This window comes from Beta vulgaris, chromosome 5 (genome assembly GCF_026745355.1).
Source record: "Beta vulgaris subsp. vulgaris cultivar EL10 chromosome 5, EL10.2, whole genome shotgun sequence".
In the NCBI taxonomy this organism is placed as follows: domain Eukaryota; kingdom Viridiplantae; phylum Streptophyta; class Magnoliopsida; order Caryophyllales; family Amaranthaceae; genus Beta; species Beta vulgaris.
In genome coordinates this window covers 44,719,267-44,791,355 of record NC_079206.1, presented here as the reverse complement: position 1 = coordinate 44,791,355, position 72,089 = coordinate 44,719,267, and the positions used below count along the sequence as shown (strand labels likewise).

Below are 72,089 nucleotides of genomic sequence, written 5' to 3'. Positions count from 1 at the left end.
GGTTATTATTAATAATTATCGCGGCGTAGCACCTTTAGATTTTCGAGTTTATTTATATTAAGTTGTTTTTAGAAGTAATGGAAATTCAGGGTTGTTACATGATTGAATCATTTATTTGTTAAGTTGATAACTTCTACCTTTGAAAGGTAAGTTGGTTGTTGGCTAGGTTCAACAAATAAGAAGGATAGAAATAAAGAAGGAATTAATCTTGGGTTGTAAGTTATATGATCACTTATTTAATCCTAAGATTAAAAAGGAATAAAGTTGTGAATGTTTGATTATATATTATCTGTATTGCTTGTGTGTCATAACAGGTAATAATTGTAAATCGTGTAAAGTGAAACTTGGATAGTGATAAACTTTAGACTGGTGCACAGCTGAAGTTGGACAATCAGGAGTTGGGGTACATGATGGTCGTGCCATGACTTTTTCTGGGAATTGGATTGATCACCGTTCTAATTTTTTTTATTAAAAGGCTCCTCGATATCGTAGGTCATTATGGAATATGGAGTCGCACCCGTATTTCGTCTTTCTAGGTGAGGCTGGTTTTCAGATGAGACAACTCGGTCAAATGACTATTCCATTAAAGTAATAAAAAGATTGTTAAAGTTTAGTTCAGTAAAAATTATCTACATATTGGCAGATTGTTATGTTGTTATTTATCCCTGCTTATTATTTATTAGTATCATGTTAGGAATGTTGATTTATTATTAAGTAGTACTCAGCTTTGCTGACTACGTGCTTTGTTTGTATGTGTTGATCATGGTTTTGCCTTATTGATCCTGTGATGACCCATTCTTGGTGAGTAGTTTCTCTAGTGCATTGACATCTACAGGTGTGCAAATGATGCATCACGGGGTTTCGGAAATGGAGAGCTTGTGTAGCGTGTTGATTATTTTTTGTTTTATAGTAGATACATTTATATTTAAGTTTGGTTTGAAGTTAAAGTTAACAATGTTGTTTGGTTTTAAAGTTACTTTGTTATTTATTATATTTCAATTCTAAAGTTTAATTATATGTTTTCTACTGCAAAATTTTGAATAAGTCGATACATTATCACATGGATGATAATCCTTTGATGATTTTCTAAGTTTTAATTATATTGAAAAGGTATTTTGGAAAAGATAGGATTATCGGGGTATTACATCACTGAATAGATTAAAGAATGTCATTATTGTATTATATTAAAGTTATCACAAAATAGATTAACATGGTCCCTAAATAGATTAAACTAGTCACTATACTAAAAAAAAGGTGGCATGTTATCCTCTTATTAGGCTTGGGTCGTGCCTAATTTTAAGTTAAAATTAGACGGTCTCTTACAAGACCAACTAAAATACTGGATGTTCTTATTTCAGGTCATGTTCTTTTTTAATTGCATAGCATGATACCGACGTTATTAAAAGAACTTTAGCAAAGAAATATGATTACTGTGATATTCTTTATACATATAATAGAAGAATACACCCGAAAAATAAAGAACACACAATATAAAATCAAAGAACATGTCTAACCTTTATTCAAAATAGATGAATGTACCAGAAAAACAACTCAATACCGTCAACACGTCTAATATTTATTCATAATTGATAATACAATTTAAATTTAAAGAACATACTTTCTAGGTAAAAATAACATGTCTTATTTATAAAAGAACATAGGTGGCAACAATAATATAGTAGAAAAAGATACAATTTAAATAAATATTATGTACTTATAAGTTCTAATTACAATCAAATAACACGTCTAAGTGTATAAAAAGTATGTATTTTTTTATGTCCTTATTCATTATTGTTAATTTTATAGATTTGTCCTTCTCAACTATTATATGTATGTGTTCTTTTATAATCAATATGTTGTTCATTGTTGTATTATATCGCGTTCTTTTATATTTATCGTCGTTATGATTATATTCATAATTTTTTGCTTCTCAAGTCATATACGCATATGTTCATTTATAATCAATATGGTGTTTTGTATTTGATACATTCATGTTCTTTTTGAGAAACGGGAAATCTATCGAAAAATGGAGGGAATATAAATTAGCCATTTCTCTAAAATCATTTTTCTAATGGAAAATATGGTTTTTTTTCTCTCTTTACAGTTCTTGTCTCTTGGATTATATATCTCTATCTGAAAAGTAGTAGAGAATCCTTATTTAAAATATCTTCCTTAGGTGAGCAGATATTGGGTAGTTACCCATTGTTGTAATTTGTGTGAAATAAACTGAGTTACTGCCATAATTTTTATGGAGTAAAATTAATGTTTTTTAAAAAAATTATTTGAGGGGAGACAAACATAACAACAAACATCACAAAATCACTCAAACGAGATCGTAATTTAACAGGTGCACAAAGAGCACCTGGTGCACCTACATATTTGCGACTTTAGGAGGTACGTACCTTCTCAAAATAATCTAAGTTATTTGGATTTGGGCCAATTCGCTACACACTTAAAATGTAGCCCACCTATTCTCATTTGAAATCATGTCAGAATGGTCTGCTTTAAAATCCAATTTTCATCTAAAATCTATATAAATATATTAAAAGACGTTCCTAAACAAGGAACGGTGCCACGTGGCACTCTCCTTAGGGGTGTTTTAGTTCATGTAATCCATGTACAATAAAAAAAATTAGAAATTGCATGGTATAGGTTTTGATCCCATGACTTCAAGTTCATATACAGTACTAAAGTTTTAATCATTAGACCAAGTTGTATTTAGTGTTATCATTTTAAAGTACAATATTGATAAATGAAAATTTTTCTTACTCGAGGCATAACCCGGGCCTAAAGACTAGTTATCCTCATTAAAACATGATATCTCTTCTTCTTTTTAACGCGCTTCTTCTCTCTCTCTCTTCTCTCACCATTAAAGCTCCTTCAAGCTTGGTTTAGGGTTTCTTGTCACACTCTTCTTCATTATTTCTCTTACGTAGCTAGGGTTTCTGGAACTCTCTCTAAGGTTTATTTCTCTCATCTTATACTTTGCAGTTCAAATTTGTTGGGTTTTGATGTTTGATTGTTTCAGAGCTATTGATTTTATCGTGGTGTAATTATAAGCTTCGATTTTAGCACTTTATTAGTATGTAAAAAAATTTATTTTGTTTGAATGAACAATTTCTATTGTCTTCTTTTATGATTTCATGAAATGTTGCGTTTTTTGTTGTTGATTTGGTTAGCGTGGAGTGTGTGATTGTTGACTATCTTTTAAATGTTACATTGAGATTTTGTGTCGACTAGAGTTTATAATTTGTAGAAGTTTCTTTTATTACTCAAAATGAGATTTTAAGATAATTAGGGTTTATGACTTATGAACATAATTTCTCTCTGGTTAAACTCATAAAGTGTGGATGCAGGATATAATTGTGGTTATAGGGTGTGTGTTACAACTATGACAAGTGTCTTTTACTTGTAGTTTTTTGTATAGGCAGTATTGGCGAATTTGGCTAGTCATTTGATAACAACTACTTTCTTATTGGTAAAATGTTAATTCTATACGATTCCCCCTTGTGTTTATACGTATACTAGCTTGAAGAGTAAATTGCTCTGATTTTGTCCTTTTTAGAAGGGGTGTCATGTTCAAATTGTTAATCAACACTTTTTAATTGTAGACTCAATCTCAAATATAGCACACTTCATCAATAATATAGTTTTAAGATATTATAGACACCAAATTTTAAACTCCTGTTGTGGATAAAAAATTTAAAATTTGTCACCGAATATTGAACTTAAATATATGGGTTATGGGCCCGCTAATATAATAATAATCCTAAACAACCTTCAATAATACATAATATCATAAAAAACACCAATAATAGTCACAATAATATCCATACTATAATAATTCTAACCCCCAAAATATAGGATACAAAAACATCAACAATATACGAGATCCATCATCTCCTGTTATGATTCAACTTGAGCTTACAATCCTTAAGTAATAGTGACATAGTAATAGATTCCTAAACCTTTTAACAACAATTCTTGCAACAGTTTGACCATACCTAAAACACAAAAGCAAAATGTTATGAGTGGAGGCTCATAAACAAACTACCTCGCCAACATAAACTCATTTCAATTCATTTAATATGAAAATAGGGGGAAAGAATTATTTAAACATTTAAGAAAACAAGATTCATCGAGCTTCACTTTAATAATCCATGATCTCATTTTTTCAATTTTTTACTTTGGCTGTTGTACATCAGTTAGTGTTGGGACGTCTCTCGGTATTTTTATACACCACTGTGAAACAACATGGGCCCAAGAATTACCCTACACTAGTAAACAATAGGGGGCCAGTTCCCCAGTAAACAGTATGAGCTAGTCTCCCAGTAAATAGTACAATACAGTACGTGCACGACCTTCAATCAGTCATTAGATACAACCAACCAGTTCTTTCACTTTATTTTATCATGTTATATTTCTTTTACTTGAACATTTAATCGATATATTTTAGTAACTCAGTAACTTTCAGTCTTACAGTAATATCTCATAAACAATATCATTCTCAATGATCAGTGATTATCATATATAATCTTATTGAATCATATGAATCTCTTAATACTCAATCAAAACATGTATATATAATAATCCGGTAACTTAGAAACACATGTTCATAAATCATCATTTCAGTGGCATATTATAATTTCATAAAATACATATCAAGGGAATTGTGGGTACTAGCAGTAGAATTACCTCCATTGCAGTATAATAATCCTCTTATCATCTTTCTAAGGTCGTCCTTACTGAGCTACGAGTAACGAGTTCTTTTTAAATTTTAAAACGTGAACTTTCATAAGTTAGTAACTAATTGGAATGTAATATTAGCGATCTTCAATGTATGATTCTTAGTTTTAGCAAATTACTTAACAAGTATATGAGTTGGTTTAAAATTTTACTTTTTTTATTTTGAAGGAGAAATTCCATTAATGGAAGGCCGAACGACATCTAAAATTAATATTAAAGAAAAACAAGATGCAATCAAACAAGGTTATATCAAATTCGTTTTCGAAGAAACTACAATGAACCTGCAGATAGAGCAATATAACACAACCCCTTGTATTTGCTGAATCAAGTAGCTATTGATGTGCAAGTATATCATTCTGACATATATATAGTTTGGGAAGAACATTCTTGATCGAGTCATGTTTACCGCATTCGATATTCCAATACCTTCAGGTTGAGTCTCGAACTTCAACCAATGAGAACAATTTCCCATACCTAAAAATTAAAAAAAAAACTCACAATTTCCATATGGGAGAAGGAGATCTCCACAACAAAGATTAAAATAATCCATACTAATTTATTCAACAAAACAAGAAAAAGAACGAAAAATTAAAAATAAAAGGAGAAAATGGGCTTACCATGGATGAAAACATCTATGGCAACCCCTAACTGATGAATAAGGGGTAGGGAAGGCTAGGACTTTAGAGAGCAAAAAATGAGAGAAAGGGAGGCAACCTATTTTAAAACTTTACTTAATTAGCGTTTTCGTAGTGAACAACTTATAATTCATTTAACATTGTAATACAATAAAAGCTTATACAAAACCTTTTTATACTTATCTCTTTAACTATAGCGAGTTAATACTTAGAAAATCTTGTCTATCATATTTCCATATTATCAACATTTAAACTTATTCATATGTGCCTAGTTCCTAAGTTTATAAATAGTTGTGACTTTGAAACTAATTAGGGATGTATGCTAATTAAACATCTTTTAACTTAAATAACTAGTTTTTTTTGCTCGGGTGATGCCTCGAGTCAGTTACAATAAACAAATATGTTATTATTTTTGAGTTTCATAATTTATTTTTCTACTTTTCGTATTTTTTGTTCATTAAGAAATTGAAAAATTCACGTCACGACATGATAAGTAAATTTTTTTTGAAAATTTCGAGTTTGAAAATAATACTCCCCTTAAAAGGAACCGTGGTAAGAGAATATGACATCAATATTCTCTTCTAAGTTACGTGATAAGAGTGTTAGAGATGTATATATTTGTTTAAGTCTTTTTAGTTATTTATAATTATTACAAGACTTCATCATATTTCATTTGACACATTAGACTATAAAGTAATATTGTATTGATGGTTAAGCTCTTACTTTTCATTTCAAAGGTCACGTGTTCGATAAATTTGAGGAGAGTGTCATGTGGCACATAGGCTTTCTTTCGCACGTCTTTTATTATATTTGTATAGATAGGTATGAGACTTGATAAACTATATCTTATAAGTGGTTTTATATGACCAATAATAAATATACATTAATCTTGTTATTACTTATTTAAGTAAACTCATTTCGAAAAATAAAAATGTGTAAGTAACAACCGCCCCCACTCTCCTTCTTTTTCTCTCTTCTCTCTCCTCTCCCACAAAACCCTAATTTTCAACCTAGGGGCTATTTCCACCCTTCTTTTGGGTAGTGGTAAGCCCCTTTTCTCGTTTTATTACTAGTTTTTTATGTTAATGTTTCCAATAAATCTCAGTCTCTCTCTAATGGAGAGTTTTTCTACCCATATATTGGATTATGTCTACCCATATATTGGGTTTTATCTCTCTCCATGTGAGAGTTTAGAGAATTTGTTTTTGGGTTTTTGTGTGATTCAAAATGTTGATTTATTGATCGAAATTTGTGCGGAGTTGCAACAGATGTCAAGACTTCGTTTACAATCACTTGAATTGAATCTGGTTCTACTTCAAAACTACAAAAGATCGATAGACCCCCTTGCAGAAGGCTGCATAAGACAGCGATGTGAAAGACAAGGGTTTTCAGAAGTGTTAGATCTACTCAACGATCGTGGTTTTATCATATTAGAATTGTATTTATTTTATTTTGATATGTATTTGTTTAGTTTTAACTTCTATTGTAGATGTATGACTTTGAATCAATGAATTAATGTTAATTTCAAAAAAAAAGGTTGTGTAAGTGGAAAAAGACAAAAAAGTACAAGTCATCAATCTTGCGCAAAAGCTACACACATAGTGACGCGAAGTCGGGGAGGAGGGAGGGGTGAACAAGTCGCGTCGGAGGGAGGGGTGAATAGGGGTGGCGGTTTATCGGCAATCAACGAGGAGACAAGAGGGACAACGAGCAGAGGGACGTGCAGGGGTATCGATGGTGCATGGTGGTTCGCAGGGGACTGGGGAGGAAGAGAAAATGGGGGCGAGAATTTGTAGGCGAGCAGTGCACGGGAGGGCGGGAAGGGAAAGAAGGGTGGCTGTTGGGCATCGTTTAGTGGTGGTGCAGTCGGATTTCTCCGGTGGTGGTCGAAATGTGGGGTTGTGGTGGTTGTAGGGGTGTCAAACAGATCAGGTCGGGTCAGGTTCGTGTTCGGGTCAGTTGATTTTGGGTCAGCCACCCCCAACCCGAACCTGACCCATTTAAGCTTTCAGGTTGAAAAACACAACCTGAACATGATAATTTCGGGTTCGGGTCAACCCGACAATGACCTGATTTGACCTGAAACTTTTATTTTGGGTATAAATCAGGTTGTTATATTCAAAGATGGGTCAACCTGATTTTGTTCATTTAACCTGACTTTTCAAACAAGTGCATCTTAAAATTCTCAAGCAAAACAACAATTTAATCCCAAACAAAATTGTCTAAAAGAATGGAAATAATGTAGCTTCATCATTTCGAAAAAGTCTTGTTTCAGTTGCATCAATCTTTTGGTTTACTTCCAAGTCATCTGGATCTACAAGCACAAAACAAAAAAATACAGTATTAATATTTCAAGTAATATTGATTAAGAAATCATAATTGAAGAGTACACCTACAATTTATATTAAGTCGTCGAAGCATCCCACAAATAAACAAATCAAGTCTGTTGACAAAGAGTATAGATTATAGTTTAGGCACATACACACTTAAAAGTTAAAACAAACAATGAACATTATGTCTGTTTAAATCGAAAAACATAAATGAAAGAGATTAAGAAAAACAAGCCCAGATCTATCCATAATCAATCGTCAAAACTTAAAAAGAAATTACCATAAACCAACAAAATAAACTAAATTTGTGAGCAAAAACCTCATGCATGATGAATCAAGGACTCAAATCACATAAAAAATCAGGCACAATAAACCAGAAAATCTTATAACTATATAAACAGGAAAAAAAAGTCAACCCAAAAACAAATGAAACAGGCATAAGAAAATAAATGAGAAAATAAGAAAATAAAGGACAAAATAAGAAAATAAATGTCAAAATACGAAAATAACATCGAAAAAAACAGAAAAAAACGAAATAAAATACCATAAAAAACGAAATAAAATAGCAGAAAAAAATAAAATAAAATAGCAGAACAAAACAAAATAAAATAACAGAGCAAAACGAAATAAATAGCATGACAGAAAAAAATAGCAGAAAAACAGAAGAAAAATAACAAGAAAAAAAAACGAAAGAAAATAAGAAAATATAGGACAAAATAAGAAAATAAAATTAACAAAAGAAGAAAACCTGATGTTGAAGACGAGTAGCAAAAATTCTGATTTCTCAAGGAGAATGAAGAAAATAAGAAAATAAGAACAAAATTCGAGGAAAGAAATAAAGAGAAACTAAAAAAATTGAACAAAATTCGAGCAAAGAAATACCTGATGTGAGTGATTCAAGCAGCGACGAACGAAGAAGACGGAGCAGCGAGCAATTGCGGTGAAGACGACGGAGCAGCGAGCAGCGAGGGGGGAAGAAGACGGATCAACGACTAGCGAGGGGCAAAGAAGACGAAGTAGCAACTAGCAAGCGCCGGCGCCGGCAGCAAAGAAGAAGAGGAGTGACTGAAAGTGAGGGAAGGGTTAGAAATTTTAGGGTTAGGAGTTAGGACTGAGAGAGAGAGAGTGAGGCGTTAGAATTTTAGAAATTTTAGCGTCATTTTGTTTTTTGGGCCCAACGTCTTTGGGCTGAAAAAATATCAAAATTTCAAAACAATTTTCTGTTTTATAGTTCAATTATTCGGGTCAGGTTATACGGGTTGACCCGACCTGATTTTGACCCATTTACAAATCAGGTCAGGCGGGTCATTTTCAGGTCAGAAAATTCGACCTGAACCTGACCCATTTAACTTGTCAGGTCGGGTTCAGGTCGACCCATTTAACTAATCGGGTTGAAAATCTCAACCCAAACCCGCTAATTTCAGGTCGGCTTCAGGTCGGGTTGTCGGGTTGTGTCGACTTTTTCCAGGCCTAGGTGGTTGTAGTGGAGGCCGAAAAACAGAGGAAGGATTTTTTTTTTTGTTTTCAACTCTTTTTAATTCATTTTATTTGTTGATTTGTGATGCAAAATTTCGAACCATGCTACTCTATTTATAGTGTTAAGATTATCTCAGAAGCTAGATTTTCATATTTAAAAATTCCAAAATCATTTGCTTCCATGGATTGCAAGAAATCAGTGGCTAAATTCATGGGTTTAACAACTATCCGTTGGGTATAATGTGTTTGTAAGAGTAACTGTTTATGCTAAAATTTGCCTTACGACAAGATTTATGTTAGGGACACAACAACCAGATGTTTGTATGATCAAAGTACGAAAATGATGCAAGGGGGAAAATTCAGAGGAATGACACAAGGAAATGGTGACGCGAAAAACCTCAATGAAGATGGGTAAAACCCGCGAGTGGAGATGATTCCACCAATCTATTATCGGTGACCGTCGTTCCAGACGAACAACGATCGTTACAAGCTATCTTTTGATCTAAGTACAAATGTTGTTTTTCGAATGAGAATGACTATTGTCTTTTTTACTTATGTATTTTTCTCTGATAAAACAAGTGATCTTTTCTATGCCTTTTTCAGTGCTTAAATACTCTAACTATAAGCTAACATTTTCCAACGGCTACTTTGCCGGAATCTCGGAGATCCTCCGTACTATGCTCGAGTTGTTGTAACTACTCCTCCGCTTTGTGCACTCGCCGCTTGCACCTATTTCCATCAGTCAAGCATAATCTAGCTTGATTCCTTCTTTCTCGGAATGTCAGTTCCTGGTATCATTGACTTAGTCTTCATATCACAATACTGCGGCTAACCTTGCGTCATAATGTCAAGGTCATTAAGTTGTTGCGTCAATGTCAACCTATAAAAATCAGCCATAACAGTAACTATTCATTGGGTTTCTAGAAGCTTAGTAGTATATTGAGTTGGAGTTGGGGAAAGTAGGTGGAGTTGGGGAAAGTAGGTGGTCTTTTTACTTTGATGAGCAAACTTCATCCTTGTTCTTACAAGGTATGGAGGAGGAAGAAGATGATGTTCCTCTTTTCTTTTAATTTTTTACGTTTCCTAATATTTTGGAAGGAGTCTTGGGTTATTTTCAGCTCATAGGTTCTTTGGACTTGGACAATGGGCCATCAGAATTTATTACTAACACCTTGTCTAATATCCAAATTACTTACCAAGTTATTTGAATGATTTTAGTGGTTTCATTTATAAACTTCATTATCAGTAAATTATTTACCAAAATATTCAATACCCTTTTAACATATCTTACCAATCCGATGATAATTAAGTCTTAGTGTTTATTATAGGGTCACTTTTATTTTTAATAATCAAGATTAGTTATTAACAAAATATAGTTAAAACTCGGGATATTACAATCATTGCCTAATCATCACAATTAATCATCTTTTGGAAACCCCACAACAAATAAACCTTAGAACCTTAGGAGTTAGGCCTTGTAATATACGAAAAATTAAAACTTGTCTAAATTAAATAATTATAACTAGTGGTTATTTTTTTTTCCTTTAACTATAGGTATGACTAAAAATCAGTTGCTCTAACAATAAAGTAATGATAAAAGATGTTTGCAATTAGATAATTATATGAATTACAAGAGTTGCAAATAACAAGTGAATGATAAAATGAAATAATAATAATGTTAATAAAAGTAGAAAGAGAAGAAAATAATATACAAATCAATTACTTCTAAATAATAACAAATGTTCGACTAAAACAATAATAAAAAGGGAGAAATGAAAAGAAAATAAATAAAAATAATAATAATTGAAAACCATCTACTTTAACTCCTCACAAAAACGATGAAGTTTATTTCTTTTGTGTACCAAAATTTGTCTCCATCGTCTTATCAGATTAACAATTACTCCAACCTCCACGTCAACCTCCATAATTTTCCCCAACTCTTTCACTTTTCTTCCTCACAAACTCAACAATGTATTTCTAAATCAGAATTATTTTTCTTGCACACCAAAATTTGCTCCAAATAAGAACTCCATGTCATCATATCTCCCAATATCATTAATGATTGTCAATTTTAATCTCAGAAGCACTAACACGCTAAACTACCTTACGTTTTGTGTGTCAAAATGTTGGAGGACGTGGCAGACACGCGCCACGAAGCTGGTTTTTTTGCTAGTAAAAATCGTGTATTGGAATATTAATATAAAAGTCCAAACCCTACTTATTTAATAATGTACCGCCACACCAATACAAACTCCAAACTGACTAATGGGATAGTACTTTTGCCTTTTACAGTTCTTAATTCACAGTTTCACACTAGTTTCTCCTCCTAAAGGTACTTTTTTACAATTATTTATTTTTTATGTCAATTCATGTTTGTGGTACGACCTTCATCAATCTTGTTGTCAATTTTTGTTTTTATTGTTTACTTATATGTTGGCTTAGGCTTATTTTATTCATTAATTACTTGTTGTGGTATTGGTACGACAGTCATCACTCACTAATCTTCATAAATTAAACTTGTTTGTTATATTAAATTTTGTTTTCATTGATATTATAAAGCATTGAATAAATTGTTAGAAAAAAATTCTGTTTCTCCCATGTTTTCTCAGTTTTAAAATTTGCATTTTCCCGTGTAATCCACGTAATTTTATGGATTTTATAAATATATATTAGTATTTATATATTTATATCTAAACATAATTTAGTTTGAAATGATTTAATTATTTAAAGAAGGTTGACTAATTTGAAAGTCAAAAGAATTATTTTAAGGATTTAAGGAAGTTAAAATATTTTCTTAAGGTATGTTTTGAAAAATATTTGAAATAATAATTTGATTTAAAAAAGAAGTTTATATGGGATTGAGGAACCCAAAATTCTAAGTGGATTAGGTAAAAGGATTTTCTATTGATGTTAGGAGTTGTAATTCATTAATCCTATTCATCATCAAACTTTATTTAAACCCAATCTCCTTTTCCTATACCCAAAAGAAAAAGTGTAACACCCCGATAATTCTCTCTTTCTAGAAAATACTTTTATAACAAATCTAGAGAATTACCCAGGCATTATCGCCCGTGTGAAAACGTTTCGGCTTACTCAGAATTTTGCAGCGGAAACAATTACTAAAATAAAATCAACTTTATTAACTTATGAAATAAAAACCAAACAATGTTTGAACTGAAACACACCAACTTAAAGCTAAAGTCTGAAAATATAAATTCCTAGAAACAACTTAAATACTACTAATGTCACAAAAACCTCTCCATTCCAGATTCCCCAATGGTATGCATCTTCGAACCTGTAATGTCAATGCTTTCTTGACTCTGCTCCCCCGAAGGATCACCACAGGATCAATAGGCAAAGCCATGATCACAAACACAGACAAGCACGTAATCAGCAAAGCTGAGTACTACATATCAGGCATAAATAATCCTAAACATGATACTACAACATAAATAATAATAAGCATATAACAAACTGCAGATGACTCTTACTGAACTAGATTCTAAACTTCTATTTCTTCTTTAAATGGAATAGTTATGGGACGAGTTGTCTATACTGAAGTAGGAGATATGAGAGCTACCACATATTCAATTGACCTGCGATATCGAGGAACCTTTGAGCTAAAAAGGAAAGGTGATCAATCCAATCCTAGGAAAATACATATCACGGAGGACTATGTATCCCAACCCTTAGTGCCCAACTCTAGACGTGCACCAGTCTAAAGTCTATAACCTATCTCGTTTCACTTTACATTGCATTCATTTTAATACTTGTGTTGACACCAACCAAGCACACAACACATATAACTAATAATCACATAAGATCACAAAACTCCTTTTTATCTTAGAATTAACAAGTTCACAACTCATCATTCAGGACTCTTTTAACTTCTTTTATTCTTTACTAACTTGCCTGTTGAACCTAGCCAACAGTAAACTGTACCTTTATATAGGTATAACTCATAATTACCAAATAAGATCCACGGTTCTTATAAGATAAATAAATAACTTCAAAGAATCTATGTAACACATGATTCCAATTCACTTACATTAATTCACTCACAAATTAATACCAAACTAAACTTATCTGCTTGCATCAAACTTCCACACAAACAATCTTACTTATACATATTCTTAGTTTACATGTAGCACACAGGCAAGTAACATGTAAAGCAATCTCAGTAAATCATATATATGAACAACAAGGTCCTATACATGATACTACAAAAAAAAACATCCCTAAAGCATGTTTCTAACCATATAGCACGTAGACTAGTACGTACCTTGTATAAACGCAACGGTAGGCCACTTTTAGTCTAAAAGTCCCCTTCTATAAATTCTCCGCCTACAACAATAAAAATTAAATCTTGAACTAAAAAAAATACAGCAACTTTAAAACGTCCCAAACCTTTTTAAACGTCTTTAAAAATCGTTTTTATAATTTAAACTCTCGTTATTTTTAATCCCTAGTATAGTACAACTATTCTAGTGATTAAAAATCATTAAAAACCTTAAAATACTAACTTTCTGAATTTCCAGCATCTATAAAATTTTCTAAACTTCTGAAAATATTTTAAATGCATATAAAAATCGTATTCCAATCAAAATTCATATTATACTTTAAATATACGGTTCTAGTGATTAAAACCCTAAAAACCTATCTTTCATGATTAAAACTAAAAATAATAAATCTGAAATTTTTCTTTTATACATATGAGACCGAAACAAATTTCTTCATAATAAATAATAACTCAAATCATAATCATGTAAATAGTAATAAAATAACAATAAAAATTAGGACTTTAATGGAATCTTAAAGGAGAAGTAAAGAAAAACAACCGAAATTGAGGAGGAAGGCAGCGCCGGACTGAAGGCAGCAGCAAGGATGGCGGCAGCAGAGTTTGGCTTCAAGAAAATATTTGTGACATGTTCTTGTTCAACAAGAAACGTTACTTAGCGAAGAAGAAACGATTTTTGAGAGAAAAGTGAACTCACGCACAAAGAAGAGGAGAGAGAAAATGTCGAGTGAGGGAGAAGTATGAAGGACGTGATGAAGAAATAATTGTGGATAAAATATTGGGTTTTAGGATATTTAAAAAGGCTAATCCTTTTGGTTAGGAAAAGAGATAAGATTAGAATTTAGGAAAAGAATAAGATTTAAAATTTATTTGATGACTAAAAGATGATCACTTAGGACTTTATCATCAATAACTCTTTCCCTTTTTATTCCTTTTAGGAGTTTCGATTCCATAAACTTCTTTTTAATAAATATTTTTAATGCTTAAATTTTATTAAACATGCTTAATTAAAAATTTCAATTTATTAAGTATGAAAATTTTTAGTTGACTTTTAAAATAGTCAACCCTTTTTAAAAGTCAAACATTTTCCAAACTCATTTGGATTTAAATATAACTACATAAATAACTTAATATATTTATGAAAATCCTTTAAAAATGTGGGGGATTACAGTCTACCCCCTTAAAAGAAGTTTCGTCCCGAAACTTAACACAAAACCCTCGTGCTTTCGAAAGTTTGAACTCATCATTTCGAAAATCTTTGAAAGAAGGTAGTGCTCTCGTGCACTTTCCCATTTTTAAAACACTTGTGTCACTTATGAACACTTTTCTTATGCGGAGACTCTACTTCTTTTGCACTAACATGTGCAAATTGCCCAACATAGGCATACATATACATGAAAATCTCATAAAAATAGACAAAAAGCGCAAATTTATCGCATTCTACCCCCTTAAAGAAAACGAGTTACGCCCTCGTAACTCACCTCAAGGAATAGGTCTGGATACTTTTTCTTCATATCCTCTTCGGCTTCCCACGTTGCCTCTTCTGACTCGTGGTTAGACCAAAGAACTTTGACAATATGAACATCCTTGTTACGCGTACTACGCACTTTCCTGTCGAGAATCTTGACAGGTCTTTCCTCATAAGTGAGGCTACTATCTATCTGACTCGTTCAGGCTCTAACACATGGGCTCATCAGGGATATACGGCTTCAATTGGGATATATGAAACACATCATGCATCTTTTCAAATCCATTGGCAATGCCAATCTATAAGCTACTTTCCCAATGCGCTCCAAAATCTCATATGGGCCTACATATTTAGCACTCAGCTTGCCCTTTTTCCCAAATCTCATAACGCCTTTGGTGGGTGATACTTTCAGGAATACTTTATCACCTACAGCGAACTCATCTTCGCGCCGTTTTAAGTCTGCATAACTCTTCTGCCTATCTTGCGCAGCTTGAATTCGAGCCTGAATCAATCTAACGTTCTTGACGGTCTCCTCAATGAATTCGTCCCCAAAATACATTCTCACTATAGTCATTCCAGCAAATGGGACTTCTACACTTCCGTCCATATAACGCCTCAAAAGGTGCCATCTTGATACTCGCATGGTAACTATTATTGTAAGAGAACTCAATTAAATCTAATTGGTCCTCCCAACTCCCTTGAAAATCTATAGCACAAGCTCGCAACATGTCCTCCATAGTTTGGTTAGTCCTCTCAGTCTGACCATCGGTCGCAGGGTGAAAGGCGGTACTCATCTTTAATGTTGTCCCAAGGTTTGATTGGACCTTTTTCCAAAACTTCGATAGAAATCTAGAGTCACGATCGAAATAATGTCCTTTGGAACTCCGTGCAACTCACTACATGCTTGATATAGGTTGTAGCGAGTTGCTTCTTCTTCCATGTCTCCTTAATAGGTATGAAAACAGCGGACTTGGTCAGTCTATCCACTATAACCCAAATGGTATCATTTCCACTCCTCGACTTGGGTAAGGCAGTCACAAAGTCCATAGAAATCGAATCCCACTTCCATCCAGGAACCTCTAGTGGTTGGACTGTCCCCATGGGCCTCTTATGGTCTATCTTCACTTTCTGACAGGTTAGACACTTAGACACATACTCAGCTACCTCTCGTTCATGTTCGGCCACCAATATTACCTTAAGCCTTATACACTTGTCACCCCCAGGGTGCACAGAATACGGAGTATTATGCCCCTCATCCATAAGACGTCTTTTAGGTCGTTGCACTTTGTGGTACACACCACCTCCTTTAAACCTTAGACTCCCATCATCATGAATCTTGAAGTCTACTTCCTTACCTTGCTTCATTTTCTCTTTATCTTATCTAGATGCTCATCCCTTGACCCTCAATGATCTCATCGAAAACTGACACTCCCAAAGAAAGTTACTAATCTAGCCTCTTTCCCCAGGATTTAAAATTTCTAGGTTCAACCTTTGCATATCTCTACAAACTCCTCAGGGACTATCAAAGCACTCAAGCTATGACTCGATTTCCGACTCAAGGCGTCAGCAACCACATTTGCTTTCCCTTCATGATACTGGATGTCTAGATCGTAATCCTTAATCAACTCTAGCCATCTCTTTTGCTCATATTCAAGTCTTTTTGGGTAAATATGTACTTAAGCTCTTATGGTCTGTAATATCTTGCAAGTTGCCCATAAAGATAATGTCTCCAAATCTTCAATGCAACATATGGCAGCTAACTCTAGATCATGGGTAGGGTAATTAGCCTCATAAGGTTTCAGTTGACGCGATGCATAAGCTATTACCTTACCATTCTGTTGCAATACACAACCCAAACCATTCTTCGAAGCATCACTATAGACCTCAAATCCCTCATTCCCATCAGGTAGGGTTAAGACAGGTGCAGTGGTTAAACGATCTTCAAGATCTGGAAAGCTTCCTCACACTTCTCATTCCACTCAAACTTGGACTCCTTTTTCATTAAATTAGTCATAGGTCTCGCTATCTTGAGAAATCCCTCACAAATCTCCTATAATAGCCAGCTAAACCCAAGAAACTTCTAATGTCAGTCACACTCTTTGGAGTTGGCCACTCACTCACAGCTTGAATCTTAGCAGGATCTACAGAGACTCCTTCCTTAGACACAAAATGACCCAAGAATGCTACTTTCTCCAAACGAAACTCACACTTAGAGAACTTGGCATATAGTTGGTTCTTCCTCAAGGTTTCCAAGATAATCCTCAAATGTTCATCATGTCGGTTTCATTCCTCGAATATCAAAATGTCATCAATGAAAACCACTACGAACTTATCTAAAAACTCGTGAAAGATTCTATTCATCAATCCATAAATATAGCAGGAGCATTGGTTAACCCAAATGGCATTACAGTGAACTCGTAGTGACCATACGCGTTTATAAGGCAGTCTTAGGTACATCCTTATCAGCTACCCTCAATTGATGATATCCTGAACGTAAGTCAATCTTCGAGAACACACTCGCTCCATTAAGTTGATCGAATAGGTCATCTATTCTAGGCAAAGGGTACTTGTTTTTGATGGTAACATTATTCAACTCCCTATAGTCTATACATAACTCATACTCCCATCCTTTTTCTTCACGAACAAAACAGGAGCTCCCCAAGGCGATGCACTAGGTCTGATATAACCCTTATCCAAAAGTTCTTGCAATTGTGTCTTTAACTCACTCATCTCAGGAGGTGCCATTCTATAAGGTGCCTTAGATATAGGTGCAGTTCCAGGAACTAAGTCTATGGTAAACTCGACAGCTCTTGCAGGCGGCATACCTGAAATTTCACTCGGAAATACGTCCATAAACTCATTCACTATTGGAACATCCTCAAGTTTTAACTCGACTTTTTTACTCACATCTTGCACGCTACAGAAAAACAGCTCACACCCCTTTCTCATCAACTTCTGCACTTGCAGAGCAGAGATCACCCAAAGTTTTTAGGTTTCCCAAATCGTCTATATGAGGTAAATTTTCCCGAAGGGTTTCTCAACACTACTTTCTGGACTTCACAATCGATCCTGGCCTTGTAATGACTCAACCAGTTCATCCCAAGAATCACATCTAAATCTCCTAAGTTAAACTCGATCAAATCGGATGGAAAGACACTCCCTCCTATCTTCAAAGGTAAGTTCTTAACAACTTAGTACACTTAACGACTTCCCCAGTAGGAATACTAACAGACAAGTCAATTGACTCATACTCCACCAATCCCAGACTCTTTAAAACAGAAGGCGAAATAAAAGAATAGTAGCCCCCGAATCGAATAACGTTTTAACGAAAACTGAATTGATAGAGAAATTACCAGTTACCACATCCGCAGATCTCTCTGCCTCGTATGACTCATCACGAACACTTTTCCTGCAGGTTTGTTCTGGGTAGGATTATCATTAGCAGTAGGCCTACTATGGTTCCCTTGGTTATTCTGACCTCCAGGCTTAGGACCCTGGTTCCCTACTGATTTGACCCTGGTTAGCCTGATTACTGTTTCCCTGATCTCAAACCTTTTCCGTGCTTAGCGTAGCACTCATACTCTCTGTGCCCTTCTTCTGAAATAATGGCAGGTCACTGGCTCTCCTTACAGTCTCTCCCAGGATGGTTTTTGTCGCACAGAACTTGCAATTGTGAACCCTCTCAGGTCTACCCTGACTACGTTATCCTGGTTGTTCTTCCTTGAAAGTTCCCATTCCCATTCCGGTTTTTCTTAAAGTTACCTTGGTTTCCCCCAGTACTAACCTCTTCTCTTCTTCACCAACTATTCCAGCCTTCTTATCCTTCTCGATTGCAACCATAAATATGAGAAGCTCTCCCATACACTACATCTAAGGATGTAAAGGTCTCACCCCCTAATCCCAGTGGATTCATCAGTCAACCCCTGTTCGAACCTCTGAGCCTTAAGCTTCTAGTAGCTACCACCTCAGGTGCAAACCTAGACAAGGTTATAAACTTACTATAGTATTCAGAAATGTCATACTACCCATTCTAAGGTTGATGAACTCTTGGGCTTTCTGCTCTTCATGAAGGCAGGGTAAAACTTTCCTCTCAGCACAATCACAAAGGCTTCCCAATTGAATCCCTCAGCAGCACTCAATCTAGCCCCATTTTCTCTCCACCACAATCAGCCTCATCTTTAGGTATAAAACAGCTTGTCCTACTCTCATATCAGCAGGGCAATTACTACCTCAAAAACTTTTCAAATTCCCTAATCCAGTTTCTAGGAAGTAGGGTCAGCTTGTCCCTTAAATAAGGTGGTTTCACTTTGGACAGTCTTTCAAACATCTCTCCAGCAGTCTCTGGACGTTCAACCTTGTCCTGTTCAGTTTCTCCGCCAAGAGGCGAATAGCATCGCTAGTTCAGTGTTGTTAGCCATTCTACTTCGGGACCTGAAAGTAATATAACTCTACTCAGGTTCCAGAAAACTTTTATAGTCATCTAAGCAAGACAATACTTGATTTGATCACTAAAGATCGCATCAACATACAATTTCACTAAGTTTCAACATGGAATGTTCACTAATATTCATCAGTTTTCACGTAAATAAATTCATATTCGTATGAATTTAAGCAAGAAAATTGTAATCACATAATGAAAATAAAAAAAAAATTCCCCATTATGTACCCAAAAATAAATTCTTACTCCTTGAATAAACAAACTAAATTTTATTCTTCCATAGAAGGGAAAAAGAAAAATGTGAAATAAAATAACACACTAGTATATATATATTTCCTAAAATGCTAATCCTATAAAACACTTTTGTCTTGTTGGCACATACCCAACATTATTCTTATAACTAAAACCTTAGTACGTATATATATATATATATATATATATATATAATATATATATATATATATATATATATATAATATATAATATATATATATAATATGTTTATAACCTATGGCACTACACTGCCATCCTTATCCTTATCTTCCTTATATTGTTGAGGTACAAAGTCTTCATCACTAACTTCGTCCTCTTCGTCAGTCTCATAGTAGTCAACGAATTTTCTCTTGATCTTAGACTGCCTAGTAGGTATGGTGTCCAAGTCTTCCTCAGGTTCAGATTCAACCCTCATACATGCATCATATATGTCTTCCCTGGTAGTACCTCTAGCATGATCCATTTCTATGATGACTTCATCATCCCTAGCATATGTCTTCTCAAGATGCGACGCATTATCCAATGCAGTTCTTCATATTCCCTATGGTCAATGGGTGGATGATGGTCGTCGTCTTCATCGTCAGTCAGGACGATAGGGTTAAAATAGTTTCCTAAATTTGCAGCCATAATAGTAGAGCTACATCACAATAACCAAAAGGTTTAGCACTCTTCCTTAACGTGTTCCCACCAAGAATCAAAGGGTAAACAAAACAAAGGCATGTAAAATATAACACCTTAATAGGCAAGAAGGATATAACAATTAGCAGGGAAGAAAACATTCATGCATCATTAGTAGGGAAGAAAAATAATAATGCACTTTATTTGCAGGGAAGAAAATATGATGATGCTGAACTATTTTTCAATGCAGGCATATAATATTTCTATCCTATATGCCCTTCTTATACTACCCATTCTCACAATGTCATGCTATAAACCTTAAAGGCATGAAAAATAATGCAGACACTTTTTATAAATAACATTACTTTTGTGCCTAAAATAAATTTTCTAAGAAAAATTTTGAACTCCAAGGTTACTCGAAAAAAAAAATTCACTCGAAATTTTTTTTTTTTTCCGAACGTCGCACGTTTTTCGAATTTTTTTTTTTTTTTTTCGGACTCCTCAACCTTTCGAAAAAAAACACAAATTTCGAACCTCAATTTCCGAAAAATTTGGTTCTAAAAAAAAATTTTGATCCTCAAAATATTTTTGTCTCACTTTTCGAAATGAAACGTAGGAGCATACTAAGTTTCCTTCAAATAACCCATAAGCTAGGTAACTTAAAACTAAAGTCACTTAATAAGTTAGTTAGTTTAGGCGCCTATAAGTTTAAACTAACCTAAAGCTCTGATACCACTTTGTAACACCCGATAATTCTCTCTTTCTAGAAAATACTTTTATAACAAATCTAGAGAATTACCCAGGCATTATCGCCCGTGTGATAACGTTTCGGCTTACTCAGAATTTTGCAGCGGAAAATAATTTACTAAAAAAAATCAACTTTATTAACTTATGAAAAAACAAACAATGTTTGAACTGAAACACACCAACTTAAAGCTAAAGTCTGAAAATATAAATTCCTAGAAAACTTAAATACTCTAATGTCACAAAAGCCTCTCCATTCCAGATTCCCCAATGGTATGCATCTTCGAACCTGTAATGTCAATGCTTTCTTGACTCTGCTCCCCCGAAGGATCACCACAGGATCAATAGGCAAAGCCATGATCACAAACACAGACAAGCACGTAATCAGCAAAGCTGAGTACTACATATCAGACATAAATAATCCTAAACATGATACTACAACATAAATAATAATACATAATAACAAACTGCGATGACGTACTCTTACTGAACTAGACTCTAAACTTTATTTCTTCTTTAAATGGAATAGTTATGGGACGAGTTGTCTATACTGAATAGGAATATGGGAGCTACCAACATATTCCAAATTGACCTGCGATATCGAGGAACCTTTGACTAAAAGGAAGGTGATCAATCCAATCCTAGGAAAATACATATCACGGCGGACTATGTATCCAACCCTTAGTGTCCAACTCTAGACGTGCACCAGTCTAAAGTCTATAACCTATTCTCGTTTCACTTTACGTTGCATTCATTTTATACTTGTGTTGCACAACCAACAACACAACACATATAACTAAATATCACATACATCACAAAACTCCTTTTTATCTTAGAATTAACAAGTGTTCACAACTTATCATCAAGACTCTTTTAACTTCTTTTATTCTTTACTAACTTGCCTGTTGAACCTAGCCAACAGTAAACTGTACCTTTATATAGGTATAACTCATAATTACCAAATAAGATCCACGGTTCTTATAAGATAAATAAATAACTTCAAAGAATCTATGTAACACATGATTCCAATTACTTACATTAATTCACTCACGAATTAATACCAAACTAAACTTATCTGCTTGCATCAAACTTCCATACAAACAATCTTACTTATACATATTCTTAGTTTACATGTAGCACACAGGCAGGTAACATGTAAAGCAATCTCAGTAAATCATATATATGAACAGCAGGTCCTATACATGATACTACAAAATAAAAACATCCCTAAGCATGTTTCTAACCATATAGCACGTAGACTATGTACGTACCTTGTATAAACGCAACGGTAGGCCACTTTTATGTCTAAAAGTCCCCTACTATGAATTCTCCGCCTACAACAATAAATAATAAGTAAATACTTGAACTAAAAAAAATACAGCAACTTTAAAACGTCCCAAACCCTTTTAAACGTCTTTAAAAATCGTTTTTATAATTTAAACTCTCTTATTTTTAATCCCTAGTATAGTAAACTATTCTAGTGATTAAAAATCATTAAAAACCTTAAAATACTAACTTTCTGAATTTCCAGCATCTATAAAATTTTCTAAACTTCTGAAAATATTTTAAATGCATATAAAAATCGTATTCCAATCAAAATTCATATTCATACTTTAAATATACGTTTCTAGTGATTTAAAACCCTAAAAACCATATCTTTCATGATTAAAACTAAAAATAATAAATCTGAAATTTTTTCTTTATACATATGCGAAAAACAAATTTCTTCATAATAAATAATAATCAAATCATAAATCATGTAAATATAATAAAATAACAATAAAAATTAGAACTTTAATGGAATCTTAAAGGAGAAGTAAAGAAAAACAACCAAATGGAGGAAGGAGGGGGCCAGCAGGACAAGGAGAGGCGGGCAGCAGTTTTGGCTTCAAGAAAATATTTGTGACGTTTCTTGTTCAACAAGAAACGTTACTTAGCGAAGAAGAAACGATTTTTGAGAGAAAAATGAAACTCACGCACAAGAAGGAGGAGAGAGAAAATGTCGAGTGAGGGAAGAAGTATGAAGGACGTGAATGAAGAAAATAATTGGGTGGAAAAATATTGGGTTTTAGGATATTTAAAAAGGCTAATCCTTTTGGTTAGGAAAAGAGATAAATTAGATTTAGAAAATAGATTAAATTTATTTGATGACTAAAAGATGGTCATTAGGACTTTAGTCATCAAATATCTTTCCCTTTTTATTCTTTTGGGTTTCGATTCCATTAAGTTTTTTTTAATAAATATTTTAATATTAAACTTTTATTAAACATCGCTTAATTAAAAATTTCAATTTTATTAAGTCATAAAAATATTTTTAGTTGACTTTTAAAATAGTCAACCCTTTTTAAAAGTCAAATCATTTTCCAAACTCATTTGGATTTAAATATAACTACATAAATAACTTAATATATTTATGAAAATCCTTTAAAAATGTGGGGGATTACAGTCTACCCCCTTAAAAGAAGTTTCGTCCCGAAACTTAACACAAAACCCTCGTGCTTTCGAAAGTTTGAACTCATCATTTCGAAAATCTTTTGAAGAAAGGTAGTGCCTCTCGTGCACTTTCCCATTTTTAAAACACTTGTGTTACTTATGAACACTTTTCTTATGCGGAGACTCTACTTCTTTTGCACTAACATGTGCAAATTGCCCAACATAGGCATACATATACTGAAAATCTCATAAAAATAGACAAAAAGCGCGAAATTTATCGCATTCTACCCCCTTAAAGAAAACGAGTTACGCCCTCGTAACTCACCTCAAGGAATAGGTCTGGATACTTTTTCTTCATATCCTCTTCGGCTTCCCACGTTGCCTCTTCTGACTCGTGGTTAGACCAAAGAACTTTGACAATATGAACATCCTTGTTACGCGTACTACGCACTTTCCTGTCGAGAATCTTGACAGGTCTTTCCTCATAAGTGAGGCTACTATCTATCTGAACTCGTTCAGGCTCTAAACAGGCGCTCATCAGGGATATAGCGCTTCAATTGGGATATATGAAACACATGCATCTTTTCAAATTCCATTGGCAATGCCAATCTATAAGCTACTTTCCCAATGCGCTCCAAAATCTCATATGGGCCTACATATTTAGCACTCAGCTTGCCCTTTTTCCCAAATCTCATAACGCCTTTGGTGGGTGATACTTTCAGGAATACTTTATCACCTACAGCGAACTCATCTTCGCGCCGTTTTAAGTCTGCATAACTCTTCTGCCTATCTTGCGCAGCTTGAATTCGCGCCTGAATCAACCTAACGTTCTTGACGGTCTCCTCAATGAATTCCGTCCCCAAAACTACATTCTCACTATAGTCATTCCAGCAAATGGGACTTCTACACTTCCGTCCATATAAGCCTCAAAAGGTGCCATCTTGATACTCGCATGGTAACTATTATTGTAAGAGAACTCAATTAAATCTAATTGGTCCTCCAACTTCCTTGAAAATCTATAGCACAAGCTCGCAACATGTCTCCATAGTTTGGTTAGTCCTCTCAGTCTGACCATCGGTCGCAGGGTGAAAGGCGGTACTCATCTTTAATGTTGTCCCAAGGTTTGATTGGACCTTTTTCCAAAACTTAGATAGAAATCTAGAGTCACGTCGAAATAATGTCCTTTGGAACTCCGTGCAACTCACTACATGCTTGATATAGGTTGTAGCGAGTTGCTTCTTCTTCCATGTCTCCTTAATAGGTATGAAAACAGCGGACTTGGTCAGTCTATCCACTATAACCCAAATGGTATCATTTCCACTCCTCGACTTGGGTAAGGCAGTCACAAAGTCCATAGAAATCGAATCCCACTTCCATCCAGGAACCTCTAGTGGTTGGACTGTCCCCATGGGCCTCTTATTATCTTCACTTTCTGACAGGTTAGACACTTAGACACATACTCAGCTACTCTCGTTCATGTTCGGCCACCAATATATCACCTTAAGTCCTTATACAGTTGTCACCCCCAGGGTGCACAGAATACGGAGTATTATGCCCTCATCCATAAGACGTCTTTTAGGTCGTTGCACTTCTGTGGTACACACCACCTTCCTTTAAACCTTAGACTCCCATCATCATGAATCTTGAAGTCTACTTCCTTACCTTGCTTCATTTTCTCTTTAATCTTATCTAGATGCTCATCCCCGGCTTGACCCTCAATGATCTCATCGAAAACTGACACTCCCAAAGAAAGTTACTAATCTAGCCTCTTTCCCCAGGATTTAAAATTTCTAGGTTCAACCTTTGCATATCTCTACAAACTCCTCAGGGACTATCAAAGCACTCAAGCTATGACTCGATTTCCGACTCAAGGCGTCAGCAACCACATTTGCTTTCCCCTCATGATACTGGATGTCTAGATCGTAATCCTTAATCAACTCTAGCCATCTTCTTTGCCTCATATTCAAGTCTTTTTGGGTAAATATGTACTTCAAGCTCTTATGGTCTGTAATATCTTGCAAGTTCCCCATAAAGATAATGTCTCCAAATCTTCAATGCAAACACTATGGCAGCTAACTCTAGATCATGGGTAGGGTAATTAGCCTCATAAGGTTTCAGTTGACGCGATGCATAAGCTATTACCTTACCATTCTGTTGCAATACACAACCCAAACCATTCTTCGAAGCACATCATATAGACCTCAAATCCCTCATTCCCATCAGGTAGGGTTAAGACAGGTGCAGTGGTTAAACGATCTTCAAGATCTGGAAAGCTTCCTCACACTTCTCATTCCACTCAAACTTGGACTCCTTTTTCATTAAATTAGTCATAGGTCTCGCTATCTTTGAGAAATCCCTCACAAATCTCCTATAATAGCCAGCTAAACCCAAGAAACTTCTAATGTCAGTCACACTCTTTGGAGTTGGCCACTCACTCACAGCTTGAATCTTAGCAGGATCTACAGAGACTCCTTCCTTAGACACAAAATGACCCAAGAATGCTACTTTCTCCAAACGAAACTCACACTTAGAGAACTTGGCATATAGTTGGTTCTTTCTCAAGGTTTCCAAGATAATTCTTAAATGTTCATCATGCTCGGTTTCATTCCTCGAATATATCAAAATGTCATCAATGAAAACCACTACGAACTTATCTAAAAACTCGTGAAAGATTCTGTTCATCAAGTCCATAAATATAGCAGGAGCATTGGTTAACCCAAATGGCATTACGGTGAACTCGTAGTGACCATAACGCGTTCTAAAGGCAGTCTTAGGTAGATTGAGTTTTTAATTATCAAAGCATGAATTTCAGGTTGTTAAGTATTGGAAAATCATAGTAGCATGTTATAAACTATGAGATTGATTTAAATTATGATTTTAAGCATGTTTAAGTATGTTTAAAGTGAGTTTTATAATTTTATAAGTTTTTGGAATTTTAGAACGAGCTTTAATAATGGAGTTTTAAGGATTTCAATTACTAGTATTGTAGTACTATGCTAGCTATTAAAAGTAATCGAAGTTTTCGTAGGTATGTTTGAAGTGAGTTTTATAATTTTATAAGTTTCTAGAATTTTAGAACGAGCTTTAATAATGGAGTTTTAAGGATTTCAATTACTAGTATTGTAGTACTATGCTAGCTATTAAAAGTAGTTTTCGTAGTAAAAACTTTTAAATATTTTTAAGGAGGATTTAAAGTATTTTAAAGTTTTCAATTTTATTTAGAGTATTGACTGTGATTTATATTGATTATTTTAGGTGGAGATTATTCAGTAGGTGACTTTTAAGTGATTAAATGTGGCCTACCAGTTTGTTTACACAAGGTACGTACACACCTATGTGATATGTGATCTAATATCATGACTTAAGAAGAAAAAGTTGTAGTATCATGTATAGGAACTTTATAAGTTCATATGTGATTTCTAGTACGATTGGATTTTACATGTTTTATGCCCGTGTGCAAACATCTTAATATGAGATTGATTATAAGTTAAATATTATCATGTTTGTATGGATTTATTGATGCAAGCATGTGGATGAGAACTTTAGCTATTCATTCACATGGGGAAATTAATATATTATTGAGATTAAATCATGTGTTCCCTTAAAATATTATTTTCACTACTTTAATTTATAAGGATTGTGGGCCTTATTTGGTAAGTTGATAAGTTATGCCTTTAAAAGGTAATATTGATTGTTGACTAGGTTCAACAAAATAAGAAAGATTGAAATTAAAGGAAGTAATCTTGGATTGTAAGTTGTGTGATCACTTATTAAATCCTAAGATAAAAAGAAGTTCAGTTATGAATGTTTGATTTGACATAATTGTTGTGTTACTTGTGTGTGTCACAATAGGTAATTGTAAATTACGTAAAGTGTAACTTGGATGGTGCATGTCTAGAGTTGGACAGTTAGGATTTGGGGTACATGGTGAGCATGCCATGACTTTTTCAGGAAAATGGATTGATCACCATTTGTGTAACAACCCTGAATTTCCACTTTCTTTAGAAAACATATTAGAGTACAAAGCATGGACAATTCAAGTAAACATTTAATAACAGCAAGGCAAAAGGTACTACTACTAATACATAAATTAATTATAACTAGTACAACTAAAAGAAAATATAAGATATTAATACACTCATATAACAAACCATAATTCTAAACTAATGTAGCGAAAGTTGTAACTTTAATAAATCTACATCTAAGTGAAGTCAACGCTCTCCCTGCACATTGAAGACATGCAATATCAGCCAAATGGCTGAGCAAGATTTCATACCAATAACAACTTTGAACTATCCAATGTGCAGGTGGAATACATATATAGTATTCCACAAAAATAATTTAATTGTACAACATTCAACTTGAATATAATAGACAACCTTCAATAATTAAATCCACTTCACTTTCTTTCTAAACCATTCTGTAAAACTTTCAAATATAACTCCTTTGAAATCTGTGAGTAGGAAGTAATAAGAATCCAATGAGCTAGCTAGGCTCACTAGACAAGGTAAACACCAAAGTCCCTAGTATGTATATCCCTAACTTGATAACGTACCAAGAAGGAAGACAAATGGTAAGAGTATTGATCATCATACTCCCAACTACTAAAAATATATTGTTGAGACACTGTTAACTCAACATACTCCCAAACCCGGAGAACACCGCTTACCGGCAACCCCACAATAAAACTCTATAAACCCTCGTAAAGGTGAGGAACTTCCTCCTTTCAAAATCTCAACTTGGTATCATAGAGGAACTTCCTCCTTCCAATATAAATCTCATAAACATATCTCCACTCTTTCAATAAAAATATCGAGAACAATATAAAACTCAAAGTATAAACTTCATAAAACAATCTTGTTGTTAAAATAAATTTCTAAGCAATGTAAAATAATTTCTGAACTCATCTGTACAATAAGCAAAGTAAGAAATATTACCTTATTATCAAACCTCAACCAATCTCAATTACAAGTCAAAAGGGTTCTTCTACGAACCCGCGATCTACAATATAATATAATATGGTATAAATCACTTGACTATACTTTACATAGTTTACACATAAACGACATAACCTAGTTAATGAGCCTTGACTATCTTTAAAAACAACTCACTTTAAATTTAATCCAAAAAAAATACACCAAAGTCAACAGAAGTCAAATTGGTCAACAAAAGTCAAATTGTAAATACTACTAACTACATGAAAATAACATGCATTATATTTAATTTCAGCAGAAACTTAAAATAGGAATAATTGTCTCCTATGAAGTTCAAATGAAACAATTCTTGAGCCTATCTTGTGTGAAATTTTGATACGAACAACTTTGTGAATAGTATTTTGGCCAAAAAAGCCCATAAACTGACGAAAAACACAAATTACGAATCTGACCTGTAATTCCTACGAGTTACCGTTCTTGTTGATAAACTTGCTATTAAAGCAAAATTCCTTTCAATCAAGCTACACCCATCACTCATAATCAAAAATCTCCAATTCAATTCAACTCAAGAACTCTAAACTAACAAAACTCCAATTCGAAGTTAAGCCAAAACTAAAATTAAAACATAACAAGGAATCTTACTTGATTAGGAAAAGTAATAAGGGTGATATTCCTCAGAAAAATAACCCGAAAATCTTTTCTTTGATCCAACTTTTTCGACTCGAAACGCAAGCCTAAGAACACAATTTTTTCTTCTTCACAAACAAATCCACAAAATCAAGAGATGATGAATGAATGAACAACCCTTGATATTTGATGATGTTTGATAAATTCTTTTGTAGATTTAGTAGACTTCTTGGTTGGAGCAAGTAGGAAAAAGAAAAAGAAAAGAAGGGCAGAAGGAGGAAGCATGTTAGGAGGAAGAAGCAGTAATGCTACTCTTCTATTTTTTTTTCTTTTGGTTTTGTTTTCTTAACTTTTCTCTCTCCTTCTAACAGTTAGGTAATTAGGGTGTTTAACCTAGAAAATTGAGGAATCAGATTTTTGACCCTACTAAGGTAAAGTCAATACGTGAAAAATAAAATATATTTAATAAGAGAATATTATAAAATATTTTTTTTATAAACTAAAATAATATAATTGATTGATTACTAAATAGGTATAAAAATATGGGGTGTTACAATTCCTATGTTTCAAAGGTTCCTCGATATCACAGATCATTCTGAAATACGAAGTAGTGCCCGTATTTTGTCTTCCTAGGTGAAGGCAAGTTTAGATAAGACAACTCAATCCAATAACTATTTCATTAAAGTAATAAAAAGATGTTTAAAATTTCGTTTAGTAGAAGTTATTTGCAGAATGTTATATTTTTATCTTTATATTTATCCCTGCATGTTATTTAGTAGTATCATGTTAGGAATGTTTTTGTAATACTATGTAGTACTCAGCTTTCCTGATTACGTGCTTTATTTGTGATTGTTGATCATAGCTTTGCCTTATTGTTCGCAGATGTTGCATCATTGGGAATCTGAAAATGGAGAGCGTGTGTAACATATTATTATACCTATTACTTTGATGGGAACATATTATAATAAGTTTGGTTTGAAGTAGACATTTATAGTGTGTTTGATTTTAAGTATTTATTTATTTATTATATTAAAGTATGAAGTTTAATTATATGTTTTCCATTACAAAATTCTGAATAAGCCAATACGTTATCACACGGGAGATAATGCTTGGGTAATTATTTATGTTTAATATTAAAAAGGTATTTCTTAAAAGGGAGAATTATCGGGGTGTTACACCCCGTGTCCCCATGTCCGATCCCATGTCGTGTTTCTGTGCAAGCTAGGTTTTAATCAACCAAAAACTCAATGTTTTAAAGCTCTTAGGAACCTCAACCATGGCTATAAATAGCCATGTTTGCTGCGCTCAATCACCAATTTACTTCTCTTTTTCACCATCCCCTACCTTCGCCGGAAATCGTCACCCAAAGAGCCACCTCAAGCCCATGTTTTCAAATTACCCAACTCACACCACCACCTTCCACCGACGACCATCACAATCGCTTCCTATATGCTGTGTATGGCTCTTGCGCGCACCTGCAGTCCCACCATCATGTCTTTCTCGCTAAACTTTTCTTTTCCTCCCTCGTTGTCCATTCTCTCACTGTCGGTCGCAACTCGTGCCGACTAGACTACCGCGGTTACGCAACCATCACGTTGTTGCCTCCATCCTTACCTCGCCGCTGCTCAAGGAAGCTTCGTTCTTTTTCTCTGCTCTCTAGTTTGACACTGCTCAGTTGGAGGCTGGAGCATAGGTATGAGAATACCTCGTTATCTACTGTTTCTAAGTTTTAGTTTCGGTACCTAAATCCAAAATATACCATCATAAATTAATCTTTTTTTTTGAAAGAGAAATTTCATTAATTGAAGGCCAAACGACATCTACGATAGATATTAAAGAAAAACAAGATACAATCAACCAAGGTTAAATCAAATTCGCCTTCGAAAAAACTATAATGAACCAAATCGAGCAATACAACGCATCCCCCTTGGATTTGCTGAATCAAACAGCTATTGATGAGGAAGTCTATCATTCTGACATAGTTTAGGAAGAATAATCTTGATCGAGCCATGTTTACCGCATCCGAGATTCCAATACCTTCATGTTGAGTCTCGAACTTCAACCAATGAGAACAATTTCTCATACCTAAAAACAAAAAAACCATACTCACAACTCCCATAAGGGAGAAGGAGATCTCCACAGCAGAGAGTACTAAAAAAAATCCCATAAAGAGATACTAATTTATTCAACAAAAATAAAAACTGAAAACAAAAGAGGGAGAGGGGCTTACCATGGATGAAAACATCCATGGCAGCCCCCAAACTGATGAAAATACGGTAAAAGAGGCTAGGGTTTAGAGAGAAAAAGAGAGGGGGGGGGGAAGGTAAAACATCATAAATTAATCTTATTGTTAGACTTAATATCTTAGTTTATTAATTGGGTTGGCCTTTCTAAGGCAACAAAGGGAATGTATTAAGTAAGACAAACTCTTATTTGACTTACTTGGATGTTGATATTGATGTTTAGCTAGTAACTAAAACACACTTATCAAAAAAAATAATAATAATAATAATAAAAAGTTTCTATAAACTATGACCCTTGTAATCTAATCATTATGAGACTTAACTATGACAAATAAACGAGCAAATAATGATATACTATGTGGTAATAGTTAATAGGATATTTCATATTTTTGTGTAATTCTAATATTTAACTAAAAAATAATACTAATTAAGTACCAGTTACTTGTTAAATTTATGTTCTCGTAGCAACCACTTTTATATAGCTTAAAATACAGGAATGAAAGAGTTATATTACGTGTCTCATAATTTTAAGTTATTAAATAAGAATCATGAACCATGAGACCAATGGCCATAGTTTAATTATAAAATGATGAATATGTCTAAAGAGACCTTATGGCTAATAGAGGGAAATTTTGAATTAAAGGTTAACAAAATTGTAATATATGTTGAATGTTCAATTTATAAAATACGAAATGGTTACAATAAGGCGTCTATAATCACCAATCATGAACTACGACTTAAGTGCTAAGCTGTTAAGTAGAAATATTGTCTATGACTTTTCATCAACCATCAAAAACCTAAACAAATAAAACTCCTAAATACGTCCTAAAATGGACACATGATAAAAATGGATCAAGGAACTCAAAATTTATAATAAAATATTGATAAGTCTTTTTATTAATTACTGAATTGATTAGATTAAACAGATATTACAAGACTCCTCCGACTATCAAGGTTAAGTAGCAATTTCAGGTAACATCTACTGCTAACACCCGCACTCCCCTCCCAATTACGTTTTATGATGATTTTATATATATAACGTTTATGTTTGTGCTATTTATGGTGTGCGAGATATGAACGATTTTATTATGCAAATGATATTTATATGAAGTATGATTTATGTATATTTTTGTGAATTATTTGATATAACAATTATGCAATGACTCTAATATGATTTTCTGAAAAGTACTTAAAAGGCATGAAACTTGATAAATGAAAGTAAAAGATGGTGAATAGCAGTATTATGTTCTATGGCCGTACACGTGTCGTTCTGGCGGCAATGCCATCTTCTGATGAGAGACATTGTCATCGATGACATCCGCATTTTGTCATTATATGCCACCTTCTGATGGGGGACAATGTCTTCGGTGGCTTTGCGTTATGTTACTATTGGCATTATATGCCACCTTCTGATAGGAGATGAATATCATCAGTCACTTTGGCTTGTGTTACAATCTATGGCATTATACGAAGGGGGACTTATGTCCTCAATGGCTATGCCTTCTATGGTACTCGCCAAGTAACCAAATTTATGTTTACTATATTCTCTACTCCCTATTTGCAAATAAAATAAATTGAAATGAATTTACGATGTTATAGTAGTATGTTACTGAGCCTCATCTCATTACATTTTGTTTTTGTTTTAAGTATGTATGTGAAGATGGGTCGGCGTAGTAGTGATGAATAATTTACTTTATTTCATGCGACAATGGTGGTTATTAATCAAGTTTACGGACCCTAATTTACGCAACTTTTTAGTTATGCATAAGTTAACTATATCATTCTAGAATTACTATAAATATTATTAAAGGTTTAGTTTCATGACAGAATGTTTGCCTTGTACTTTGTTGAATACAAAGTACGATAATGACGCACCGACTAAGCTAAGAAGGTCTTCCGCTGCTAATCCTTGTAACTAATTAACCTGATAATGACGCTTAGAAGCCGAGGCGTTAATATACACATTCTGTGATACAAGGCAAATTCTGCCCGACAAAATATTAAATCTGTGAGTTATAATTTTTCAAGGCTTGTTCCAACACTCAATTCAAGATATGTACAAATAAACTATTTTAAACTGATGGTATAAACTTCTGAGGGTCGTTTAATTTATCTTATTCCTTTTTTATAGTTTTTAGGGAAAATTCCTCGGGTACCCCTGAGGTTTGGCGTAATTCCCAAATTACCCCCCACATTTGGGGAATTCCTCAGATACCCCTGAGGATTGTGTTTGTGCTCAAGATACCCTTACTATGGATGGAAACCTGACGTCGTTAGGTTTTCCTCTCCTTCTCCATCCATCATCCTTCATTGATGAACATGGAAGCTTTCTCTCTCCTCCCAACCCACTCTAAAGCTTCTGTAACACCACGGATTTTCGCTCATAATTTCTTCGAATTATTTTCTCTTAATTATTATTTTCCGTTAAATTTAGAATATTTTACTTCTTAAAAATATTATATCTTATGTTGTTTGTTTTCCAACTTTTTAAATGTTGTATTTGTCAAATTTATTAGATTAGAAATTATATATGTTCTACTATTTTAAAATGCGTATTTGATCTAGTATTTTTATTTATTCGGTTTTAGCGAGTTTTGGACCGTTGCACGACTTTTTAACGTGAAGTTTTATGTTTCTAAAAGCTGTCCGAAATTATGTCTTGTATGAGAGTTATTTTAGATTTATTTCGACCTTTAAAATCCCTTTTGTAACACCCATTTTTATTACCCAATAATTTCCCCATCAATTTCAACTTGTAACCCCCCCTTTTTATTTCCCTTGGCTGCTGAATCGATCAGGAAAAAAAACGTGCTTCACAACTCTTCTTCTCTCTTTTGCATTTTCGTCCATTTATGCACACCTATTTTGTTTGCATCGTATCTCCTTCATTTCTCATCGGAATTGGACGCGTGAGTAGTCAAAATCTCTCTCGAAAAAGCTCTTGCTCGTGGTGTAATTTGTTTTTGAAGAGAGGGAAAGACGAGACTGCATTTTCTGTTTCAATCAGACGGGTTACCCAGTTTTGTTATCCTGTTGCACCTTCAAGAATTTGCTCATCGCTGAAGATCTAGCCGTTGGATCGTCTTCAAATTTGGACAGAATGTTTAAAACATCTGGGTATTAACTGTGACCGGAGGGATTTGGTATACGAGCTTTGTATCATCGGGAATCGTGGTCAGAACAGAACAGTACATAATGAAAATGCAAGCAATTGGAGGTCTTCAAAGGTAACTAACGGCGAACCTAGTGCGATTAGAATTCGTTTAGGAATTATTTAGTGCTTAATATCTAAGTTGTGTTGAATTTTATGCTAAGATTTGTGGGTTGCTAAAGTTTCATATTATTGATGTTATACTTGTTATACTTAAATGTTTATGAGTGATAGTTATGTGGAAGGAAACTAATTCTACTATTTTGTTATCCTTGCTAGAGTTTAATGGTTAGAATTTTTGTTTTATTATATCTTTATGGTTTACATATTGGTTAGTAGATATTGTAAATCATGTTGTTATTCGCCTATTATGTTGGTTTGCTTAAGTATGATCAAAATGATTATAATATGAGAGTATGAATATCTGTTGCTTGCCGGTGTAAGTCGCTTGAGGAAGATTCATGTCCATGCCTTGTTATCTGTTGTTATTATCTGCCACAAACTTAAGAGTGATGCTTCTTCCGTATTAGCATGGTAGTGTGACAAGCTTATGGTTTTTATTTACATCTTAGTAGTTATGGTGTTGTAAGATGTTGGGTGTTGTTTGAATATTTAGATATGATTCAAGTATACTGGCGTATCATATGTATAAGATTTTGGTGTTATAGTTATGTATACTTATGTGTCAATGTATGCAGGTATGATGACATACTCTTATTGCTATATGCATGCTTACATGAGCTTATTATTATTATTTTTTATTATTATTGACATATATTTATATTATGAGTGTTTTAATTACTTTATGATGGTTTGGTTGTTTGTATTGATTGTTGGGATTATAATAATATTGTAGTTTTTATAAATCAATATCTAAGTTGTCGACGTTACAGTACTCGAGGGAGAATAATACTGTCTTTAGTACCGTTTCGCCAAGAGTTATGTACCAGGGGTATTATAGCTAACGTTTTAATAAACCTTGTACCCAAATTCAGACAACGAGAGTGTAGTAATTGGAGTATCTGATTATATTGTGTATTTGGTGTATATTTATGTTGTAAGAAAGATTTATTCTTTTTAGTTGGGTGAAATGATTTTTATTAGTATTATATTACTATTACTTTGAGAAGAATAAATATTTTTGAATTGAGAATCTTGGATTGCGATCCTAGTTTCTGTTGATTTTAGGTGTAAGGCCTGAAGGCATCCTTATTATTTATATTTGATGAATAAATTATCGTATTTAATTGTGGAAATATTTTATTGAGATTAAGATATTCGGTGGGATAGATGTAGTCCCCGGTGAAGAACATGTCAACCACCTAGGTTGTGATTTAGGGGTATTACCTTGGTTAATTGTTGTCGTCCGAGAGGTTGGGAAGTACTGAGCTGGGTACTATCCTGCATCGGGAGTTTGGCCATTCTTAGACACAGGCAGTAGGGAACGTAAGGCCATAGGCTGTCTGGAGATTTCGATCAGACAAACCTTAGGAAGTGGGTTGCGATCCACTGCGTTCTGCTCTTTCTCAAAAGCTATTTATAATTATTTTGTTATATTACTATGGAGGCTTATATTATTGATCTTGTAAGCTTATATTAAGTTTACTATTCATTATTTTACCTTATTTAACCATGTTAAATTGTCAGCTGTCTTTTGATTGTTATTTGGTTCAGTTTGACATTTTTTTTTTTGATTGAGACTTATTTATTAATGCTTGATAACTCTATGTGGATCCTAATTGAGCTGGGAGAGCTGTTAGTTACTCCCACTGATTGTGGATATTTGTTGTATATCTTTGCAGGTTATGTTGATGACAATCTTATTTGGTTTTGGGCTCGGGTTGAATGTGAGCATTAAAATGTTAGATGTTTTAGGCCTACTCTTTTATTAATTTAAGAGTTAGTTTTCTCTTTTGGTTATCAATTTAATTTATTTATACTATTTATTTATGTTGGTTTTATCACTTAGATTTTTTTTAAACGCATTTCTTGTAGTAGTGACATTCCCAGAAGACGATGTTTCCGCCATCGTCCTATACTTCTATTATTATTATTATTTCTTTCTTTTCTGCTTTGAAATTCTGGGGTGTTACAGTTGGTATTAGAGCAAAACGCTCCAAAACTCTGAAAAGGAGTTGCTAATGATTCTTTGGAATTATTAGTTAGCTTAGGAGAAGAAATCTGTTTAGAACTAAGTTTTGTAGTTTCGCTATAATGAGAAAAAGATGGTTAGAGTAAGTAAGAAAGCCTTATGGAATATGGTGTGGTCTCATGCTTGTGGAGCATATATAATATGTATAGTTACTTGTTTATTGGTGGAATTAGTCTACCAAGTTTGCTAATCTTATTTGCAGGACTACTTCCTACGTTTAACCTTTCTTGTTATCAGAGTGCGCTGTGAAAGCAAAGTGATTTATATCCCTCTAGTTCAGGGTTGAGTTGCGCGTTTAAATTATGTTATGTTGTGCATTTTAAAATAAACTTCCATTTTATTTTAACATAGTTATGTATAGTACATTGTTGTTATTATATTTTTATGGTTGCTTAATAGTGTGTTTTATTATGGAGACGTATATAGCGTCTATTTCTTTCAACTAAGTGTTGGTTTTATGCGAGTACTTCTTATTTGTTTCTTTTTTGTTTTTTTTTGTCATTTACAAAACTTTCGAACTTGAGTTCATATTTCAAATAATATTTTATGTATTTGCTCTTAATAAATTTCATACTTATATTATAATTATATTTTGATATTCAAGTTTTGTTATTGTCATACTTTGCTATTCTCTTTGAAAAGAAAATTGTGTTTAGCCGAGATCTAAAACTTTTTGAGTTGATATTAAGTCATAATGGGTGATTCCTTTGACTTGTATGTCAATTTGATAAGTCTAAATTTTAAAATTATTTGAGTTGATATTGAGTCATAATGGGTGATTCCTTTGACTTGTATGTCAATTTCATAAGTTGAGACATTTTATCTATTTTGAGTTACTTTTCTTTTTGAGTTGATATTAAGTTTATATTGGGTGATTCCGGTAAATTTAATGTCGATTTGACAAGAAGCCTTTCAAATATTGTTTTGTTGATACTATGTTGCAATGGGTGGTTCCATGCACATTTGTATCGACTTGACAAATTTTAAAATTGTTGTTTATTATTTATTATTTTATAGCCTATTTATTATTAGTGTTTCGTCGTTGTGAAATTTATTTTAAAGTTATCAACTTCTTTTGCGAACTTAAAATTTCATATATATGTTTAGGAGGCGTACGCTCTTATAACATATGTCATGACTTGTGTTCGTAGGTGCTATTTTAATAAAGCAGCTAGCTACTCTTTATTAAAATGTTCTTATCTCTTTAAGTGGAGTATAAGCCTGTGTGGTTACCTCTATTTAAATTGGTTTGACTATCAATCTACGAACTTTTACTTCTTTGTTTCCTAAAAAAAAAAAAATTATTATGTATGGTCAGCTTTATTCTTTTATAATTTTTATGTAAATATTTATTCCCGCTTCTTTGCAAAATTACCAATACTTTATTGTGCTAACGTTTCTACCTTAAACTTTTTACTTGTCTTTGGTTCTCCCACATTTTATAAATGATGGTTGTTACCATGCTTCCTTATTATCCAACTCTTTTTGGTCTTCCAAAATATGATGTATATTATTTGAGTTATCATTTTTATACCCACACGGTTGTTTAGTTCTTACCTAGTATCCATCAATCTTTCTATTTTCTTAATATTCTTTATCTAGAGTATTTATCTCTTAGTTGTTTTCAAGTTTCGAGGACGAAATTTTCTTAAGGGGGAGTGTTTGTAACACCACGGATTTTCGCTCATAATTTCTTCGAATTATTTTCTCTTAATTATTATTTTCCGTTAAATTTAGAATATTTTACTTCTTAAAAATACTATATCTTATGTTGTTTGTTTTCCAACTTTTAAATGTTGTATTTGTCAAATTTATTAGATTAGAAATTATATATGTTCTACTATTTTAAAATGCGTGTTTGATCTAGTATTTTTATTTATTCGGTTTTAGCGAGTTTTGGACCGTTGCACGACTTTTTAACGTGAAGTTTTATGTTTCTAAAAGCTGTCCGAAATTATGTCTTGTATGAGAGTTATTTTCAGATTTATTTCGACCTTTAAAATCCCTTTTGTAACACCCATTTTTATTACCCAATAATTTCCCCATCAATTTCAACTTGTAACCCCCCCTTTTTATTTCCCTTGGCTGCTGAATCGATCAGGAAAAAAAACGTGCTTCACAACTCTTCTTCTCTCTTTTGCATTTTCGTCCATTTATGCACACCCATTTTGTTTGCATCGTATCTCCTTCATTTCTCATCGGAATTGGACGTGTGAGTAGTCAAAATCCATCTACTCGAAAAGCTCTTGCTCGTGGTGTAATTTGTTTTTGAAGAGAGGGAAAGACGAGACTGCATTTTCTGTTTCAATCAGACGGGTCACCCAGTTTTGTTATCCTGTTGCACCTTCAAGAATTTGCTCATCGCTGAAGATCTAGCCGTTGGATCGTCTTCAAATTTGGACAGAATATTTAAAACATCTGGGTATTACTTGTGACCGGAGGGATTTGGTATACGAGCTTTGTATCATCGGGAATCGTGGTCAGAACAGAACAGTACATAATGAAAATGCAAGCAATTGGAGGTCTTCAAAGGTAACTAACGGCGAACCTAGTGCGATTAGAATTTGTTTAGGAATTATTTAGTGCTTAATATCTAAGTTGTGTTGAATTTTATGTTAAGATTTGTGGGTTGTTAAAGTTTCATATTATTGATGTTATACTTGTTATACTTAAATGTTTATGAGTGATAGTTATGTGGAAGGAAACTAATTCTACTATTTTGTTATCCTTGCTAGAGTTTAATGGTTAGAATTTTTGTTTTATTATATCTTTATGGTTTACATATTGGTTAGTAGACATTGTAAATCATGTTGTTATGCGCCTATTATGTTGGTTTGCTTAAGTATGATCAAAATGATTATAATATGAGAGTATGAATATCTGTTGCCTGCCGGTGTAAGTCGCTTGAGGAAGATTCATGTCCATGGCTTGTTATCTGTTGTTACTATCTGCCACAAACTTAAGAGTGATGCTTCTTCCGTATTAGCATGGTAGTGTGGCAAGCTTACGGTTTTTTTTTACATCTTAGTAGTTATGGTGTTGTAAGATGTTGGGTTGTTTGAATGATTAGATATGATTCAAGTATACTGGCGTATCGGATGTATAAGATTTTGGTGTTATAGTTATGTATACTTATGTGTCAATGTATGCAGGTATGATGATTTACTCTTATTGCTATATGCATGCTTACATGACCTTATTATTATTATTTTTTTATTATTATTGACATATATTTATATTATGAGTGTTTTAATTATTTTATGATGGTTTGGTTGTTTGTATGATTTTGGGATTATGATAATATTGTAGTTTTATAAATCAATATATAAGTTGTCGACGTTACAGTACTCGAGGGAGAATAATACTGTCTTTAGTACCGTTTCGCCAAGAGTTATGTACCGGGGTATTATAGCTAACGTTGTAATTAACCTTGTACCCAAATTCAGACAACGAGAGTGTAGTAATTGGAGTATCTGATTATATTGTGTATTTGGTGTATATTTATGTTGTAAGAAAGATTTATTCTTTTTAGTTGGGTGAAATGATTTTTATTAGTATTATATTACTATTACTTTGAGAAGAATAAATATTGTTGAATTGAGACTCTTGGATTGCGATCCTAGTTTCTGCTGATTTTAGGTGTAAGGCCTGAAAGGCATCCTTATTATTTATATTTGATGAATAAATTATCGTATTTAATTGTGGAAATATTTTATTGAGATTAAGATATCCGGTGGGATAGATGTAGTCCCCGGTGAAGAACATGCCAACCACCTAGGTTGCGATTTAGGGGTATTACCTAGGTTAATTGTTGTCGTCCGAGAGGTTGGGAAGTACTGAGCTGGGTACTATCCTGCATGGGAGTTTGGCCATTCTTAGACACAGGCAGTAGGGAACGTAAGCCCATAGGCTGTCTGGAGATTTCGATCAGACAAACCTTAGGAAGTGGGTTGCGATCCACTGGCGTTCTGCTCTTTCTCAAAAGCTATTTATAATATTTTGTTATATTACTATGGAGGCTTATATTATTGATCTTGTAAGCTTATATTAAGTTTATTATTCATGATTTACCTTATTTAACCATGTTAAATTGTCAGCTGTGTTATGATTGTTACTTGGTTCAGTTTGACTTTTTTTTTTTGTTGATTGAGACTTATTTATTAATGCTTGATAACTCCTATGTGGATCCTAATTGAGCTGGGAGAGCTGTTAGTTACTCCCCACTGATTGTGGATATTTGTTGTATATCTTTGCAGGTTATGTTGATGACAATCTTATTTGGTTTTGGGCTCGGGTTGAGATGTGAGCATTAAAATGTTAGATGTTTTAGGCCTACTCTTTTATTAATTTAAGAGTTAGTTTTCTCTTTTGGTTATCAATTTAATTTATTTATACTATTTATTTATGTTGGTTTTATCACTTAGATTTTTTTTAAACGCATTTCTTGTAGTAGTGATATTCCCAGAAGACGATGTTTCCGCCATCGTCCTATACTTCTATTATTATTATTTCTTTCTTTTCTGCTTTGAAATTCTGGGGTGTTACAGCTTCCATGTTCATTAATGGAGGATGATGGGTGGAGAAGTAGAGGAAAACCTAACAGCGTTAGGCTTCCATCCATAGTAAGGGTATCTTGAGCACAAACACAAACCTCAGGGGTATCTGAGGAATTCCCCAAATGTGGGGGGTAATTTGGGAATTACGCCAAACCTCAGGGATACCTGAGGAATTTTCCTTAGTTTTTATTATGTATTATACTAACTTTCTACATATACTTTTTTGTATAATTAAAATTATTTTTTATGATTGACGACGATTTTTTCCACCTATCTATATAATTGATAATCAAGATCTAAATAATTGTTTTGGTCTTTTTGGGGCCCTAGATAAAATAGTAGATTGTGACCCTTTTTAAAAAATGTAATTTATAAAATTTCACACCCACAAAGAGAAAAAACAATAACCCACTCTCCCAATTTAAAAAATTAATAAAAGGGCACTAATCATTTGCATAAAAGAATACAAAATCAGAATAATAAAAAGAAATTTGCAGACATCAATTTCGTCGTCGGCATTATTAAAGTATGCATCTCTCTTATGTAACTTAATTTTCTTTGAATTTTGAGGGCCTTTCATCTGAATTTCCCCACACTTCCCCATTTAATGAAGAAAGTTCCAAAAAAAAAGTACTTCAAATACTGGAAAATTCAAGACAAATTATACGCAAAACAACCGAAGAAATAATATGTGGAGCAAACTACTACAACTTGGTAACTTCCCATTGCCCATATACAGAAAGAACAACAAAATTGATGCACCTTTAAATATAAATGATTCGAATACTGAGAATCAGCAAAGCGTTTAACATAAAAACATACTTAATCAGATTAATGAAAAAAATAACAGATCAAAGACGATAGTTCGAAATTCATAGAATATCATTAACTCAGATATGAGTTGAATATATGAGCAAAACATGAAGATGATTTGATGAAAGACATTCATTTTGCAGCATTAGAAAAGATAGAGAGGGAGGAGAGAGAGGACCTTAGATGTAGAGACAAAACTCTAGCCGTAGTGAGAAGAGGAGAGAGAAAGAGGAGGAAATGTAGGATTTTGGGAATTAAAAGAAAATTAAATTTGGATTAGAAAGAGAGTGAGAGAGAGAATAACTGAAGAAGATGAGAAGTCTTTGGTATGGTGAAGATTGAAGCGTACTCTTTTTTCTGTTTCACGCGTGTAATTGCCACTGCCAGAGAAATTTTTTTCTAGGATGGGCCCCTTTTAGGCTTGGATCAAGGGTCGTTTCCCCTTTAAACGCCCCTCAGGTCCGGGACTGGATGCCAATTGGGTGGGGCAGGTATAAATTATGGTCCCTCCACATCCGCACCCACCTAAAAATGTCATCCTTATCCTTGCCTCACCAACCATTATGGAGGAAATTTCCAAATCTATCCCCTAGTGGGTACATATTTAAACATGTTCTCGCCTAACCACCCATACCAACACCCTATTCATATGCACCTCAAAACCCACCCTAACTATCCTTCCAAACTTCAAGAGTGCAAATCTTCAACCTCAAACACATTCTACCAAATTTCGGGTTTACTCAAAACCACCCCAAAATGATATGAAATGAAATTCAACTATACACACTAAGTTATTAAAATATGTGTTAATGACCTAAAATGAAATTTAGTTGATCCAAAAAATGTGTTTGGCCCAATAAAAATAAGAATAACAAAAGATAGGTTGTATAAGTTATGAAAGTCTGAGTTAATTTTAGGTTGACTCGACCAGAAAATAATTCAACTTTTAAATCAGGTTATTTTCAGGTTCAAAAAGTCAATTCGAACATAACCCATTATATTTTCAGGTCGGGTTGGGTCAACCCATTTTTTATTTCAGATCGAAAATATCAAACCCAAACCCGGAATTTTCAGGTTAGTTTCAGGTAAAGGTGGGCATGGGTCGGGCTTGAGTAAATGGCGGGCCGGGCCGTGCTGGGTCGGGCTTGAATTTTAAAATTTTGTCCACGGCCCGGCCCAGGCCCGCGGGGAGGCCTATGTTTTATGTTGTATTTTACAGTTTTAGGGTAAAAAAGCAAAGGAAAGGAGCGTTCGGCCCGCGGGCCGGAAATAAAATTTCTTGACCGTGACAGGCCCGCGACCCACGTAGCGGACAATGGGCCGGGCCAGGCCCAAATTGTGCTGGGCCAGCCCGACCCATGCCCACCTCTAGTTTCAGGTCGAGTTATCTGGTTAGGTCAAGTTTTGCCAGCCTTACACTTAACACTCCTATTTGGGGTTGTTTATCCTCAGGTGACTTCACCGTCAAATCAGCCACTTGGATAGCTCATGATCTCGATCCTATTGAGGATAAATGGATTTTTAAATGGATTTGGAAGCTTGACATACCACCTAAATTACAGATCTTCTTATGGCAACTTTGCCATAAAAGTATAAGTGTTAGGGATATACTCTTCAAAAGAAAAATTGATCCTTCTAATTTGTGCCGGCGTCAATGTCACTCCCAATCTGAAACAATTAATCATCTGTTTAATTAGTGCAATACAGTCAGGAAAAATTTAAGATCTTCAGGAAACTCGTACATGGCTTAACTTCCACCACAAAGACATCTCTTTTTTAAAAGTCCTCCAATCCCTTAAATCTCAAACAACTGTCATAACCAATTTTTTTTTCTAATTTGGTTTATATGGAAAGAAAGAAGCGCGTTTTTTCAATAACGACACTTTTAACAATCACATGATACTCCATAAAGCCAAATTCCTTCATTATGAATGGACCCTTCGAACATCACTTGATTCTTGTTATCTTGTACATACTCCTTTCTCCTCTCACAATCAACCACCTCCTACCTCACATCACAATTTCATCATTCAAGTAGCTTGGGCTCCTCCACTTCCATCCCACTTCAAACTCAATTTCGACGACTCAGTTTCAAACAACTCAGCTGTTGTGGGGTTATTATTCGCAATAATTATGGTGAGCTCATTCATGCCACCTCTTACTATCTAGGAATCACCCTAGTGTTCGTGGCCGAGGCTACTGCTCTTCAGAAAGGTCTTCTTTTGGCTTTAATCTTGACATCCATCATATCCTTATTAAAGATGATAATTTAATTTCTTGTAATCAGCACGATTAAAAAACTATGGAAATTTCCTTGCTGGCAGATACAACTAATCACAGAGGATATACACGTTTTACTTTACGGTTTTTTCACCAAGTACCCCCGAGTTTTCAAAAAATTCACCTGGTACCCTCCATGTTTTCAAAATTCACCAGGTACCCCTAAGTTTCAAACTAATACACGGGGTACTCTTAATGACTAACGCCGTTAACCTTTGTTAGTCATTGACCCTAATTTTCTATTTTAAACCCTAATTAATCCCTAATACTAACCTTAATCCTAACCCCTACCTCTAACACTAACCTTAATCCTAACCCCTACCTCTAACACTAACCTCAAACCCTTAATCCTAACCCTAACCTAACCCTAAACCCTAATCCTCCCACCACCCCCTCCCCCACCCTCCCACCACCCCAACAGCCCCCTCCCCTACCCCCTCCCCCGCAACCCCCCTCTCCCACCCCTACCCCTCCCCCTCCCTCATCCGTCATCGCAAGCCTGAAATCCAACAGGCCAGTCACCGACAAGCTTCCTCACTGCCGTCGCGAGCCCATAATCCCCGGCTCGCGCTCCCAGACAACATTCTCGACTTCATCTTTGAACTGGAGTTGGCGGGATTCAACAGGGGGTGGGGAGGGGTGCGAAATTCGTTGGGGGTGGGAGAGGGGGTGCGAAATTCGTCGGGGGTGGGGGGAGAGGGTGCGGAATTCTTCGGGGTGAGGGGAGGGTAATTTGTTGGGGAAGGGGTGGCGACGGGGTCAGGGGGTGGCGCTGGGAAAGGGGGAGGGGTGGGAGGGTGGGGGCTGCCAGGGGTGGTGGGAGGGGGTTAGGGTTAGGGTTAGAAGTTAGAGATTAGGTTTAATTAGAAGTTAGATTTTAGGGTTTAGGTTAAAAGTAACAGTTAATTAGGGTTAATTACTATCGGCGGTTAACGTCGTTAGTCATTAAGGGAATTTAAGGGTACCCCATGTATTAGTTTGAAACTTAGGGGGTACCTGGTGAATTTTGAAAACATGGAGGGTACCAAGTGAATTTTTGAAAACTCGGGGGTACTTGGTAAAAAAACCATTTACTTTAACAATTCCAAACCTATCAGATCTATCATGTTTACAGGGAAGCTAAGAAAGCTGTAGATTTGATTGATAATATAGGACATTTAGTTCAGTCTAGTTTTAATTATTTTTTTTTTAAATATTATTCCTTGTACTAATTCAGCTTTTTTTTTTTTTTTTTTTTTTTTTTTTTTTTTGAGGGAAATAAATTCAGCTCTTTTTTTTTTTGTGAAAATGACTTTTTAGGAGTTCCCTCGGGAGGATAGTCTCCTAAAATCCTTTTTTCTTAGTTCTTACCTTATTAAAATAAAAAATAATAATCAGCGACGGAGTTTTCCAAGCTCATCTCGACGGCCATAGCACAGCAGCAAACGAGTTGCGCAGTCGCAGCAACACACCTGAACAACACACGCGCATTTTCTCTCTCTCTGCGACAGATTTTCAATGGCAGCGGCGGCAGCAGCTTCAGCCGCAACCTCAATCGCCAAACTCGACACCTCCGCCTTAGCCTTGCCTTTCAGACGCCGGATCTCTCTCCTCCGCCTTACTTCTTCTCCGCTTCCCATCTCCCATTCTAGACCTTTGACCTCCTCTCATTCTTCTGGTAATACTCCTTTTTTTTTTTCCTCCTATTTCAGCTTTTTACTAATTTGGATGATAAATTCCTAGTTACTAAATTGTATTTTGAAGCATTACTTTTGAATTACGTGCAATTGTATAAAATCGGAAATGTAGGTTTTTTTTTTTTGGCATTTTGAGATTTCTTCTGGTATTAGAACTTTGAATTTTGAGGCTTGGCATTGTGATTTCGTAGGAAAAAAGGTTAGATGACTGATAAATGGAACGATAAAGCTGGAATTATCTAGGAGTAAAATGTTTTCTTGGAAAATGACCTGGATATCTGTTGTTGTTTGGATGAAGTAGTTTCAATTAGTATCCAGAAAATTGCAAAATTTGTTAGACTTTTAGAATTTACTATATTATTATTGTTTTACTATTATTATTAGCTTTCAAACCCGTGCAAAGCACGGTGAGATATTGAGGAAGAAAAGGGAATTTTTTTTTTAAAGGTTGTGTAAGTATCTAAAGTATGTGATAATTGATCTTATTGTTAAAAGAATTTTTCAAGCTATTTTCAAAGATATATAAAGAAGTTGGCATAATGAAGCAAAACTTAATGCTTAACTTATTTATCTTTTATCTGCATATAGATTTTGATAGTACTATTATACTATTTACGGAACTTTTTCGTATAGAATTAAAGTGTGCAGCCTCCCTGTTTTATTTTTCTGACTATTAGAGGTAAGGATGTATGTGTTCATGTCGTGATCCCCCAACTAATGCTAAATAAAATCTGAACTGGAACACACTGGACGACAACACGACTTGATCTTGATTAAGATTCATGTAGCCTTGCCCCTGTAATCTACCCTCAATTTAATTTTAGTCTTGATATAGGTAAAGTTGCATATATTTGGACCTCCCTAAACATTACCCTGGGGAGAATCTTACTGGGTGGTGCTAGTTGTTGTTGGCTGGCCTTACCTTTAATTTGTTGAAACAACGGAAAGATGTTTGTGAAAGTCACTTAATAATCATGACTTAGGTGACTAATAAACCTAAAATTATCCTCGATAAAAGCCTGAAATGCCTCCTAATAAAAGAAATTGGTTCTTCATCTTTTTTTTATTCGTCTTAATATCTGATTTTTCTCTAACAAGGAATGCATTCTCATTTCTTTCCGATAATACTGCTTTTATTTTCATGGACAGAAAAACATGAACCGACTTTCCCCGATGCACTTATTGAGTACCAAACTAGTGGTTCTGGTGAAGTATTTGATTCTTAATTCAACTAGAAGATTTCAAAAAGTTCTATTGAAATTTTTGTTGAGAGTGAATCCATCCAAAATATTTTCTGAGAGTGAATCCAACAAAAGCAATCTGATCATTTCATTTTGTGCCAGCAACCAGAGATCTATACGACTATACCTTTCTTAGCTGATTTTAGAACAACTTATTGATAATTTATATATTGCTGTTTGAATAACTGAATTTTTTATCAACCATCTAGATTCTGTTTTTGTAACTAAGGTTTATAATTGCTAGATCTACATTTTACTTCTCTAAGTTATGCTGATGTTCTGCATTGATCCCATATTCAGGTATTAAAGCCCAGGTTGCAACTGCTGAACAAGCTGCTGTTGGTGCAGTGCAACAAGTTGAATCCCCAGTTGTTGTTGTCACTGGAGCTTCTAGAGGAATAGGGAGAGCTATTGCATTAACTCTGGGGAAAGCTGGTTGTAAGGTTTGTCGCTGTCACATAGGGGCAACTTAGTGTAGCTAATCTCACATTCCTGTTTGTAATAGGTTGCCTTCTGTTTCTTCTCGGTTTTGACGGTCTGAGGATATATTCCTTATCCTAACTAAAAGAGACTTCTAAGTAGCAAGTAAAGAAATGAAGTTTTCGAATTGAAATTGACCCTTTTGAATGGGCCGCCTAACCACTTTGAGTGTGAAAGTTGAGTTTTTGAAATGAATTCTATGTAGAGTTGGACAAATTTGACATTTGTGCAAAAAGGGAAACAAATTTAAAGAATTGTCAATTGCTTCCTATTTGCTGGATTATGTACACTAAACTTTCGTAGCAGTTATGACCTCTGCATAATTAAATTATAACTTGAACTGGATGTTTGGCTGCAGGTTCTTGTGAATTATGCTAGGTCATCAAAAGAGGCGGAAGAAGTATCCAAAGAGGTTCACTTTCTGTCTGTTAAATTTTGATGGACATGAGAACTCAAAATGTTGATATAACATCTTACCGCTCTCATCAATATATATCGTTGATGTTGGTTATGCAGTTGTTCTATGTCGTCATATGTCTCTTCATGTTTTTAAAAACCTTGATCACTTGCTTTTGTTTGTTTATAGTAATCTTCGACTATAAGGGTTTTAAACTGGAATATCCATGGTTAGTTTTTCTCTCCCTGGAAATTATGAGATCAAATAGTCTAGGTATTTAGAGCTCTTCTTAGTGGCATTCACTTGGATACACTCTTCTGTGTAGCTTGAGCATTGTGATGAGTTGAAAGTCTGAAACCATTTCTTAGATAATGGAAAGTATCTGCTAGTAATCATTCCAGATGGATTAATGATGTTATGAATAATTTTCTCTTTCATCTGTTATGTTCTTTTTTTAAGACCCTTTTCTTGTTTTGGTACTTGTTTGGTCATCCGTCATTGGTCTGAGGTTTAAAATGATTAATAGTGCAGTGAGATAGTCCTGATTTTTAAATAACATTCTTCTTTTACTGCTGTTGAAGATTTTTTTTATTAAGTAAATAGATAAAATGAATAGTTTTCTGCATAGATGCAATGTTGTTAACTGCAGCTGTTGAACGTTGGTGATGTAAATGGCTAACTGCATTTAGTAATTATTTGATTCCAGAGTCCAGTCCAGACATCCTCACTTTCTTTCTTTTTGTACACCCTTTTAGTTTCAGAACTTCTATTGTCTGTTTTAGTTCTGATATTGCTATTGCTTTCGTATGTTGACAGATTGAGTCCTGCGGAGGTCAAGCGCTTACATTTGGGGGTGATGTATCAAAAGAAGAAGATGTGGACTCAATGATAAAAACTGTGAGCATCTTTGCTTCGTGATGAACTTTTGTTGAACTATCTTAAGAAATTTTTGGTTGAATGTCAGAGCATATCTTATTGATGGATTTTTAACTGGTTTGCATGTGCAGGCTGTAGACGCATGGGGAACTGTTGATATACTGGTGAATAATGCAGGTTACAGCAGCTATCTCGTGATCCTGATTTTCTTCTCCTAAAAATCTGAGTTGGTACTTGGTAGTTCATATCCATCTATCAAGGAGAGGAGCGTCTAGTCGTCAACTGCATGTAGAAAGTTTTTATCACAGTGATAAAACCTCACAACTATATTTTTCCATGTTGCTCAGGTATTACTAGAGATGGCCTATTGATGAGAATGAAAAAATCTCAGTGGCAAGAGGTCATTGATTTGAACCTCACTGGGGTCTTTCTGTGCACTCAGGTTTGTGCAATCAGCAATACTGTGTGTCTCTTGATTGTTCTAAGTTAGTAAGCACGAAGTTTTCTTTTCTTATTGTAGGCTGCTGCAAAAATAATGATGAAGAAGAGAAAGGTATTTCCTTTATCTGTAAATTCTTGCTTTGCCATGGCAAAGAATAAGCATGCGGAAAATTGGATGACCTAAAATTAGGAAGTGTTAGTATGATGTGAATCAAATTTGAACTCTGATTTTATTTTCCATTATTTTGAATATTACTTGGCACATGAACTTCTTGATGTTCTTTGACTACTTATCCAGGGGAGAATCATAAATGTAGCTTCAGTGGTTGGTCTTATCGGCAATGCTGGGCAGGCCAATTATAGTGCTGCAAAAGCTGGCGTTATTGGTTTCACAAAATCTGTAGCAAAGGAGTATGCCAGCAGGAATATCAATGCAAGTATTTGGATTCTGTCTCCTCGTATAAGCTCATAGAGATACTTGTGCTGTTGTGCATTTGTGCTTACATGGTGCAATCATATTTACATCATTTTATTGGGAATAAATTGCAGTAAGGGGGCATTTGGCTCACAATATTTTAAGTAGGGGTATGGGTTTTGAACCATTAACCCATACTTGGTGTTCGTTCAAGAATCATACCAATATTGAAACTTGAGGGGCCCACCCCCTAAACCCTGAAGAGATTCTCATATACTTAGGGTGGGGGAGGGGGAGAGGGAGGAGGGTTGACAAAACTAAACCCATTGATTCAGATTTTTCATTTGCAAAAAAACTCAAATACCATTATTACAGCCACCAGGCCCACTCCCCACCCACTTACTGACATCTTACAGTTGTCTCCCTCCTTCACTGTTGCCAAACGTAGGGTTGGGGGTTTGATCGCTATCATTAAGTTCAGAAGCTCCATGAAATTTGCTCTTGATTAAAGGTTTGATTTGATGTGGTGAGCACTGTTAGTGCTAGCGTGCTAGCATTTTTTTACCTTGTGAGAATTGCTCCTGATTGCCAGTGTAGGAGGTAGAAAGAGGTGAAGGAGAAGGAGAAGGAGAAGGAGAAGGGGGAGGAGGAGGGAGAGAGCAGGTGATGAGGATGGCATTGTTAGCACCAAAAAGTCTGAAGTGAAGGGTAAAGAATTTTGACTTTTCATTTTATGTGAACCAAACTCCTGGGTTAAGGTTTAGGTATTATAAGGATCACTTATTCATCGTTCTATACACCCATACCTCATACCAGGATGCCCTAAGTATGCTTCCAGCAGTGTATCTGACTGAGGCTTTTGATTTAGGTGAATGCTGTTGCCCCAGGATTCATTGCATCTGATATGACAGCCAAGCTCGGAGACAATATAGAGAAGAAGATTCTGGAGAATATCCCCCTTGGTAAGTCATGGGTAGCTGCATTTTTAATGGTGAACAGTAATGGTCTTGCTAACTGCCTAGTATTATATGAGCTTTTTAAATTAATGTAATTGCTTTGCACTTTTTTTTTGTTATACAATACTTTCTCATATCTCCCCCCTTTTCACTTTGGGGGGGGGGGGGGGTTAAGATTACAAGAATCCTAATGAAGAAGCCTTTATCGAAGGAAAAATAATTATGAAAATAGCGATATTTCTGAAGCATTGAAAGTATTTGCAGGACGATATGGTCAACCAGAGGAAGTTGCTGGACTTGTGGAATTTTTGGCACTTAATCCTGCTGCCAGTTATATAACTGGACAGGTACTGCCACGACTTTGTAATTTGCCATTTTGTTTTGTTCCATGCGGAAATATTGATTCATTTTCTTGAGTGCAGGTTTTGACAATTGACGGAGGTATGGTGATGTAAGAGGCTTTTAGGGGCATCGGATTAGTGTAACCTGGATTGCTGGTTATGGAAGTGTAGAGAGTTGGAAGGAGATTGGACTAGGTAGTTTCTTTCACTCTGCCCTGAAACTAGAACAGAATATATTAGGATCTATATTGGGTTGCCTTGGAGCAGGAAATGTGCAGGTTACTCAAGTTTCTCAGATCCTAAAATTTCCCCCATCTAAAAGTTTGTTCTCACTTCCTAAACAACTTTGTTCACTTGGGTTATGTTTAGTTCGGCAGAGGACATTGTGAACTTGAATGAAATTTCTTCTATATTAGTGCAGATCCGGTTTTCAAGTTGATTTCCTTTGTATGGCTCCTTGGCGGAAAAGTTGGCAGAAATTGAAAAATGGGAGATAGAAAGTAGATTATTTCCTTACAAAAACGAAAAATGAAATTTGATTGGAACTTCTAACATCTGACTAAAAGTAAATGGACTCATTTCGAACTTAAATTAATTCTATAAATTTGGATAATTCTATTGAAAACAAAAACTTAACGTGTCACCTGAGTACTCGATGCCAATTCAAAAATAACAAAGCATTGCTCATGTTCTACTTTATACTTCCCCGTTTTTAAATAAGTGTAACACTTCTTGTTTTCACGTTTGCCAATGCATTATTTAACCATTAATATCTTCAATTATCAATAAGTAAAAATTATAAAAAACTGATATTAAAAAAAAATCACATTCAGACGAATCTAACAAGATCCCACATGACTATGTTTTTCCTAAAATGTAAATCACCAAAGCTAATTAAAGTTTAAACTGTGAATAGTAAACACTATGTAAATGTTGCACTTATTTAGAAACGGAGGAAGTACTTAATTTTCTAGCCTTGTACTTTAAAAAAACTCCTTTAGAGGAAAGTTGTCTCTCATAAAAATGGTTCTTCATCAATGAAAATACTTCTCCAAGTCGAATGGTTTCAGAGACTGTATAGAAACATTGTTTTTTTTTTTTGGCTGATTCAATGAATTGCGTTTCTGGTCAAACAACACCCAACTAGCAGACTTGTGTATGATAAAACTGAAAAGTGGCAACATCAACATAAATCTCAAGTAGAGTAGTTTTTTTTGACAAAAATTTCTCTAATATCCTTCATCTAAAGGATGCCTGTTCTTCGACTCTTTGTTAAGGTTTTTACTTATTTTGTGACAAAAAACAAACCTTACCTTTATATACCAAAAGAACTAGGCAAGTAATGGTGGAGTACATAGAATCAAAATCTAAAGTAAAGAGAGCTTAAAATGAAGCAAATTAAATTTTCTTTATCCTCTTGCATAGCAAACCTAGCTCACAGAAGTTCATTTCCGGTCCATCTATACAACATCATCACCCTTCGGATCTGAAATAGATATCTCATTAGACTACATGAATACCCGGACTATTTATGTCTCTCATACTATTGGAAATGTTGGCAGTTTATCCTACTTCCCTAATCTATTAATTTACTGTACAAATGACAAAATTCAATTTTCCGAGTTATCGTCAACTAATCTTCGAACATACCTTCATCTGATATGCTAGATGATTGTGTCCCATTTACATGAGGTTGGCTAGCATACTCAGCACTCGAGTCACTAAGAATGCTGTAGTCAAAGTCATCATCACTGTCATCATCTAATTCTGCTTCTTCGTCACTCTTACTCCCAGCATTGTCCTTTAAATGGGGTTCCCTGTGCTTCATTTCCTCCATTGCATCTTCATAAGACATTTCATACCAAACATTCCCTTTTCCCACAATAGATTTGTTGTGGGCATCTGTCATTCGTTCTTGCTTAGTCTTCTCTGAGTTCTTTGGCTCTCCCCAATAGTCATAGCGATACAAGGGATTTGAAGGGTCATATTGATCCTTGCCAAGAATACTAGGATCAACATATCTCCCGGGTTCTTGTAATGGTAGGCCCAGAGCTTGGCGACTGCAATATGGAATTGAATTTTCAGTATGAAGCAATCTCGGTCCAATGTCAGAAAGTGCTATATGGCACTTATTCAACCACCTTTCGGAACTTGCTTGAAAGATCTTTTAAGCCAGTTCTCTAAGGCGAGTTTACATGAACGTGCTTCCCACAAAACCTAGTGTAAGTTGGCTTTCTTTGTATCATGAACATAGCCTTATTGTCGAAATGTAAAAAACTGTAAATAATTGAAGATAAGAAAACCAGGTTATCTCCTTTTAAGTTCTAAAGTTGTTTTCCTGCGGTCAATTTGAACTTTTACCCATTTCTTCCCTGGGTACAGGGATTAGCGGAGGGGGGGGGGGGGGGATTGTGGTGATGCAGAGGTGGAAGTCTCTAAAATAGCATAGCTATAGATGCATCAAGTGCATTTATTAGTAACATACCAGCTTATGTCTCGCAATAAAGCTTCTCTTTCCTCAAACGATCGACGCCAGTGGATGAAATCATACTCATCCATCTCTATGTTCCGTCTTAGTTTGGCAACTTTGTAGTCCTCCCCTCTTTCTTCTGCTTCCTTTTCAAGTTTATTATGGAGCTAAATAAAAGGAAAAGTATGTTAAAAGCAAAGCACCAAATACAACACACCAATAATAACAAATTTTTCTGAGCAATAAGGTAATAGATTTGCGAAGTGGTGCTCATGTTCTCTCCAGTTTGTTCTATACAATTGATCATCAAACACTACCTAGCCTTATGGGGCATGAAAAACTATTGGCGGTAGCACCCCATTTCAATCGTATTCCATCAATAGTCTGTTCTTTTTCAACAACAATTTCATTTTCACTTTTGTTAAGCTTTTCTCCACTACTGTTCATTGTCTCAGTCGGGTGGGGGTGTTGAGAAAATATTGTATGCATAAAGAGAAGTGAGAGATCAACCTGACGCTCAGCAAAAGCTGACTCCAGATCAAGTTCTTTGACACTTGTTTTCTGCCAACCATAGGAGATGTATCAGACAGCTGACATGCCAGAGCAAAACTATATTATATGATAAGGGAAACAAGGACCACATCACAATAATTATGCTCACCAATATCATTTTAGGTAACAGAGATTTCTTGTAATAAGCTTTGGTGTATTCCACACTATGCCTTTCATCAAACTCTATTTCATCGGTCAGCTCTGACAATTTCCTCCCTTTATATTTGTCAGGGTTAGCCTCCATATCATCCAAGATCATTTGCTCAGCAACATGAATCTGCCACAGCTGCAAAAATATACAACAAGTAATTTTTAGAGGTAAAGCCATACAGAGCTTCGTTGAGGATAGCTCAACAAGTATTTGTGTAACTGTTACTGGGAACACTACAACATCTAGTAGCTACTAGTTGCATTTGGCCACTAAGATAAAGGGAGAAAGACATAAAAAGAGAGAACTAAAATTCAAGAATCTCAAAGAATAAATGCCTGAATCAATTCGAACCCAATTATACTAGATGTTCATCATGCGAGAAAAGCAACATTTCACCTTCTCTAGACCAATAGGGAAAAGTAGGAAAGGAGAGCGAGGGTTTCACTTAGAAAAGGGAGGGGCTTGTACCACTTTCAGGTGCAGGGAAGACATAATTCAGAAACAACAATAATAAGGAAAAATTCACATGAATAATCCCAACTTTCACCCGTTTTCTCAAAATAATCCCAACTTTGAATTATCCTAAATGATCCGAACTTTTGAGAGGACCTTCTCAAAGTAAGCCAAAATATCTGTTTTCTTGTATGCACTAATCCATTTTAAGTCTATAATATGTTGAAAATTAATAATTCGGATTATTTTGAGAAGGTAATCCTAGTTGGGATTATTCTAAAATAATTCAAAGTTGGATTATTTTGAGAATGACTAGTAAAAGTTGGGATTATTCATGTCAATTTTTCCTAAAAAAAAAAAAAGGTATGAGGACAGCCAAATAGAAACAAAGTTGATATTATAAGGTAGGAAGTTGTCTCTATTAAATCCTGATTGTGATAGGGTTAATGATTGGTATGGATAATATTCAACCTTTTACCAAGTATCGGTGACTATCCTTCAATTTTCTCAGTAATAGGTTCTTAAGCAGCATAATAGACATACTAGAATTTCGTTTCAGGCCTCGGTTTAGTCATCTTCTTTCGCGTGTTAAGCAATCAGGAGGTATATTTGAAAGAGACCAAGGGGGTGTCACCCACACCTAAAAGGAGGGCAAAAGACAGAAAATTTATGCCCTCAAGCTATAATGGAGCAATTTATCTACAAAATAAATTGTTGCTTAGAACCTAAAGCTTGACTCCGACTATACAAAAGCTTCAAATGTGGGAACTTTAACCATGAGGGTTAAGGCGTAATTCTCTTCTCATTTTTTAGACTCAAAACTTTTTACAGTTAAGGGTTTAGTATGAATATGATGAATTCATTTTGTTAAGTAAAAAGAAATATATATGTTACAAAATTTTCGTTTACAGCCATAACACCTATGCACACTGATACTGATTGAAACCAAGGGATGTAGACAAAAAATTAGATTAGGTTTATAGAAAGTAATCAATCCGTCTTGCATGGACCCGGTTCACACTAAAAATAGTGTGGACCATGCCCAGACACGTGACCGGTTAAGAAGTACTCACTTATACACTATATCAAAATAGATACACTATATGATACATAGGTACACTATATCAAAAATAGATACACTATATCATAACTACGTACACTATATCATACAGAGGTACACTTTATCATAACTAGGTACACTATCCTATAGGAACACTATATCATAACTAGGTACACTATATCTTATAGGAAAATATTTACTTAAACGCATTACAGAAACATACACTATATCAAAAATAGATATACTATATTATACATAGGTACACTATATCATTTTAACATACACTATATCATTTTAACATACACTATATCATTTTAACATATACTATATCATTTTAACATATACTATATCATTTTAACATACACTATATCATTTTAACATATACTATATCATTTTAACATACACTATATCATTTTAACATACAATATATCATATCAATATACACTATCCTAAACTCACGTAATATGGATCGGGTGCACACTAATTAGTGTGCACCGGGTTCATATTAGTTTTTTTTAAAAAGTAATATGCGGCTACCTCACATCTGCAGAACTGCCAGGACATTGTACCATTTGGCATTTTGTGGTATAAGGGCCTAACTCCCCACTGTAATTGCAGATGAGTTCCAGCTACACAATACCATTATGCATAGTTGTGGAATTGCTACTTTCATATAAGCATGCAAATCTATGCAGTAAATATGTATTCTTCGAATCTATGAGACAATTTTCGCTACTTGCACAGTTTTCACAAAATCAATACATAAAGTTACTCTGTAATGTTTTCTTCTCGCTAACAGAGCATACACGTGACTAAGCTATATACTCTATGGATCTTTTTATTGCATATATATCAAACATAAATTATAGATATCAACCTAAGGTACTGAAAGAATTCGGAGGAAGAGGATCAAGTAACCTTAATTTACCTTGTCAACATAAGGGTGATCAGACAACAGAGGCTCTTCTTCTACTCTGACTCCTGGATCCTTTCTGGGAAGAGGGGGTCTTCTACAATCACGCTGAAATAAGGCAGCTCCAAATTAAGAGTGATGACATGGAAAGCTTTCAATGTAGATAGATAGATAGATAGATAGATAGATAGAATTGCCTCATTGCTTTTTGAGCTACTAGATTACACTTCATGCAAATGGTATATGTTTGGGGAAAGCTCTAGCTCATAGAAAATCCATAATCCCAAATTCCAACACAATGCACAACAAGGGATTTCACAACTTGAAGAATCTACCCCACTCCTTCCCTTTGCTTTTAGCATTTTGGCAACCTAAACAAGATTAAATTTCACTCGATGGAAGAAGGGAGGGATCATGGAAAATAAAATGAGGACAAAAATCTGAAAAAAAAATAATGTGAAGATGTATTCTTTAAGTTTTAAAACCTCTAGGCATATATAGGAGGGACCTGAATGATAATTTTTTGAATTGTTTCCATGACAAACAAAACAATATCAATTCTGTTGGAGCAAAGTTTGGGAGGTTTACTAATAATAAGTGAAAGACCATGAAAGAGGTTGTTTCCAAAACAGTTTTTCCATTGAGTCTTCAAAGTTTATTATTTTTAACATTTCGATTGGAATCACAAAAGCAGGGCCTTTCTTGAGCACTAGCTAGACTGCTAGAGGCAAGTCCATGCACATCTAAATTTACCTATGCCTTGCCTATGATGGAGTTTATATTAGGCTTTCTTCTTTTTTGTTGTGAAGTAGTAGGCCAGTTAATGGTTTTTACTTTTCTGATCAGAGATCTAAGTGAATCAACCTCTTAGAAATGATAGGGGTGAGGCTTATTTTGCTCAAAGACCGACATAACCTTTAGTTGGAAAAACAAACATTTTGGAGAAATAGTGTGCTTGCTTTGGCTCAAAAATTACACATGGAGACATCACTAGTGTCTTCACTCTACCAAAATATTGTGTGAGCTAACATCACAATGAAGGTTCTCTTCTGCAAACTACTTTCCTATATACTTTATACTTCCTCTGTTCCATAATAAGTGAAACATAGGGATTGGACACAATTAATAAATATCACTTTCAAAAGCCAAAAAATCATAATATACCCTTTTCATTATCAAAAGGAGGAAAGAGAAAAGCAAACCATACAAGTTCGTGATGGGTACTCTTGTCATTTTGTCACTTTTTTTTTCCATCTAAGGTATGTTTCACTTATTATCTAACGGAGGAAGTATACAACAGACAGCAGTTTAAGGAAAATTAATATACTTACACGTAATTCATCAGGATTAGTATCATCGTCACGGCGAAAAATTGGTGGATATTCAAACCTATTGAAGCTGCAAACATAGAGACTAATGCATTAAGGAGAATTTAAGCATCAAATTTTCTAACAGAGGCAGCAACAATGAGTAGCTGATCATAGAAAAATTAAATTCTGAGAGAAGTTATGAGAAATTATGACTTACATAAGATGATCAATGTTTGGGTCCACAAAACGTAATTCAAGAGGAAATCTATATCGATAAGGATCTCTCTTAGCCTGAATTACAGAGTAACTTATTAGATACGAAACCACTAATTTGTCTATTTACTAGCAAGATAAAACATTCAGTTCAAGACAGTCAAATTGACATGTTGAAAACAATTTGATAGTAGCACATTGATATCCTTAATTTCGCTTGCCAGTCAATTTTCGTATCCTCAAATTCATAAAGGAACATCTATATCAAGTTCATGATCTATCAGATGATAGTTGAAAAAGGCTTTCAAACCAGGTCTCTTGCTTCGATTTCGGGTGCTGCTTACTATTGGACATCTACTGTATATTCAAAGTTGAAGACCTGCTAATCGTGTATCTAGAATTTTCCTCTCTAAAAGAATTAGGACAAAACTCATACCTGCTCCCAGAAAAGAAAAAGAAAAGAAAAAGAAAAGAAAAAGAAAAGAAAAAGAAAAGAAAAAGATCAGCTGAACCTTGATACATGAAGTTGAGGATAAGATGGAGAACAAGTCCAAGTTGCTCAAGAGGCAAGTTTTGTAGCAAAGTCAAAATTCTTTCTCAACTCCACAGACACTCAGAAAGAAGGAAATAAGTCAAGCTTATCACTAGATGCCTTTTTCCTAACCAGATACGCACCTTCAATCAGTCAAAGAGGGGAGGGAAAAAAAGCAAACTTGAACCAGATATTTGGATTGCTCACCAAAATCTCAACCATAATATGCATGCCAACTTTTATGTGCTGACGGATCCAGTACCAATCATTGCCTTTAATAGGCACCCAGCTGAAAAAGATAACACAAGTAAGCTTAGTAACTGAAACTCTTCGACAGTTACATGTAATAACAAAAAGAAAATGGGGATGTCCTGCAACTTTTTAAGCAAGAAGAGAGAAAGCATAGAAGCCTACTCTCTTACGGGATACCTCAAATTGTGTGGTAGAATATGTCCTGTAATAAAACTAGATCAACAAGTACACTAACTCATAAAAGGACGGCATGGACCAATACAAATAAATGCCATGGAATGGGGGTTATGTTATTTTCTATGCTTGCCTAAATTTGGGAGGAAAAATAATATTACAAAAATAAGGAAAGAAGAGAAAAGAAGATGGATAGATTACCCTTCATGTACTCCTCCGATGTCCACAAATGCTCCTTGATATAGGTGCAGAGTTGTCACCTTGCCAAGACAGATCTGCATGTTTTAAAAGCATTAGTTCAAATGTGGAATTTACTATTTCCAAAAGTGCAGGTAGTCATAGATCAGCCAAGGACAATTTTTTATATTCCTTTTTATTTCTCATCAAACGCATGAACCCTTTAAGATGGATGAATGGGACGTCCATTATCAATTACGACACAGAGTATAGCACCGAAACAGCCAACCAGTTAAAATCTAGAGAGTGGTGGATACCAAGCTCTTTCAGAAAACTTCAGAACTAAGCGGTACTTTTAAAAAGGAAATTTTATCTACAGCTATAGTGACAAGGGTCCAGAACAACTTACTTGTCCAGGATAATAGAATGGTAGTTCATACTGCAAATAAAGAAACGTCTTATTAATTAAGGACTTCACATTTCGTGTACCAACATTTCAGAACTCAAATAAGGCAGAAAAACCAGCATTTTTACCATTCCCTCCTCATAATCTTTGCCTCTTTTCCTCCTTCCTGGATAATAATCTTGATCATGCTGCAAAAAGCATTGATTATTCCAGGACTTCAGAAATATAGATGAGCAAATCAAGCTTAGTACTTCCACACAACAACATCGATAATTTCAATATTCAAACAGGAACATTAATTAGTGATTACACAAACTCTAGCCATAACCACATAATTAAATAGGCAACTTCTCATAACCTAATAATATCACCTACAAAGATGTGTACTATGTTTAGATGTACGCAAACTTGTCCTTAGTATGGAAAATATTGTTTCCCAGTTCGCGCATAATAAGAAGACAAACTAAAGTATAGTCTATCATAATCCAAGAACTCAAACAACTGCCTAATAAGATAGAAACTCATTCAAAAATACATTGAAAGGGGATGTAAAATTGACCTCTAATTGCCTAAACTAACACAACAAAACAATACTATAACAATAAACATTTTATCCAACAAAACAATGCTATAAACATTTTATCCAACAAAACAAAGAAATATGATACTTAAATATTGCAAGAGAAATAAGCACCTGATAAGATTCTTCCTCCAACTTATCCTTGTTAAATTCAACCCATTCCTGATACTGCTTTAAAAATAGTTTATACCTATCCAAAGACATCCCTTGTTTCTCTCTCAAGACATTGTTTTCCAAATCCTCCAATTGAACTCTGTGTGCCATCATCTTATGACCCTCCCTAATAAACTGGAGGTCTTCCCTATTAACCTGCCAACCAGGAGGCGGCCAGTCACGCGGCGCGACATGTCTAACAATCAAAGGGCCATCCCAGTAAGTCTCCAAAGGGTCCAAAAGCTCCCCCTTTATATCAAACTGCTTAGCAAAGTATTCGTCCTCAGTCAAACCCATTTCCTCCATCTTCTTCTTCCTGTAACTGGGTTTCAGCATCTTGAATGCCTCAATTGTTTCAGGGTCTTTCAACGCCACTTCTTCCCCTTCATTCAGCGATTTTCGGGCGAAATCTGCCTCAGGAGATAGAATTTCTTCCCATGGAGCCCAACCTCGTTCTACCCAGTTCCGCTTTCGGGCTTCTTCCTCGGTTTCTCTGTCTTTGGGCCCGAATTGTTCCAGGAATGTCTCGTCCACTGGGAATTCATCCGAAGCGTACGATTTTCGAAGGGAAGAGGAAGAAGATGAAGATGAAGATAAGAGGATAGAGAAACTGGGGTGGATATTTGGGGTTTGGAGCTTGGAATTCCAGGGGTTTAGCTGGGTTTTTGAGAGGAGAGAGAGTGGCAGGAATTGGAATTGTGAGGTTTGCAGGATTTGCATCTTCACTCACGAAGACTCAGGACTGAAGAGTGAAAAATGTTGTGAGGTGCACTGGATAGAGTTTGTTTAAGTCGTTGAGCAGGTTTTTGCACTCTTGAGTCTTGTTTCCCGCAATAGTGCACACGTTTGTATGCTGAAGAAGATGTATATATGTACATAAGTAACAAGTCAAATGTGTATAAATAACAAGTTAATTGAATACATGTACATAATTTAATGAACCAAATGAATATATACATTGGTATTAGTCTTTGTGTTTATAACTTAGTGTTTGATATTCATGGTGCGTACCTACCTCATCACAAGAACTTGTGCGCCTACTAATTTGCATGTTTCATGATAGTGAGATCGTCAATTATTTAAGTTCAATAAAAATTTAAAAAAGGAAAAATTTCAAATCAATTACAATCAACTTTTTTTTTCAAAAAAATGCATTTTAAAAATTTTCTTTCAAAAAACTATCTTATATAATAAATTTTTTCTATTATATTATCATTTTATCGTAAATAGAGTTTTGATCACTAATAATTGAGTAACCTTAAATTGCTTTTCTTTTTCCCCTCTTATTTCTCTTATCTTTTCTCGCTACCCCACCGACAAAAACATCTACGACAACTATCATATATTGATTAGTCTGAAATATAAACGTAAAATGATAGTATATATTGAAGGAAAAATTGACGCTATGGGGCTCAACTATCGACCATCATCTTTTATATATCCTAACTTTTGATTATTGTATGCAGGACTTAACGATTATGATATGAGTTCATTGAACTGACACGTGACTTTAAAAGGGAAATAAGTCCCTTCTCTATACCTCCTTCCTTGCGATTTGTTTCACCTTCTTCCTCTCCTTCTCTGCCATTTTTTTCATCTCTTTTCTCTCCTCTAATATGGTTTTCATCTCTCTTCTCCTTTGTTCATGGGCATAGTCAAACACTCTTTATTTTCGCAGTTCGAGTGTCGAATTCTCCGTTGCAGATGGTGATTGTTCATGAGGATAGAGAAAGTGAAGAGGCCAAAAACCGAATTGATATTAAGCGAGTGTTCATTGTGGTGGTGGTGGTGTATATGTAGGATAGAATGCTGCCCCAAGCGCTTAATTTTTTCCCAAACTTTTGAAAGCAAACAAATCAAACTCACCACAAAAATTCGTTTTTCTTCACCCTACTCTCTCTTTCCTCCCATAACTTCACTTCCTCCGTTTTTATCTCTTTCAGGTTCGAAATTAATATTATATAATTTCAATTCAAATTTGCGATTTTTTCTGAATTTAATTTGCAAGTTGTTTATTTTTCTAATTCTTGATTTTTGCTGATTTTTGGTAGCAGAGATGCAATATGAGGTGTTGTTTTTAGCTTGTGGAGTTGTTACCCAAAAAAACATGTTGGTTTTTGGTGCTTTTTAGTCTAGTATAAACACTAGATCAACTACAAGAGGGGGTGAATTGTAGTTAGGGGGGTGAATTGTAGTTAGGGAGATTTACAAACTTTTTGCGGATAAACTGAATTTGAAAGCTAATAAAGAGAAGTAGTGATAAGTAAGAATGCACGAAGATCCTTTTAACAAGGTTCTCTTCCTCAATTCTTTAGGAAGAAACCTTGCTCTTTTATTTATAATAGTTATTACAACTAGATACAAATCTACCCTCACTTAGTTCCTCTAGGAACCAGTTCCCAGTCACCCTGTTTCCCCTGAACACGTGACTTTTCTCACTTGACTTCACTAGAAGTCTTCTCTTTCTCTTTCTCTTTTCTCTCTCTTGAATACAAGATTTTTCTTTCTCTCAACCCAAACTCAAATACATTGATTGTAATAAATTGAAGATAGAAAACCGAATAAACTTTCTTAGACGTAATACATGAAAATACGGAAAGTCTTAAGTTTGAATTCAATTTTCTAACGCTATAAACAGGAATATCAGCTGCTCCACGTTTTGCTCCATTAGTACGTTATGGGTGCTATAATGTAGCATCCCACCAACCACTTTTGTAGCCGTTATTCCGCTTAATCAGCCTCAGCTCCATCAGATTTGCGCGTGCTAACAATAAGGCAGTTAGTTATGCTCCCTAGAATCTAGGAACTAACCGATCAGCATCTTGGTTCCTTATTTGTAGCGAGGTAGTTAGATATTGATGCACGTTCAGTTTGCTTATACATTTTACTTGCGCATATACCACTAACGCCACAAACATTATGGAATTCAAATTTGTTAAAGTTAATATTCCGTAATATCAAAATCATACAATCATGTAATGAGTCGAAAAGACAAACAATTAGTTTAAATAACTTAATTTTGATTAACCTCATAATCAATTCTCCATAAGTTAGCAATAAGCTAATAAAATAAATATAACTTATACTACTAGAATAAAATCTAATCAAAGACATAAAATTAAATCTAATAGAAAAATAAAACGAAATCAAATAAGATTTAACTAGAATAAAAACTAAATTATTTGTCATCATCAAAATAGTGAATACAACGATATCCCCCCCTTTTGATGATGGCAAATAATTTGGCAAAGTAAAAAAAATTTAAAACAAAATCACTAAAAACTTAAAATAACAAATTAAGTGACAAGACTCAACTAGAACTGGGAACAGAGACCAAGTAAGTTGAGAAAGGCTATAGGAACTAAGTTAGGCCAGAAAATTTTTAATCGTTGCCAATAATATCTCTTCCCCCTTTTGTCATCATCAAAACCAAGTTATGAACCTGCAGCACTAGAGAGTCAACATTCTAGGCATCAAGCAAGTAGCTCAAACAGATATCTCAATATATTAGCCATCCTAGCACAACGAAGCACGTAAGACAGGAAATGATGTAGGGAAAGCAAAAGAGAGCAATATGCACAACACAAGAGCATAAAAAAAACAAAAGTAGTAGATAATGTAGGACTGCATGTGTCACAGAAGGACATAGGAAGAGATATCAAAAAAATTGTTCAACCAATATTACAACCCAAAAAATTTATTCAGGTAACCAAATTTTTTAAAGAGGGAATGGGGAAATTAGGTTTTGGGGCTCTTGAAGAGCTGGTGACCACAGAGTCAATTTTAGATACCACACCATCAACCTTGTTCCTGATCCCAGTGTCTGCCTGCTTGATAGCAGCCAAGCTCTGCTACTACTGAGAGTCCAAGTTGGATAAAGTGGCCTCCATTACACTGACCCTTGAATGCAGTAGAGTCAGGGACTCTTGAATACCCCTTAGCATCCCATGAAGACTAGCGGTGGAAATCAGAGAAAAATCTACAGCAGTAGAAGGAACTGGATCGACATCCAAATGAATCAGCACAGCATCACTCGGATCCTGCTCCTTGAGAGACTTGGAACCAGCTAGTCTCTGGCTCTTTCTAACAGATCCTCCAGCACCTCCTTCCTCAAACAATTTTCTTTTAGAACCCGTCTCAACTTTAACAGCTGTCTCCTCTCTTTTAAAATCCATTTATCACCCTTAAACTAAGTCGGGACAAAGTTTCTTTGGTTAAATAGTTCTCGGGTTCTAGGGTAAAGGAGGGTCTGGCAGAGAGTTTGACTTTGCTCTGTTTGAGTATGGTGGTAATGAGATTACCACACCCAATTTTGGTATTGTGAGAAATGCAATAGGAAAGATGAGAGATCATCAAGGAGGGGAAGTTTATCTTGATATTTTTGGCGAGGTAATACATAATGGAGAGGTCCATTAGGTTTGCTTGGGTTCTTTTGGAGGATCTTGGGAAAACAAAGCGCCAAACAAACTGAAATAAATGCTTATGAAAAGGAGAGAGATCTTTTTGGTCAAGAGAAAGGACAGTGGGGTTTCCATTAAAGAAGGTCAGAATTTTGTCATTTGAGGCTCCATTAACATTCAATTTTTCCCTCCCCTTAATGTATTCCTTGTACCTTTTAGAAGCCACCTCAAACCAATCACTCAGTTTTTTCTCAGTTAGGGTTACCACATAACCATTCACCAAACTTGCACAAACACCCTCAGTGATGTTGAAACTTGAACAGAAATCACTCATTTCATTTTCAAACAAACCTTCATCCAGACTAACCAATTTCATCCATTTTTGAAATTTCAGAATGTTCAAAAATTCCATCCACTTTGATTTTTTGCACCATGCAAGATCGACACAGAAACCCACAAGACATTGAGAAGATTTAGTTTTCTTACCCCTCTTAGTAGGAATTTGAATTTATTTTTCTTGCTCACTCTCAACTTCGTCTTCTCCATCCTCATGCTTTGGAGAGAGAGCTTCATGAGCGGTAGACGGAGCTTTCGAATCCATGGAGTCTTCTTTTGGGTGAGAGGATTCTTGATCACTGAGTTCCGACAACGAAGAAGTTTTTTTGCCAGAAAGCTCTCATGGTCACCGGAGTTTGTTCTTTAGGGAGACATTTTGGGGGAATTTGAGAGTGGTTGAAGAAGAGAGATGAAAGAATTTAGAGAGATGAAGTGAAGGATGGCAGTGATGGGATGGCTTGGGTTTAAAAAGCAATGATGAAACCGTGTGAAAAGTGAATAAAAAGGGGTGTTGGGTTTTGAAGAGGTTATTGGGTTCCGTGTGTATTTAATGAATGTTCTCTTTTCAAATTAGATTAATTAAAGTTGTATTTGGGCAATAAAATGGTTGAAACATTGAAACGTAGAATTTAAGGGAGATAAGTGGGAAAGGAAGATTAAAGAATTTCAGAGAAATAAAGAAATAAATAAATAAATGAAAATTGAGAAAAATTAAAATTGCTCTTGCTTGTGTTGAACTTTATATAAACCATACATTCCACTTTCATACTCAATTATGTGCATAGACAATAAGGGTAATATTTAAAGACAAATGTGAGTCCTTATACTTGACCCTAGGTGTATGAATAAATTCATGAAAGTTGCAGGGCACACTTAGTAACAAATATTTCATAGGGGGTCAATAGTACTGGCACTTTCAAACAATTATGATCATTCCTAGTTCCCAGCGAATCTTTTCAAACTTGTCCCTAGAGAGTGGTTTGGTCAAGATATCAGCTATTTGATTTTCAGTGGGACAAAACTTTTCCCACATTGTCCTTTGAAAAATGATGTCTGATATGAATATGCTTGACCCTAGAATGATGGACTGGATCCTTGGAAATACATATTGCACTAGTATTATCACAGAATATAGGAACACACTTATATTTTATGCCAAAGTTGCGTACCTATTGTTTAATCCATAATACATGGGAACAACAAGCAGCTGCTGCTACAAACTCGACCTCAGCTATTGAAAGTGCAACAATGTTTTTTTTCTTTGAGCTCAAAGACACTAAGCTTGTTCCTAGGAACTGAGCAATTGTAGAAGTGCTTTTGCGATTTACCAAGTCTCAAGTATAGTCAGCATCAGAGTAGCTAACTAGATCAAAGATGTCACTTCGAGGATAGAACAAACAAAGATCATCACTTCCTTTCAAATACCTAAGTATTCTTTTGACTGTTGTCAAGTGTGATTCCTTAGGATTTGATTGGAATCTCGCACATAAAGCAACACTAAAAGAAATGTCAGGTCTACTAGCAGTTAAATAAAGTAGGGATCCAATCATACCTCTATAAAGTTTCTGATCTACAATTTTACCACATGGATCCTCATCTAACCTTGTGCCTGTTCCTATAGGAGTATGATTGGTCTTTGCTTGATCCAGTCCATATTTTTTCAGTAGTTACTTCACATATTTTTGCTGATGGATCATTGTTCCTCTTTCGGTTTGCTTGATTTGCAAATCAAGAAAGAAGTTCAACTCTCACATCATTCTCATCTCAAATTCACTACTCATTAGATCAGCAAATTCCTTGCAAAAAGATTCGTTAGTAGCACCAAAAAATTATATCATCTACATAAATTTGTACTACTAGAATGTCTATTCCTTTAGATCGAAGGAATAAGGTCCTATCAACTTTGCCTCTTATGAAATCATGTGAAAGCAAGAATTTTGAGAGTTTTTCATACCAAGATCTAGGAGCTTGTTTTAGCCCATAAAGATCAGGGTTTTCAAATCCGGGAGGTTGTTCCACATAGACATCTTCCATTAAATATCCATTTAAGAAAGAACATTTAACGTTCATTTGGTACAACCTAAACCCCATATATGCAGCAAACGCAATCAAAATTCTAATAGCTTTTATCATAGCAACATGAGGAAAGGTTTCATCCAAATCAATGCCTTATTGTTGATTGTACCCTTTAGCTACAAGTCTAGCTTTGTTCCTTATGACTATTCCATGCTCATCCAGCTTGTTCCTGAAGACCTAGTTCAGTCCAATCACCTTTTGATTCTTAGGCTTGGTCTCAAGATGCCAGACCTTGTTCCTTTGGAACTCATTCAGTTCCTCTTGCATGACATTTATCCAGTCAGACTCTAGTAGGGCTTCATTATGATCTCGAGGTTTTGTCATGGAGAAAAAGGCTTGCACAGAAGTTTTTGAGCTGAGATCTTATCTGAGTTCCCTTCTCAATATCACTTATGATCAACTCTAGTGGATGGAAGTCTTGGTGCTTCCAAGGTTTTGGATGAAACGCTCTTGTTCCTGTTCCTTTTGCTTGAGGTTCTTCAGTTGATTCATTCTCTGGATGTGATTCTTCTTCTTATCCTTCTCCATCAGGAGTTCCTTCATCTGCATGTTCCCCTTGAGCAATAGGATCAGGAACAATCATCTCGTTTTCAGGAACATGCTTCTTATCAGTACCTGCAGGTGTTAGTTCCTCATCAAAGTTGGCTGACTCTTCAGAACGAGTCAAACCAATTTCAAAATCATTTTCATAACCTGGTTCCTGTAGAGAGTTAGTTTCATCAAAAATAATATGAACGCTTTCCTCAACAGACATTGTTCTTTTGTTATAGACTCTATATGCTTTACTATTTAAAGCATACCCTATAAAAACTGCCTCATCACTTCTAGCATAAAATTTTATAGATTGTCTTTACCATTGTTGTGTACAAACATCTACAACCAAAGACTCTAAAGTAAGAGATGTTGGGTTTTCTTCCTTTGAGTAGCTCATGGGGGGTCTTCAAGGTAATATGTCTCAACATGACTCTATTGATGATATAGCAAGCGGTGTTCACTGCCTCTGTCTAAAAGTTCTTTGAAAGATTGCTGGCTATAGGCATTGTTCTAGCCATGTACTTCAGAGTACGATTTTTCCTTTCTACCACGCCATTATATTGTCGGGTCCTAGGAGCAGAGAAGTTGTGATCTAGTCCTTCATTGCTGCAAAAATCATCAAACTTGGAGTTTTCAAACTCCTTACCATGGTCAGAATGTAAATGTTTTAATTTAAAACTACTAACCCTTTGAATTCTTTTAGCAAAGGTCAAAATTCATCAAAAGTTTCATCTTTGCTATGAAGAAAAATAACCCAAGTGTACCTTGAAAAATCATCAACCATAACTGGTACATATCTCTTACCATATCTGCTTTGGATACGAACAGGCCCACATAAGTCCATGTGAATTAATTCAAGTGGACTTTGTGTACTTACTATCTTCTTTGGTTTAAACGAGGATCTAACATGTTTTCCTTTTGCACAAGCACCATAAACTTCATAATTTGAGACCTTGATTGTTGGAAGACCAACAACTAAATCCTTACCACTTAGCGTATGGAGCAGGGTCATACTTGCATGACCACACCTTTTATGCTAAAGGAGTGGATCATTATCTATCGCACTTAGGCAAGTCAGATTGTTCCTATGAACCAGGTTTAGGTCAACGACATAAGTGTTTCAGTTCCTAGTTCGTTCCCGAATCTTGGTACATGTACCTACATCACTTACTACACAACACTCATTAGTAACCTTCACATTGTTCCCTTTGTCACAAAATTGAGAAATGCTAAGTAAATTGTGTTTCAAACCCTCGACCAAAAATACATTATCTATGGAATGTGACTAAGATTTCCTAACCTTACCTACATCTACTATATTACCTGCAAGATTGTCTCCAAATGTCACAGTTCCTACTTCATAGACTGAAAGTGAAAGAAATTTGGTTTTGTCTCCAGTCATGTGCTTAGATTGACGCTATTGAGGTACCACATGTTATTCCCCATCACTTTAGCCTGTATCCATAATAATTAGTCAGTGGTAGGAACCTAGTCTGACTTGAGTTCCTCTGTCGGGCTTGAGTTTCTTTTAATTAACTTTTCCACACTTGCTTAACTAAGCGAGTGTTCATTCAATATGTTCTTCTCCGGCGGAACAATCAGACACTAAGTAACCACTGTTCCCACAGTTTGAGCATACTCGATTGCTTGGCAGCTCAACATATTTTTCATTTTATTTTTCTTCTTATGATTGAAACCTAGTCCATTTCTTCCTTCATTTTCATACTTTTGTATCCAGCATACTGGATCATGAAGTTTTGTTCTTGAAGATTCCAATTTCCCTTTAAGTACCAGATTTTCCTCTAAAACTGTATTGTATTCAGATTTTAATTTTTCGAAGCTATTCTGGTATTTTTAGGGGAACTAGTTCTTTCAGGAACAAAGAGTTTCAATTCTACCATCTCCATATTCAAGAAGTAGTTTACATTTTTAACCTTTTCAAAGGCTTCTTGAATACGTCGGTTTTCATCAAAAATCTCAAAGAACCTTTCATCGATACTTGCGTTCAAAGTTTTAAACCAGTTTGAATGTTCTTTGGTGACTTCCAAGGCATTCTCCATATTCTCCTCTCTAATGCAGATTGCCTTGTAATCATCCAAAGTTTCCAAAAGTAATTTTATAAGTTGGCTCTTTTTAAGTTCTGATAACTCTTCTTCAATAACATTAACACATACCTTGTTGTTTGACAAGTCCTCTTCATCATTTGTCTTCGCCATGAGACATAGATGAGCGGTTTCTTCTTCAGGCTGTTCCTACTCCTCGCCAGAATCGGATTCCCTCCAGGCTACAACCATGGCCCTTCTCATTTCCGTTTTTTAGAAAGACTTTTGCTGTTCCTTTCCTTTCTCGTTATATTTTCCTTTACCCTTGTCATCTTCCCAAAGTGAACATTCCTTAATAAAGTGGTCAGGACTTCCACATTTATGGCAGCTTAGCTTTGTGGGCTTTCTCGTGCTTTTCCCTTTGTAGTTCCTATTAAAAAACTTTTTGAACTTTTTCAACATCAATGCCGCTTCCTCATCATCAGTTTCTGAATCATCTTGTTCTTTAGATTTTAGAGCCAAAGCTTTAGGTATACTAGGATCAGCCTCATGAGTTCCAAGATGCAACTCATGAGTCAACAAGGAACCTCCAAGTTGCTCGATATTGAATGTGGTGAAATCCTTGGTTTCTTGCAAAGCTGTGACTTTCGCCATCCACTTGTCATCCTGTGGGAGACTCCCTAGAACTTTCCGTACTTGTTCCTTTAGAGTAATAGCCTTCCCTAGAGAGTCAAACTCATTGATAAGCTTGGAGAGCCTAGTGAGCATAACATGAACTGACTCCTTAGGTTTCATCTGGAATAACTCATACATGTGCATGAGCATATCTATCTTTGATCTCTTGACTCCGCTTGTTCCTTCGTGCGTAACCTATAGAAGTTCCTACATTTGCTTGGCCGATTTGCATCTCTTGATTCTATTGTGTTCATGGGACCAAGACCACAGTGGAGAATCTTTTTGGCGAAGTTGTTCATCTCCATTTTATCGAAGTCATCTTTATCATATTTTAAGAGAGGTTTGGGAATAGTCTTGCCTTTTTTATTTTTCTCTGTGACTTCAATATCACCGATTTCAATCACTCTCCAGACTTGATAGTTTTCAGCCTTAATGAAAATTTCCATACGATTCTTCCAGTATGAATAGTACACTTCATCTAATCTTTATCTAATCTTTCTCCCGTAGTGCTCCTCAGTGTTAGCTGATTTTTGGAGGAACCGGGCTCTGATACCAATTATTAGTCTAGTATAAATACTAAATCAATTACAGGAGCGGGGTGAATTGTAGTTGGGGAGATTTACAAACTTTTTGCAGATAAACGAGATTTGAAAGTTAATAAAGAGAAGTAGTGATAAGTAAGAACGCACGACGATCCTTTTAACAAGGTTCTCTTCCTCAATTCATTAGGAAGAAACCTTGCTCTTTTATTTATAATAGATACTACAACTACATATAAATCTATCCTTACTTAGTTCCCCTAGGAACCAGTTTCCAGTCAACCTGTTTCCCCTGAACACATGACTTTTCTCACTTGACTTCACTAGAAGTCCTCTCTTTCTCTCTTCTCTTTCTCTTTTTCTTTTCTCTCTCTTGAATAGCATATTTTTCTTTCTCTCAACCCAAACTCAAATACAATGATTTTGATAAATTGAAGATAGAAAACAGAATAAACTTTCTTAGATGTAATACATGAAAATCTGAAAAGTCTTAAGTTTGAATTCAATTTTCTAACGCTATTGTAACGGCTCGAAAACTATAACCTTAAGGAAACATTTCGACCACTCTACATGTGCGCACCAATAATATCATATGTGCGTATTCGTAATGTTATCATAATTAAAATAATCATTTTCTTGAATAAGAAAATTTGTTTGTATGTCAACTGTGATCATCAAGTGGTTTGGATGGCTATAAAATTTTCATATGACCATAGTAGGGTAGAGGAGAGTGTAGAACTACCTTTGGTAAGGGGTAGTAAATTTCCTTAGAGGATAGAAAGAATAGATAAACTTTGGAAGAAAAATTTAGAAGTTAATATTTATGAAGAAGAGAAAAATCAAGTCATATTTCAGAATCGGAACTTGAAGTAAAAACACTATAAGACCCATGAATTAAGGAGGGAAAAATATAAAAATACTTGTATTGTACCCTTCCATGTGTGAGCTTATAATATACATCATTGGGTTGGGTTAGGAAGAGATTTTTAGAGTCCAAACATATGGTCAAGTTGGGTTAGGAGCTGTTGGACAGCAACTCAAAGAGGAGAGGTTA

At 34.9% G+C, this 72,089-nt stretch overlaps 2 protein-coding genes and 1 long non-coding RNA gene across 4 annotated transcripts; 2 read left to right on the top strand and 1 right to left on the bottom strand.

Moving 5' to 3' along the window:
* Positions 1-35,779: 35,779 nt before the first annotated feature.
* Positions 35,780-41,082, top strand: LOC130591616 (uncharacterized). The gene is made up of 2 exons (XR_008969515.1): positions 35,780-35,874; positions 40,475-41,082. It is a non-coding gene; the product is annotated as an uncharacterized LOC130591616 (long non-coding RNA).
* A 4,446-nt stretch (positions 41,083-45,528) lies between these two features.
* On the top strand, positions 45,529-51,476 carry LOC104893514 (3-oxoacyl-[acyl-carrier-protein] reductase 4). Its single transcript, XM_010679631.4, has 11 exons — positions 45,529-45,871; positions 47,432-47,574; positions 47,970-48,023; positions 48,825-48,905; positions 49,016-49,061; positions 49,232-49,326; positions 49,405-49,437; positions 49,624-49,758; positions 50,609-50,702; positions 50,961-51,043; positions 51,119-51,476. The coding sequence occupies exons 1-11, from the start codon at positions 45,712-45,714 to the stop codon at positions 51,149-51,151; spliced, it is 957 nt and encodes a 318-aa protein (XP_010677933.1). The 5' UTR covers positions 45,529-45,711; the 3' UTR covers positions 51,152-51,476.
* Positions 51,477-52,426: 950 nt separating this feature from the next.
* LOC104893515 (hypothetical protein) lies at positions 52,427-61,275 on the bottom strand. 2 transcript variants are annotated; one of them, XM_010679632.4, is made up of 12 exons: positions 60,395-61,275; positions 59,829-59,888; positions 59,704-59,733; positions 59,319-59,392; positions 58,899-58,980; positions 58,164-58,237; positions 57,968-58,034; positions 56,652-56,744; positions 54,169-54,345; positions 54,018-54,068; positions 53,523-53,674; positions 52,427-53,097 (listed from the first exon to the last, which is right to left on the bottom strand). In XM_010679632.4, exons 1-12 carry the CDS (start codon positions 61,151-61,153, stop codon positions 52,671-52,673), a joined length of 2,046 nt encoding a protein of 681 aa, XP_010677934.1. In that variant the 5' UTR covers positions 61,154-61,275; the 3' UTR covers positions 52,427-52,670. The 2 variants fall into 2 exon arrangements, with proteins under 2 accessions (XP_010677934.1, XP_057251110.1); XM_057395127.1 differs by lacking the exons at positions 59,704-59,733; positions 59,829-59,888.
* Between the last annotated feature and the right edge of the window lie 10,814 nt (positions 61,276-72,089).

What these genes read in the sequence shown, in the direction of transcription:
- LOC104893514 (XM_010679631.4), top strand. Translation starts at nt 45,712, where the DNA reads ATGGCAGCGGCGGCAGCAGCTTCAGCCGCAACCTCAATCGCCAAACTC. An exon ending in TGGACTCAATGATAAAAACT is followed by an intron (nt 48,906 to 49,015) that starts GTGAGCATCTTT and finishes TTGCATGTGCAG; the next exon opens with GCTGTAGACGCATGGGGAAC. An exon ending in ATGCCAGCAGGAATATCAAT is followed by an intron (nt 49,759 to 50,608) that starts GCAAGTATTTGG and finishes CTTTTGATTTAG; the next exon opens with GTGAATGCTGTTGCCCCAGG.
- LOC104893515 (XM_010679632.4), bottom strand. Translation starts at nt 61,153, where the DNA reads ATGCAAATCCTGCAAACCTCACAATTCCAATTCCTGCCACTCTCTCTC. An exon ending in CCAAACATTGATCATCTTAT is followed by an intron (nt 58,035 to 58,163) that starts GTAAGTCATAAT and finishes CTATGTTTGCAG; the next exon opens with CTTCAATAGGTTTGAATATC. An exon ending in CTAATCCTGATGAATTACGT is followed by an intron (nt 56,745 to 57,967) that starts GTAAGTATATTA and finishes GCCTTATTTCAG; the next exon opens with CGTGATTGTAGAAGACCCCC.